General features: G+C 43.8%; 2 protein-coding genes across 26 annotated transcripts in view; both read right to left on the bottom strand.

Annotated features, from left to right (window-relative positions):
• Window positions 1-9,813, bottom strand: part of MAP2 (microtubule associated protein 2) — a 238,636-nt gene extending 228,823 nt beyond the window's left edge. For 7 of the 25 annotated variants that reach the window (XM_064452055.1, XM_064452060.1, XM_064452063.1 and 4 more), the window contains exon 1: window positions 8,967-9,813. The gene's annotated coding sequence lies outside the window, so the exon portion shown is untranslated. The remainder of the gene's footprint in view (window positions 1-8,966) is intronic. The other 18 variants (XM_064452067.1, XM_064452069.1, XM_064452068.1 and 15 more) reach the window with 5 other exon arrangements.
• A 41,539-nt stretch (window positions 9,814-51,352) lies between these two features.
• Window positions 51,353-71,697, bottom strand: FRZB (frizzled related protein). Its single transcript, XM_064452054.1, has 6 exons — window positions 71,169-71,697; window positions 61,098-61,145; window positions 56,516-56,581; window positions 54,263-54,467; window positions 53,961-54,024; window positions 51,353-52,373 (listed from the first exon to the last, which is right to left on the bottom strand). Exons 1-6 carry the CDS (start codon window positions 71,620-71,622, stop codon window positions 52,263-52,265), a joined length of 948 nt encoding a protein of 315 aa, XP_064308124.1. The 5' UTR covers window positions 71,623-71,697; the 3' UTR covers window positions 51,353-52,262.
• Window positions 71,698-72,089: the final 392 nt, after the last annotated feature.

Below are 72,089 nucleotides of genomic sequence, written 5' to 3'. Positions count from 1 at the left end.
GTCATTCACCTGAGAACGGCAGGGCAGTAAGGGCAAAACTAATCACCTGGTGCTGACCACAGTCAGAGGTATTTCAGAGGGATGACCCATAATGCCAACTTGCAATACCATGTCTTCAAGGAAATAGTTCTTTCTGATCCTAGTAGTAAACATAACTTCGTGTCCTGAAGTATGGAAAACATTAGGTTTGCCCAATACTTTTTTCCCCAAGTACTTATTCCCTCCTCCTGCTTGTAACAGGCTGTAAAAAAAATTCAGTCCTAAAATACTTAATGCAAAGTGTAAACATGTTACTTACTCCAAGTACAGCTTTCACCGTCACCACGCTGCTCTGTCCCCATCACTGGAAGAAAACAGAGACCTCATGACCCCGCCCCCCAAAAAAAGGAGTATCTGACTTAAAACAACCAGTAGCATTTTTATCTGCTGGCTCAGGAAGGCACACACCCTCCACCAATTAAACGCTGCCACCGTCAGCATCTTTAAACCAAATTAGTCACAATCAAGGGCTACTCGCTCATGAACAGCAGTGTACACATTCAGTTGTGCTGCAAGACAATAAGTAGAATCAAGTCCATACAGAGATTTCAAAGCAAGGCATAAGGTGTTTCAGGAGATACTACTTGACTTACTGTCAAGTGTCTCAATGCCTGTGCTTGTGATAAGGGCTTCAAAGACAACTTAGTCGAGATGAACCAAATAATAGAAACCCCCCATGATGACAGCTGCTTGGTGTGCATCAAGCAACACTGGCAGCACCTGCACAAGTTAGCACACACCCAGAAGTCAACCCCTAAATGGACACAAAGGCTGCAGAGATGGCTGATGGGAAAGGCTTGACTGACTCTGGGCCTGTTGGTAATTACAGGTAATAACGCATGTCAGTGCTGGCACCCTGATGCCAGCTCTACCATCTGAACAGACAATCATTCAGGCATCTGAAGAATCAATATCACAAATATGGTAAAATCAGAAAATGTGTTTCTAACCTCCAAGTGCCTGTAATCATCAATTAAAGCTTTGCAACATATTATTAATTCCACTTATTGCTACCAGTGATGCTGTAAGTGTAACAAAAATAGTGAAGTGTAAAAAAAAAAAAAAAAAAGCCTGATGGAATTCAGTCTTTTTGCCCACAGAAACAGTTTTGTACTAGAGGTCATTCTAAGTGAATGTAATTTGACGACACTTTCTGGTTTGGTTTTTTTTTTCCAAATGCATTCCACAAAAAAAGTTCTCAATTATTCATATTGAAAGGCACATCCAGGAGTATTTTTAATCTTGCATTCAAAATACTCACACTGTTTTAAGCAACACTAGTAGCATGCCACTTAAAATGATCTAACCTAAAGGATTGTAAGTATTATGTATAAATCACTCCTCCTAATTTTGGCAAACTATGTGGAATATAAAATTATAGATATTAATGTCACATTACAAAATGCCTTTTATTCAAAGTCTTAGACAAAAATTTATGATATGCTGTAACAGATAGCACTGGATAATATGAAACGCTTACATTCAGTACTTTGCTAAGTCTTATTCAGAAGCACAACCTGCCCTCTATACCCCAAAAAGCTTAACTTTGCAGAACATGGAATGAAAGCTATTTACCACACTCTATCCCTTGCTCTTTGGAATGAACCACGTTATTAGCTGTTCCCCCTGCCAGAGAGAGGTTTGTTTGTTTTTGTTTGTTTTTTTTTTTAATTACTCTCTCACATACGCTTGCCAACTTTCCCTTTACTACTCCAGGAAATATACATATTTTATCTCCCTAAACCAAAAGAAATATACAGTTTTCTTCCTCCTGATTTATGGGTTTCTTCATCATTTTCCTGGGGGAAATTTTCTTTATGGGATATCAAATCAATTATGTTAGAAAAGATGGGAATGGGGACAAAAAACTAACTTGCTACTTTCGTTTGAGACACATTTAGCCCCAGCCATAAACGCCAGGCACTCTGGACTCCCAGCAACACAGACACTAACTCCCACGTCTATTCAGACCACACTGACAGCCTGAGAAGAGCATCCTTAGAACCAGACTCTGCCCTGACTGAATCAGTGCAAATCAAGAACAACTCTGATGATAATCTGGAGGAGCTGACTCTCTTAATTCAGAAATCTCCCTGCACATTTTCTAACACAGGTGTGGGTGAGTGCTGAGGGGAGGCAGGGTCAGGAAGCAGCCTAGGGCTGGAATCAGTATAATTCCCTCCCACCCCAAGCTACAGGTCAACAAGTAGGATGGGATGTGAATGACCAAACACCCAGACCACCCCTTTAGCAAGCTCTGCTCTCCATTTCCTTTGCACATCATTCAACTCCACTCCTGCATCTCTCCTTTTTGAGCCCCTGGATGTTTTTTCCTCAGCCTTCTTGAGCGTTTTCTAATTGCTAAAGGAAGCAGGCAAATGCCTAACCGTGTGAACATGGCTGTGCTGCAAGCAGGAGCCGCAGCCTGCCCACCCACCACGCCCTGCAACACAACCACCAAACAGCAGCTTGAGACACCTGAAAAGCACGTCAGGCACCAGCAGACAGGAGTTTGTCAGTGAGACACCCTGCACGGGAACATACAGCTGCTGTTAATCAAGCCATTACCACAGTAGCTCAAACAAAGATAGCAGCTCTGCTTTCTGAGGGATACCACATGCCAGAACAGGAACGGGTACCCAAGCATACCTTACTGGATCACATGGAAGCAGCTCAAGGACAGGACAGGGGTTTTAAAAGGCTGTGGGGACTCTGTCCTACAATTGGCCTGCAGACAGTGGAATCACATTAACATTAGCAAGTGGTGTATGTCGGCACTGGGAGTCACTGCATCACAGTGTACAGCCTTGGGGTCCAGAGTCCAGACAAATTCACTACAAGGGGACCAGATCTTTCTGCTCAGACCCAGTGGTCACAGAAAGGCTGCTGCAGAAAACAGAATAACTTGGCACGAAAAGAGTTATTTAAAACAAGCCCCAAAACGTAAGAATTCAGATCCAGACCTAAACCCTCCTTGAAGTTAAAAGATTCTGAATGCATAATTTCAGCCCATTTCACAGCAAATGCAAAAAAGAGGCTTTCCTCACAGTCCTCCTCAGTCTCTGAGCCTTCCCAGAGGTTAAGAGGGAGCTTACACTTAAGATCTGGCACCTTGCAATTGCCTGCACTGGCTTAATAAGTTCTACAGATACCTTCTACAGATAATGAGGAGAAGAAAAAAAAAAAGACTTAGCTCTGCCTCAAACCCAGTTGGGGTGCCTCCGGGCACAGCCTGGACAACACCATGGTTGAGTTATGTAGGGAAGGAGGCCAATCAATGCAAATCTGCCCTCACAGCCAGCAGATCTGGGTTTCTGGCCCAGCAATAAAGCACTTCTGAAGGTCCACAGCACTTTCTACTGTTTTGATCTCTGCATCAAATTTGGCCCAAGGCTGGAATATTCAAAAAGCATAACCCTAACTCTGCTCTGAACCTTTATAATATTCTTACCCTATGTTCTCATTTTGAGATATTTTCTACCCTTGTTTATCCAAGATCAGAACCTCAGGAAAAGTGGCAAGTTTCACACATGGAGGCAGCTCTTCTAACAGAGAACGCATGTTCCTCAAAAGAGAACTGACAGCCTCTAGTTTTAAACCAGAAACCAGCCCCTATCATTCTCTCCAGAAAATAAAGTAAAAACATAGGGTTAATTGAATCAATAGGGCTTATAATTAAATGCTGCCAAGGTAGCTCTCATAAGGGGACTGCTGATTTTGGCTTGGGTTAGGTTTTTTTGATGGTGTTTATCCAGAGGTTGCATACAGCTAATTTTACAAACAGTTACTGCAATTTAGTTTAAATCTCCTTCAGGGGACAAAATGACAAGTTTCACGATCAGAAAAGTAAGTCTCCAGTGAGTTGAGTCTATGAAAGCTACTGCGATCTAACTGCATTACAGGTATTAGAAGTACTAACAGAAAACTCTTCCTACTTCTTGCCAGGGGCTTGACCAACACGAGACAAGAAATATTCCTCAGATCCCCGTAGCCATGAGTGTCAGTTATAAATGGAGCAGATTTTGCCAGAGGGGCTGAATTCTACCTACGAATCCATAACTTAAGAATTTGCAAGTATAAACTGATTATTTCTCTGAAGGGGAAACGTACCCCAGATTTTCAATAATGAGAAGAGAGAGCTGAAAGGGGCATTGCCTTTTTCTAGATGGTGCGAATCGGGTACAGATTCAATGAATTCAACAGAGTTATATCAATTTTCTCCACTTAACACTCTTGCTTGTAATAGGGCCATTGTCTCCTTTATACTATATGAACATACAGATACATTTATATATTTTACCTGGAAGATGGACACCATGTGCTACAATAAACAACTACTTATTACACCACAAAAAGTTAGAAAAATATCCTGCTTAAAAAAGGCTAGAAGAAAAACAGTACACGGTAACACTGGTCAGGACTATCAATGGCACTAACCTGTCTCACAGATTACAGGAAACAAAGACATCTGATAAATCTTTATATTACTGAGGTTGCCCAAGACTCACCTTTTCACCATAATTCCTTTCAAACTAGCACGCTAACAAAGATACTAGATACTGAGTACAAACACTGGCACTCTAGACTGTTGTCTCATTTTCATTTTTAATTATTGTGACAGGCTCCCCCCCCACCTCCCCAGTCAAGACAAAAGAACAAAGATCAGTTTCATCTGCAAGACTGCTGCAGGGGAAAAAGAGCAGTGAGTGTAAAACCATAAGGAGCAACAGCATTAGCTCATCTTTTCTCCTTAATAAAGCAGCAAACAATTAGTGTTAAAGTAAAATGGGTCAATCAAGACCGCAAATCTTCTTAACAGCTAGCACAGTCAACACATGTGGTCACAGCAATCCAAATTAACCCCATGGATACATCAGTCGTTTCCTCCAATACCTAGAAAACAATTACAAATGTCACATTGAGTCTCCTTTTGAAACATCCTCCTACAGTTTAGTAATATAACCTAGGACTAAACCTACCCATGAAGTAAAAGCTTTTTCCCCTACTGCAGCAGACGGCTTAAGAAACCACCTCTGTTTCCAGTACCAATCCTCTAAATCAGCTCCACCCTACGGAAATCACTCTCACACTGGTTTTTATTAGCTGAGATGCACTACAGAACTGCTGCTAATCAGCACACCTGCACACAAAGCAAAAGAGCAGAGGAAAAAAGCACCAGCCCTAAACATGTCAAGACCTACCGTACTCTCCCTTAGTGTGTGCATGTGTGTTGGAGGAGGGATAAGCAATGCAGTGATTTCACAGACATTGTTCATTTCCATGCTTTCTCTGGAGGTACTTGGCATCGCCAAACATCACCAAGGGTTTTCAAGCACTGAGCCCAAATACCCTGAATTTTCACTCCTTCCCTTTTCAGCAAAAACATTCCCTTTTCCATTAAAAATATACTTAACTTTTAAGCGTGTTTAAGGCCTGCTTTCAAGGGCAATTAAGCATGTGTTTAAACAACTGAAAAATCCAGATGGACCAAAACAAGCATCCCTGTGTGTTAGGGTACAATTCTACTTATTAGCACATGCCTAATTTTATTTCTTTATCAAGTACACACATGGACTTCATGGTAGTGCACAAACAAAATATCCAAATCATCATATAATTTGGTTTAGAAGGGGCCCTGGGAAGCCACCCAGTCCTAGGACCCCTGGATATTACACCTTCCCAAATCTCTAGCTGTTACTCATTCACGTGCACATTAACTGCAACACTCCCTGATCCCTTTCTCAGTAAGGCTTCAGGTGAGCTACAACCATCCTGCAGACAGGAGTGCCTCCTCGGGGAACCCCAGTAAAGCCAAGGGGTGTGCGGTTGTCTTTTGCTGTGAGCCAGAGGTTATACCAGATCAGTCCTCAAAACAGTCACTGCCTGTGCTATAGGCGAAAGATTTGTAAGGTCTTTGGACTGACCCACCGTTTAAAGAGGAGCACTACCATAAGAGCTTCCGCCCCTCTTTCTTAAGCTTAATTGTTATTTGTCCCATCATGGCAGTTCAGATTTCAGATCTCACAGATGCTGCAGCTGCATTACAAGCTTGTAGTAATGAAGAGGTAACTTTCTGAAAGCCATCACCATAAAGTCCTCACAACCTAAATTCTTTTTGACTTCTCCCTCTTCCCACCCCTTTAAGAAAACAAACCTGTCTCCAACACATGCGTATGACATGCCACATTTGGGGGTGATAGCTGAAATAGTCCAGCAGAGTCTGCAATGGGCCTCACCCCCCCATTTCTGTAGATATTTCTAGTGATTTCCACAGCTTAGGCAACTGTTAAGTAAGCACAGGGCCAGAGCCTGCTCCGGTGTCAGTACACATAGCAAACGTTTCTTCTCACGAATCAAGGTATATGGTTTAGAAAACAGTAACTCATACAGAAATCAGCACGACACAGGCTGAAAGGAAAGGTATGCTTCTGCAAAAGAAAAAAAAAGAAAGAAACCCAAACATCTAGCAACAGGGGAATTCTTAACCCACAGACTGTAGCAATTCATTTAGGGACTCCGGTGATCAGATCACTCGTGCCTAGGCACAGCACCTCCAGGGTTCATTAAATGATAACTTTTTCTTTATTGTCAGAACGTATTTAAAGAGCACAGCTAAGTGCGTACTGACATAACATACCGTAACCGTTACATCAGATCTCTAAATCAAGGGTGCAAATGCTGCTTTATGTAACAAACCGCATTATAAGCACAATGAACTGCCCTCCATGCTCAAAGCATGCTAAAATTCTCCACACAAAGAACAGCAACTTTTTATTCTCAGGATGACAGCTCTTTGGCTTCTCTCAAACACCCACAGGCAACGCGCAATATGGGTGCAACAAATTGTAAAGTTCCATCAACCAAATCCTGTCCCTTGGGTAATAGATAAGGAGAGAAAGAAACTTAAGCCACTACACCTCGCTGCAGAAATCACCCCTCTTTGCAGAGCCCTGCTGCACCAGGGCTCACCTGCAGGTTTCATTTCCACACCGAGTGGTCTCGCTAAGCCATGGGGGTTATTTTCAGTGTTAGTTTACCTCACCTGTAAATGCCTGAGCTCCAGGAGACTGGTACCACATTAAGACTGGGGTCCTGCTCACCACTGAGAGCATCATCAGCGTCTTGCAAATGGGTGAGATGAAACACACAGTGAGGAATTCAGCGGTTCCTAGACCTAGGTGCTACAAGGGTGAGTTTGGGCTCCATCTTACACATCACACTTTCAGACATCACGAGCAGAAATACACACCCGCCCGTAGACTTAACTGGACTGTCTCTACGCTAGCTGACAATAGTTTCTGGCACACACAGGGAAGGTGCCCATCCTCTCATTGTTGGTGAATCACTTCTTAGTGATCTATGAAGTAATGGCAGGGGTAACTTCACTAGGTAATGCTCTCTCAGCACATTCTCCCTCTCTTCCCGGCAAGGGCTGAGGTGCTGTGATCACGTCATCCAGTTGGGAAGGAAGCGAGAGAAGCTCTAGAAAATAAACACATTCTGCAGCTGAGCCTCTGCTTGGGTACACTGGCTACGAGGTCTGTAGTCTAGATCATCCCTGCAAGTCTAAACCAGCACAGGTGAAAAGAAGCAGGTTCTTTCACAGGGAGAAACCAAAGGTTTGGGGAGGAAATGGGAAGAAACAGAAAGGATGGGTGCTTCAATCTTGCAAGGAAGTACTCTTCTGAAAACAAAAGGGGCAGGTTTTCTGAACTGTGAGCAGTGCAAATGCTGGACAGCAAGTGATTTTTGTGAGAAAGGATGGAGAAAGATTTATTGACACAACCACAAAGATATGACAAATTATGAAAAGGGATGGTAGATGCCTAGAGTAAATCAGACTTACAAAAATGTACAAATATATCCCATTCTACTGCATGATTTTATGCTAATGACCACTTACATGTGAAAGGCTGCTGTTTTATACCAGGAGGAAGCCTATGTGCAAATCCACCAAAGAATCGAGACACCTTTATTCAGAGGAAGCCTTAAAGTTCCTGCTTAGCATCGAGAAATAAGCGATGTCGGTATCTTAGGTACAGAAAGCAACTTTCCCGGCATGCGACACACCCCCTTCTTCCCCAAAAGGTGTTTCATAAAGCACATCTTATTCGAATGGCAGGTCGTAATTAGTCTCTGAAACATAGACGCAACAAATTGAGGCAAGCAGTCTTTATTTGGTAGCTGGCGTTCGGCGCAACCGCGGAGCTGCATATCCTCACGGCTTGTACCTGCAGCACTTCAAGCGAGGCACATTTTGCATCATTTTCTCTTACATAAAAAGGCTTTGTTCTCCCCCGCCTCACTGCGGTCACCAGCCGCCCCGTGCACGGTTGTTTCCTCTCCGCGGCTGATCCATTCAATAGAGGGAATGATTTTTCTTTTCTCCTCCACCCCTCCCCGATGCAAATTAAAAGCGCTTACAAGCATCGCACCCCCTTGTCTCACACAATGTTCTTTGTTCAGCCTTACAGATCCCTTTAGAGGAGCTTAGGGGTGGGGGCAGGAGAGGACAGAAGGTGACATCCTTCACAGGGTTTTACAGGTTAGAGATGCTCAAAACCCTCAAAGGCGGCCGGCAAAAGTCGCCTGCCCCTACGAAGGTAAAACGGGCGTTACCGGGGAGCCGCCCCCTCCCTCCGCCACCGCTGCGGGAGCTCCGGAGGGGCGACCGGCCGCCAAGGCGGGCCGGGGTCCGCCTTCGGAGGGAGCACGCGCCCGCCTGAGGGAGCGCGCGCCGGCCGGGGCGCCGCGAGCCAGCCCCGCGCCCCCAACGGCCCCCAACGGCCGCTTCGTCCTTTCTGCTCCTCTTCTTCCAACGGGCACCCCCCTCCCCAAGGCTGTGCGGAGCCCCCGCCCGCTCGCGCGCCCGGTAACGCCCGCCCGCAACGGGGCGGCGGCGGCGAGGGGCTCGGGAGGGTCCTTACCTGAGCGCCGCGGCAGCTGCCGGCACCGGGACGCGCTGCCGCGCCGAGGGGCAGAGAGAGGGCGCGCCGCCGCCGTCCCCGCCTCAGCCCGCCCCGCCGCTCTCGGGGCTGTCGCCGGGACGCGGCCGCCTGCGCGCCGGGAGCCCCCGGGACCCGCCCCCCTCCTCCGGCCCCGCCCCGGCCCCGCTCCCGCAGGGCCCCGCGGCGGCGGTGGCGGCGGTAGCGGCGGCCCGGCCCCTCGCCGCCGCCCCGCCCCGCGCCCTGCCCGCCGCCCGCAGCGGCCCCTGCATTGCGGAGGGGCCCCGCGGCCGCCCCGCTACCTGCGCGGCGTCGCTCCCCGTCCCAGAGCCCGCGGGGCGCTGCCCTGGGTGCTTACACGGCGAGGTCCGTGCACCGGCGCCGAGGCGCTCCGCGACAGCCGGCCCCGGCGCCCTTCCCAGCCCTCAGCCCAGGGTGTCGCCCTGCCCTGCCCGTGGTGGGTCGTCCCCGCCGTCGTAGAAAGGCATCCCGAACGTCCCTCACCCAATTTCGTTTGGGTTTTGCAATGATGCAAGTCTCAGCTCAATCTCATTTCTCATTTTATTCTGGAAAAAGAGAACATACCCTGATGAGATAGGTTAAAAAAAAAAAAAAAAAAAAAAAAAAACAAAACAAAACAAAACAAAAACCCCAACACTTTTACAGCACGTCAGAAACTGCACTGCTGATAACTTACAAATTGCGCTCTTGCAGGGCCGAGCTCTCCAACCATTCCCTGGAATCTGGCAATAAAAGGTATCCTATTACTTTGTCACTTACCAGCTTCTCAAACTGAACTTCCCTTCTCAACCCCTCAGGACGTCAATTATTGTTTCCCTGTTCCTTTGGTGAAAGTAAAGCATGCAAGGGCAAAGTCATCCATCATGCAATGCCACTGGTGTGGTGGAGCTCCAGCATGGCCTCATCTCACCCTTTCTAGTCAGAATCACTTTGTTTCAGTTCCCTTAGCTGGAGACGAAAGAGTACTTTCTTTAAAAAGTACTCTTTCCTAAACAAATTATTCTAATGGGTTCGTTAAAAATGAATGTGCAAAAGTGAATCTGTCAGAATGTTAACCAGCAATTCCAAGTATGTCATGTATATAATTAGCCTAACACACATTTTTGAAACAGGTACGATGTTTTGATCCTGTAAGGAGAAATATTGCTATTCTTCCCTATATTTGGGTGCCCAGATTACACACTAACTGTAACCCATATTGCAGTGCAAAAACTTTAAATGCTAATTTCAGTTTTGTTTCATTTTGCTGCAGCACTCTGAGTGAGTACTCTATCTATATTTTTTCCCAAAGCCTCACTAATTTTAGGTACATGGTTTGATTTCAAGCATGATTTTCAACAGTACTGAGCACTTTTTTTCTTCATGGACTTTAGCAAGTGATCTAGAATATTTCATAACTGTAATTTTGGCCTTACATATCTTAGACTGGGTGGTCAAAACGCAGGCTCAGGAAAACCTAGGCCCTGTTCTTGCTTCTGTTCCTTCAGCTGCAATACAGAGATGGCTACCCCTCAACAACAGCTAGGCTGGATTATATTCCAGTCCCACGTTCATGTCAATAAAGTGACTTGGGGATGCAAAATTATTTTGTTAAGTATCTTTATGTATTTGTAAATCAGTAAATTTTATTTCCCTGATTCTGACTCCGTGAATCAAGGCTACAAACACCACCTCTTCCAGTCCTTTTCCCGAGCCCTTCTCAAGCTCTTTGGGAGAACTTTCCTCTGCTGCCTTTTCCTTTTCCAGCGATTCATCTGTAAATCAGTGGCATGCAAAGGGAGCAGGATCTTGCCAATGGGACAAAGCCCTCATGTTCACTCTGGTTACTCACCATCGGTGATGTATGTCCGTCTGGAAGAGGTGCTTCCAGAGGAAATGGATTTGCTACAGGCAGTCTTTCTTCCAGACTGCCAAGAAGAAAGTCACCTGTTCAGTGCACAGGGAACGTGCACCAGTATCACCAGCACCCCAGGGATCAGCAGTGCCTTTCCCTGGCTGTCTTCTTCCATGCCTCCCCTTGGAGGCCTGCACAGCCATGCAAAGATCTTGACGGAGCACTCCTGCCAAGCACAGGGACTTTTCCCTTCCTTTCACCACCTGGATAACAGGAATGCAGGCTTAAATAAAGCCTAATCAGAAGGAGCCCTGAGAGGGGATGAGGAGTTGATTCAATGAAGGAGAAACCGTTACACTTCATCCAAATGGAAATTAGATTTATTTAAAGCTTAGAACATAAAAAAAAAAAAAAAAAAAAAAAAAAAAAGGAAAGGACGGTTTACTTTTGTGGGAAACAAATACTGCAATGGGCATTGTGGAAGAGATGTCTTAACTGAAAGACACCATGTACAGGTTAAATAGACTGTGCACTGTCCATAAACATTCCTAGAGATCAGAAGGGCAATGCAACTAACCTGAGAAATGCTCAGAATATTCCATGAGCCACAGAGGAATCGATGCCTCTAGCTCAGATGCAGTATGGTAGCAGCCTGTCTCTTTTCAGCAGCAGCCTGCACAGAGAGAGAGAGAGAAGGTGAATCTTGGAAGTTAGTAATTCACTTGCAGCTCTCCTTTAAATAATCATCAAAGACAATGAAAAATAAACACAGGAAAAAACCGTGGCATTCGTCATTTTCCCTGACATAATTATCCAGTCAAATTACATTATACTTTACATTAAATATTCAGTATCAGTGTTGACACTAGACATTTTAAGACAGGAAAAATTCTTATAATTTATGTGAGAGATATTAAAATGCATGCATATATATTTATTAGAAATAGTCATGCAGAGATGAAAAAGCATCATCACATCAGGAGATAGTGGGGAAAGATTTTTTTTACAAAGGAAAAATAGATTTTTACATAACCTCAGAAACAATGAGCTTTACAGTAAAGCTTTGACATGCTGAATTATGGATCTCTATATGGCAGTTTGGTAGGTCAAATACAGAGGATTTTTGCCCGCCTGCCAAAAGGAAAAGGAAAGATATTGCCTATAGCCCTTTTTAGAACAGATTCATTGGAAACAGTGGCTGGGAAGTGCCATTTGAAAACTGGGCTTGTGTCAATACATATTCTCTCCTACTATATAGCTACAGTAACAAACAACCGCTGCTCCTCTGACGGTTTATCAAGCTGCAGTTGTTGGCAACTTAGGTATTTGGCTTCACCTCGGACTGCGGAAGGAAACATTTAATTTCTCAAAAACACAGGGTGACTTATGCCTTGGTGCCAATGTCACGACATTAGCTGAGTGAACAGAGCAGTCAAGGCAAAGCCAGCTCTTACTTATTCGTGATGGGAAGAGCTACGAGCACCAACGACAATGATGAAGCAATGGAAAGTATGGCTATGGCCTTTTTACACACTTTCCCCAGTGGCATATGTGCAGTCTCTGTACATGTTCAACAGACGATTGAGCAGGTTTTTGCCACCTTTCCCCTTGCAAACACCTAGGCTAGGTGACCGGGAGCGCAGTGCCACTGCCTTGGTCGGCATTGCCAAGATGTTTCTATCGGTCAGAAAACTCTAGGGTCCCTCTAGCGCCCAACGGAGGCTATGAGGAAGAAAGGTGAGCTGAAAAGCTCCTTCGAATTAATTACAACCACTAAGCAAGAGAAAAGCTTCCACTGAAAATAGTATGTACTTAGCCCTGGCTTTGCATAAGAGACTGTGTTCAGTTTGTTTCTGACTTGGACAAGAAACTCAACTGTATCATCTCACCAGCTCATATAGTAACATTTCCATGTAAAAAAGACTTCCTTTTTCTGCCTGTCTCCCATTTACCTTTCAAAGATTATTTGGATGTGTTACGCATTTGAAAATGTATGCCTCTGGTTGCTACGGGAAAGCTTTAAGCAAAGGTGAGATCTAGCCACCGTGGAAGGACTTGTGCCAGAGCAACGCTGCCTTTGGAGACCTTAGTTGTCTTTGGTCTTTTTGTCCAAGGGACTGCAGATACCCATGTGAATTATGATGGAAGAATTAGCTGCAGGGAGCTACACTCTAATTTACTAAATGCTTTTGATGTCAAAAGCCAGCTTCTGCATGAGAAGTAGAATATTTTGAAAGCAGCGAGAGGGTACAAAATACTGATGCCACCTGCCCTTGGGGACACAAGGAGACAAGAAATGCAGCAGAACAGAACTTCAGCAGACGTCTTCATTTCTCACTGCTGTGATTGAAAACAAAAGGTCCCCACATAACAGGTCAAAGCGAAACACGGACAGTCAAGGTCCCTCACAGAGCAAGCAGTTATGTTCAGTTCCTTTCTTCCCCTGTCATGTACCTAACGCGGCTACTTTTTCTCTCAGCTCTTGAGGCTTTGTGACATCTTGGTTATGGGGCTGATTCCTTTGCTGAAGAGGAAAAAGCTGGATGTCAGACTCGTCATGTTAGGTTTTGTAAACGTATTCAAAAGGGCATGAGGGGAGTACTGATCCCTGCAGGATTCAGCTGTAGAAAGTCCTTAACCTAAACCAATTTTCACTGCTTTAACCCATTTTCTGGGGTACAGAGGAACAGTTCAGCTATTAGGTTCCCATCTCCAAAAAAGAGAAAAACCAACTCTCTAGGAAAATATGGTTTGTTGCTCAATATTTTCGAGTTATAACAGGGAGTGATGATTTCCAAGAAGTAATAAATGCAAGTTTGTGAGCTTAGGTTGTTTGTTTTGCCATCTCTAGCTTCTCACTAGTACAAGTACTGCCTTCTTTATCTGTCCTGAAAGCTGTGGGAATAAAACTACTGCACCATTCAGTCTTACTATGTCTTCTAAAGAAATAAAAAATAAAGCTCCACTGCCTATCTACAAGATTGAACAGAAGTTGAACAGAACACACATTAGCATTTAAGTAGTGAAATCTCTTCACACATTGCATCTGTAGCAAAATTATATGAAAAAAATGTGCTTTTCAAAATAAATATGATATATAAGCTACTGAATAGTCAAACTGGTCAGAACATGACAGATATACTACTTTTGAGATTTAATTTCCTGTTCTAGGGGAAAGTCTGAATTTTTCGCAACAGTAGCTACTGAGGATTAAAGTCCTTAGAAGGAATCTATTACTGTACTTGCATGCTTGCACATGGAAACCCTTCAGTTCTTTGATGCAACGATAGCTTGATTTATTAATGTAGGATTTTGATAAGACTTTTTACTTTTTAATATGTCCTCTTGTTATGTTCAAACATGTAAAAGCTACTGCATTTTCCAGGCCTGAAGCTTAAATTACGAGCTGAAAACAGATTAGCCTAATCAAGTTAACACCACAATATGGGGCAACATAGTTCATCTTGGGTTTGGAGCTTTCTATTTTTCCCCTTTCTGTGAATGAAACATTACTGTTGTTTGTTAAGAGAGGGGAGACATTGCAGACAGAATGAGGGGCTATTTTCTCACCAAAACCGTGGCTCGTGGTTAAGCATCAGTGTACTTCAGGTGGTTAAGCATCAGTGTACTTCAGCTCTTTCCCATGACCAAGCTTCAAACTCAGACTCGTACTCAGCTCGTACAACAAATGCAGTGGTCCAGTCTAGGTTTGAGAACAGCCTCAGCCTGATCAATGAGCACACCCATCATGTCTTCGTGTGGCAGAAATACTCCCCCGGCCTGAGGAAGGTGGTCCTGAATGCCTGAAGCCTACCTGTTGGTTGTCTTTGTTACAAAACTGCTCCTCTTCCAGGGCCATCATCACCATGTGACTCTAATGTTTGTACATGTCTGCTTTGTACATGAAAGATGAGGGGTGGAGTCCTGAGGGGCGGCACATTTATGCCATCTGTAAATTCTTGCTAGCTTATGCCCATATATTTGCCCACAGTTATCCAGCTGCACAAATCAGTACTCCACATGCAGTTACCCAATCTGAATTACAGATGTTTCTGCATGTAAGCACCTGCTTTAATGAACTAATACATTTGCTGCATCCAGCTTCAGAAATGCAGCCCGAGTGCCTGAATGTTATCTCCTGAAAGCAGAGCTGGAGAACCTGTGGGATCAGTGAAGACTAGCAGCTGTAAACACAGTAGCATAGTCTCTGCCATGCCAGCAGGTGGATGAACTTATGTAAAAATATTCCCCAAAAATGGTTGATCAGATCTTATTACATCTATTGTCACTGTAGGAAAGCAGTAGTTCATGCAACGCGATGGGGCAAGTCACCACTCAGCCTAGCAGTCACACAACTACTTCTGTTAGTTAGGTTGACGTAGGCCACTTCTTTTTCAATTACGACTTTGGACCTTATCATTTGAAGAACCTGTACTCCAACCCAGCTGAAAGAGGATAGTCAACAGTGGAGCTTGGGGTGCTCATTCCCATAAGGTACTTCAGTCAGTGATCTAAACAAAGGGAAAAAAAGAAAAAAAATCAAAAAAAGGAGTAATTCTGCCTTGAATCTTGTATTCTGACAAAGCAGCTGCAAGACAAATGTAAAGCACGTTATAATCAAGGAGAGAGAAGTGCTTCAGGTGGTTGCAACACCTATAAACATCCATTGTCTGAAGCGACTCCTTGTCATCACTCGGTATTTCTGATTTCCGAAGTGTCTGCGGATGCTTGCGCAAGCTGGTGTGTTGCCATGGATACTGTGGTGTCAGCGCCGAGGCTGTTAGCAAATGGGCTGATCTGTTTGTGTACCTCCGGAGTAGAAAGAAAGAAAAATCCCATCAGCTGAGTGGCTGCTAGCAAAGGGGGCCTGACAGCAAAACGAAATGACTCCATGTAATGGTTCTCAGAATCTCCTCCTCTTGGAAATGATGGGGTAGCAAAGAGAGAGAAGGTAATGAAGCAAAGGAGCAAGGAGAGCTGTCAAGTGCTTATCAAAACCCCTTCCGCATAGCTCAGGGAAAGGGTCCTTGCATGACAGCATCAGCTATATGGTCAAGAAAAATCAATATGAAGGTTTAATAATTCAGTTTCCTAATGGCCTGGCATCACTCTCTGCAAGAGCCAGGAAAAAGAACAACAACAAGGGAAAAAGGCAAAAAGGAGTGATCGATAGACAACGTAACTGAGAAGAGTAACTTGCTTTGAGCAGTACCCTGGGAGCAAGCAACTGATATGCATTATAAAACCAATATTTAGCTAGTATACATGTAAAGCCTTTACCAGGGCACTAGTAAGTGAGAGACAAAACAGGTTTAGAAGTGACAGGCAAGTGAATACACAGGAAACCAAGCAAAAAACCTGGGCAGTGATCCAGGCTATTTTCAAACTCTGGATTTTTTTTTTTGGTGTTAGAACAACCCCATAAATTAAACATATATATGGCACAAATCCCCATGAGCTGAATTCCCATACATTAATGCAGTACCTTACTAGGTAACAACACAAAGCCATCCCACTTGATTATGAGTTTCGGGGTTTTGCCCTGTTGTTCTAGAGGGAGCTCTACAAAGATTAGGCACATCACCATGTTTTTCACCAACAGCTTTCTTGCTGTTGAGTTTGGGTGTCAAAAAGCACTAACACTTTCACAGGGGAGGTTTGTTCCTCACTGCTTACATAGATGGTTAAGTTAAATAGCTGTTAATGACAAGAAATAACAACAATGTGAGGTCGTCCTCGGTGTACTTTTTCTTAGTAAGGCTGGGTCACTGCATATGAAACAGAAATCCAATGCACAATATTTTATAGTGAACTCCTCTCTTCTTATCTGATCAGGTTTCATTCACATTGTTTCCCTGCCATAAACCAGAGAAAAAGGAGTTGACCCATTTTATGGTCAACTGTGGCGTCTCCCCAGGCTCACACCTGTAACGCAAACACCACAAGGCACAGAAGATAAATAGAAAGCCATAAGTACAATCCTTGCCCTTCCTGTAGGTCGCCTTGGTCTCATGTTTCACCAGAGGTGTGGGCAGGGACTTGGCTGCTTTCCAGCTACCGACCAACACAGCCAGTTACTCCAAGGAAGATCCTTGAGCGCAAAACCACACCAGCATCTCCTTGTGGCCTCACTTTGGGGACAGTCCAGCACTGTTGAGCTTCTGGCTCTTCTTTTTATTGCTGATTCACCCTGGAGGCAGCTGGACCTCAAGAAAAGCTTTCCCCAGGCTGCCTTTCCACAGAAACCCCAGCCACAGTCACCACAGAGTTGAAGCATGAGTCCTACCAGATTCTGCTGAAGGTTGAGAGAAACCTGCTCCTCCATTCAGACGAACCATTATTAAATTCAGCTGTCGAGCTGGGCACTTTCCTCCAGACTATTAATTAATGTTTCTGGAAGCACAGTGCTGTTGTCTTTCATATGTAGCTGCTGCAGGAACCAAAGATGTGTCCTGGGCAATTGGCGGCATTCATTTTCATGAGACTGCAAAAATGCAATTGCAGTTTGTGGAGATATAAAACAAGTCACCTAAGAAACCAGCAGAGAAAAGCTGAAAGATGTCGCTATTGTGGACACAGATCAATACTTACACAACACATATGGCCAGTTCTGCAGCTTGCATTGATAATGCATCACGTAACATGGCTCCAGTAACCAGGGCTTTATCCTGGCAATCAGAATATTTCCTCACAGAAACCCCTAAGGAGCTCCTCTCCTACCCCATTTCCCTCTTTCAAGGACTTTCATTCAATTATTTACACACACACACACACATTCCTTAAAATCAGCATCTCTGGTCACAGTGTGCAAACAACCCAGCTCCAGTGAAAGCTGAGCAAGTGACAACCAGAGCCGTGTAAGCTAAAAGCTAACAGTCATGGTTGCTAAAACCTCAGCATTTGGTACCTGTAATATTCCTGCACATACATTGCTGGGTATCCTTTGGGCCTTGTCATATTTGAAATGCTTCAGTGCCCACTCTGCTGTGGCTCAGGCTCTTATAGAGTCTTGTAGCTAAGCAACAGTAACCTCAGCTGGGCAGTCGAAATGATGTGGCAAGGACCAGTTATCCTGCAGGAATATGCAGTGGCAATCCAGGGGGAAGGTAATATTTTGAAGCTGGGTGTGTTAACCATGCTGGGAAAACCTCTACGGCCTTCAGCAGGCTTCAGATCAACCCCAAAAGAACTCAAAATCAGCAGGTGAGGTTAGGACAACAGGTCTACACCCTCCATGACTGAAACCTAGAAAAATGATCTGCAAGGCTAGGAATTCATGGCCTTCCATTTGCTGGGAAAAGAAAAGCCAGGTTAAAGAAATACAGATGGGAGAGTTTTCCTGACACTCGAAATCGGAGAAAACCCTGATCCAACCACAGCTGATGCAAGAACTGCCACACCTGACATGGAGGCTAAAGAGGGATCATAAGAAAGGGTTAAAACCCTCTCCCTCTGAACATAAACAAACATTTAAGAGAAATCTGCCCCTTCCTGGGGCCATAGGGTGGGAGTGAGACTGAAATTCTGTCACTTAGTCCTGGGGGAGCTGGCTGGGGAAGCACCACTTCTACCTTCACTCTTGTCAGAGCCACTTGGTAAAGCCCTGGCTCTGAGCATGAACAACATGAGCCCCCATGGTGCTTTTTACTCCAAGCCAGGCCTTGGTCCCAGCCTGGTCAAGCTGTATAAAGGCCTGCAGGCACTTTTTGGCCAGAAGAGCATGGAATTTAACTTTTTTTCATCCTCAGGTAGGAATAAAATCCCATTTGGCAGCATTCCTGAAGCAAAGTACATGCACCATCAAATATGACTGCAGCACTGAGATATTCCAGCTGCTGCTGCCCAACAGGCTAATGCACTTCTTTTTTAACATCACCTTCACTCTGCTTTTCTTAAAACATTTACAGACATTTATGAATTAAACCTCATGCCACACTTGTGCCGCAGGAAAGGGCTGACCAGGCATATACAGCAGCTCAGTAGTTAAGATGCCAGGCTGGAAGCAAGGTCACCGAGCAACTGTCTTGTCCTCCAAAGCTGCTGTGAGGACAAAGACATCGAAGTGTGCCAGCTAGCCTGTTCCCACCTGCTGGGAACTCTGTCATTTTTAGGTCAATAGTAACATTTCTATTTCTTTTTCAGATGGAGATGGGCAGGCACATCAGGGTTGCACAGAAACTTGGTGTCAGAGGCAGAACCAGAGAAATTTCCAATCTAATGCCATAAGAATACCTATTTACCGCTCTCTAGAATTAATTTTTGCTCTTCATACCTTCTCAGCCATGAAATTAATAGTTAATCCTTACTGAGGAAATCAGAAAAACTCCCCATTATAGACACTTAAAGCTCGAGTCTAAAGTCTAAATTTAGGAACTGGTGTTATCATCAATGACTGGGCAGCTCTGCCTGCTTTCAGCCAGGATTTACACAGGATCTACCAGGGACATTAGCTTCAGGCTATTCTCCGCCTAGCAGGAGACATCTTTATGAGGACAGATGCAGCTATTTGCAGAACTCACTGACAGAGGACTCTGTGAAGGTGAAAAATCTTCAGGGCTCAAAGAAGGTAGAGAAAAATTCATGGAGGATCAGTGCATCAGCAGCTACTGAAGGCAGGGGGTCAGACATCTCACCCCCAGGCGTCTCTGAGCAGGCAGCTGCTGCAATGGAGTACCATGAGCAGGACCTCTCTAAGCTCTCTCTGCCTCTTATACTCTTTGCCTAAGCCTTCAGTACTTTCCATTATACTGTCTATCTGCTGGTCCGAAACAGCCATGGCAATTCTTTTCTTAGAAGGGAGACTGTAAAAAAAAATTATGATTTAAACAGTGCATCAAGTTTAGCCATTTCTCAAAAAGTTCTGTCAACTAATAACCTCAGAGTAAAAATAAAAGGACATTTCCGCAGTAAATGTGCAAGGCTCTTAACTCACAAAGCGACTGACAGCCATAAGGTGTGGTATGATCTAATTCTAGAATTATCATATAAGACTCCAAATTTATTTTATTAAAGGGAGCTATAACTAAATTTTGATGCCATTAGATCATACAATTAAATATTGGCTTGCTTACAGGCCTTTGTATTTTGCCCCACATAAAAAGGGCTGTATCTACAAATGGATGTCTTCCGAGATTTTCTCCTGCAGGATGTTTTACAGGTACTGTCATATGAAATAAATCCTTAAAATGTAAACAAAAAATGTTTAATCTACAGAATTGAATTAAGGAAAGTTGTGGCTTGATATGGGGACCTACTAAATGTTTGCTAATCAGTGAACTCCCCAAGTTCTAAACCCTTCAAGGTAAGTGAAAAATAATTAACTTTACCTTTCTTCCCTTTCCAGATGAGATGATAAATAACACTCTCTGGGTTTTCTTAGGAAATAAAAAGAATACAGAAGAGGAAATAGATTAAACATTGCCATATCATCATTTAAATCACGTTAATATGACACAGCAAACTAAAAAACATTCAGCCTCGGTAGATTGATTATTTTTGGATCTCAGAAGTTATAGCTGAGCAATACAAAAGTTTTGGAGGCAGAGGGCTTGGGACCCATCAGAGGTTCAGAACTTGATGCCCACAGTTTGAAAATTACTTTTTTCCTAACACACAAACAAACCACCCCAATATAACTTGGTTCTTACAGCAGCCAGAAAAACCAATCAGCTCCTAAACTTCAGCACTGTAGATGAGGTCTGGACTGATTTTCTCAGGTCACTGCAAAAACACCTTGTGGAATCAAAGCACAGCAATATTAAAGATCCGTTAGAGTTGATGTTTTACCCAGAATGGCTCAATATTTGCATCCATATTAACGTGTGAGCTAACATACAGGCTCAACTGTGAATGCTGGGTTTTAAAAATAAACAAAATCCCAATACAGCTTGCTATTAAATAATGGTAGTAACAATAAAGTGATAAAACACAGGCTAGTCAGTTTACTTTTGTAAGAGCCAGTTCAGGTAGGATGCTTTCAGAGGGAAACATTAACCATTATTATTACTTACCCATGAAAAGCTAAAGAGAAAACCACAGCCATCCTGTAGTTTGCAAATACTAAAGATAAAACCACCAGCTTTGCCTATGTCCTGGAGATACATGAAAAAAGGGCAAGAATGGAAAAAGTGATTTAGTGGAAATCAGATCACTGGGCTTTTAGGTTATCCCTATATGTTCCCTGCTTGGGCCTCCCCTGCACAAAGTAACGTGTGTTTGTGCTCTGCACGTGGGGAAGAGCCATGCCCTCCCAGCAAGCAGCACACGGCCGCGAGATGCCTCTTTGGCTGCGCTGAGGGGTCTGTGCGGAGCAGCAGCCTTCTGCAGCCTGAGCTTCTTTGATGTTTTCCTATAGATGATGATATCACTGTAGCCACATTCTGCAGAATGAAATTTTGGATATGTCCTAGGGAAGAAATGCAAGGCTCAGAGCAGAGTCACAGATGTTGTGCCCTGAATTTTTTCTACAAAAATGAAGAAAATAAGGTGTGTGCTAATGTTTGTATGGCAGATTCATTCTAGAAAGTACAGCCTCCTTAGTGTTACCATCAGGGCCAAATTAAATGACCTATTTAATGCAGCTGCTTTCTTGATCAGACTTATTGATCTTTTCTGACCCCTCCATTAAAGACAAATGTGTCTCAACAGTTGTCTTAGAGAGACAAAGCGTGTAGTTGAAACCTGCAGATTCAGGATAAGAAAATGCCCAAAACGTAAACTGTTACAGTGCTTGAGCTGATTCACTAGCAGTGTGGACATCTGTTCAGGGGAACAGCTGGAAGTCCTAAACTTACCAGCTGGTCCAGGCGAAGCCATCCTCCCTGTTCCGTCAGAGCCCCGAGTCTGCCAGTGAGACTTAAGTTCTTGTGTCATGGAAGTGCTTTTCAACATTTTGTCCTATGAAAACTTATTTTCCCCATATCTTGCAAGACAGAAAAAATTCCTTATAATTTCATTAGGTAAAATGAGTTCCCTTTACCCAAAGGATGCTGCCTTACTCATAGAGGCATATTCAGCCTTCAGCGTGGCATGTCCTGGGCAATAGAGGAATAATGAGTAATCAGCAGCTGGTGGCATTTTAGGTAGCTTGCTTTCATTTCTCAGGTTGCTACTGAAATGCATGATGATACAAGGTGACTCTAGGCTCAGACAGACTCTGACTTCTTAGCAGAGTCCTACCTTGAATTTCCTTCAGTGTGTATATATATTCACACACATATATTAAAAAACTGATCCTACTCCAAAAGCCTCGTAAATTGATGAAATGGTTCCCATTGGCTTCCTTGGGCACTGGTTCAAAATATTAATATGATTATCATTATGGCTCAAATTCAGCAAGGTTGTTAAGTATACATCTGACTGAAAGCACCTGAACAGTGCCATTATGATGATTCCTGGATTCAAAAATAGAAATATGTTTAAATGCTCTCTTGAACTTGGCTATAAATGAAATCAATACATGTCATGCCTCTTATTCATGAAATATTAAGGTAAGATACATAATTTATTGTGCTCTGTGTATGCATATGTACTTAGCACTGATTATTCTGTAATAGAGCTATACATAATTTAAACTGTATAGCATCCACTTCGTGGGGCAAGGGAGAAGAAATCATCATGAAACCCAGAACAGTACAGTTTTTGGTATTGCGGGTGTCTGTTTTATTCTTTTAAACTATGGATGCCTGGATAATAATTCTGTTCACGTTCAAAAGCCCTTTTCCAGGGAGAAAGAAATCATGGCCTCCTGTCCAGCTCTGGGAGAAGAACCTGAAACCAGTGAGTGACTGCAAGCTGGCGTCCAGGCAGCGCAGAGGTCTGTGCTGGCCTCTGCCGACAGACAGGACTGCAGTGAGTGCCCAAATCACTGAAAGAGCCTCCAGCACTGCTCAGGACCATCCCTCATCAGCAAAGATAAGAAATCCCTTGTCGCATTTAATGGTACAATAAGCTAGACAGGAAAAAAAGGGATCCCATGGTAGTAAAGCCCAAATTATTCATTCACTACAGGGGATAACTGTCATTGTTATTGGTTTATAAGCCATTTGTCTATTCTGATTCTTGTTTGCCAATGACACCACACTATCTGTGGGCCTTCCACTAACATCTAAAGGACTCGCTGAGAGAGGCATTCAAGGGCACACTTAACTATATGCATGGAAGCTCATTTCTAGTCTGCCATGCACATCAGGGAGTGTGTCATTAACCTGCTTAAAGTCAGCATGTGTTTAAAAGCATTGCTTGTCTGGGAGATGCATGACATATTTAGCACCTGACTCACATGGATGGGTTTTAAAAGCTTTGCTGCCTTTTTGCACAATGTGACCCTTCCCTGCCCGCAGCTGGGACAGGCTTTGGCTCTGACAGAGAAGGCTGTCCCAGGCGATTCAGACACCTCTGCACTGTGCATAGGGAAAGTGGGTAGCTCCGCCCATGACTCCCTATCTCCTAGCCCCAGGGCCATGATTCTCCACTGAAGTGGGAGAAAGGGTAAGAAGAAATGGGAGGAAAGAAAAGGCTTGGTGAAGCAAAGTGATGCAGTTACGGAGAGATCCCTCTGAGGCAGGTTCTCCACCTCTGGAACTGTAGCTGGCTCTGTGGAAGAGCTGCGTCAGGCAGCTCACGCATCCTCTTGCCCTTCCCCAAGCACTCTAGGAGAGGCAATTACCTCTAAAGATGATGCAAGGGGCTACCTTCATTCAGTGCATCCAGATCTGCCAGTGGGGATGCTGCAATAAGGCTAAGAAACCCTGCTGCTTCTCAGTCCCGCTGTGGATTTCTTTTGCTATGTGGAATTGAATTAAGCAACACAACCACCACCAGGTAACAGCAGGGAATACTCTGAAATCTCCCTGGCTTCCCAGCCAGTGTGCATGCATACGCAAATATGCACAGGTCTTGATAAAGAAATAGCTATTAAGCAAATATCAATGCCCGTTTCTTCTCCTGGCCTTCCACAGTCAAATAATTGAAATAAAGCTCTTAAGGCCAGACTTATCAACTTTGTCACAGGCAAGTGACAAAAGTTTACAGCATGAAAGTTTCTGGTGGGAGAAAACACACAGGGTGCAGTCCTTCACAGCATACTCTGTGTCAAGCCCTGTGTCCTGCCACGCAGCAGAGCTGCTTTGCTCTCACATACCTGGGGCTTCACTGCAGGAGAAGAGTGGAAAACATTCTTGGTGATGTTAGGGTCTCACCAAGCTGTAAGCACGCACACGTGATTGAAGTTGTGCTCTTGATACAGTGTCATCCTTGAGCAGCTCCTGTAACCTAACTTTTACCTTTCTTATTGTGAATGGTTGTTTCAGCCCACTTCGTTTCATTTGGCTTATATTCACCCAATTCTTTACCTCTTTAAGTTTGTGGGAAACAAAAAATAAAACTGAATGAAAACTGGCAATTTTGAGTTCAAGCCAATCCAACTGCAATTTCATGTGGCTTCTGGCAGATAATGATGAAATAGGCAAACTTAATTTGAAGACTTTGGAAAAAAAACCTAATAAATTTATATGTTGCAGAGGATTTGCTCTAAATGTTCCAGCAGTAGCATTGTGGGATATAAGTATTTGGCACTGGTATTTGTATTTACCAAATTATTAACACCAGAGAGTTAATATGTCACCCATGACTTCTCCATGCCAATCATTTACTAAGCCTGCAACGATGAATACCTGGCAGAGAGCAAGCCTCCCAGGTAGCTGCTTGAAAAACACCTCTGGAAAGTCATCGGGAATTAGTCTGAGCCACCTGAAATGCAGGAGGCTTGTGCCTGGCAGGCAAGTGCTGTGCTGTGAACGGGGCTGTGCTCGTACACGTGGCTACCTCCCCTGTTGAAACATCAGACACGTGCTTAGAGCCCAGCAGTCAACTGGAGTAAAAATTTGGAAAAATAAGAACAAACCTGAGGCTGGGACTGAACATGTAGGCCCAAAAGGTACAAGGAGCAGGAAACTTTGCTGCACTCACACTAAAGCAGCTTTTTTATTATTCTGTGGATACAGGGGTCGAGGGCACTATACTGAAGTCATGAACACGGCTCAGTATGTGTTGCCCACCTCGATCCACCCCTAGCCTGAGACTGGTAAGGAAAGGTGGAGAGTTTCCACTCCCTGAGAAAGCCAAAATAAGTCTCTGATTTCTTTGCTGGGCCCCCACAGCCCAATCTGAGTCTAGTCTCCACGTACATGGACAGATTAGCTTCACCAAACTCACTGACTTGCTGTGTATGCAGAGGGATGCAGTATTACCAAACACCCTGCAAAATAAGAGCAATGAAACCTTTTCCCTTTTTCCCCCCCCTAAAGAAGTGATTTTTAAGTGCAGCCAATAGTTATGTTACTTCTCTGAAAATAAAATGCAGTTGTCAAGTGCAGCTACAAAGGCTTGTTGATAGATGGCGCTACATGAACATGAATTTGTTTTTTTAAATAACTACATTAAATAGTTAATATTGCATTTCCTTACACACAAAGTGCACCTGAGCAGTGTCAGTATTTTAATTATTTCCTACACATGCATAAATAATACATTAGAAATAAAAATCAGGAAGATAATTTATTGTGATGTCACAAGACAGAAAAGAGAACATTCTCTGTGATTCAACCCTTGGCGAAAATCTCCAATACAGTTGCAAGTGTCCCCCCTCAAGCAAGAGCCGAAGGGTGGGAGTAAGAGGAGATGGTTGCAGGTAATGCACTGAAGTCAGATAATTTCTAATTTCCTGGGTTCCAAAACACCACTGGCAGAATTTGTGCTTTCTACTAGTAAAGCTGATAGAACAAAATATTTAAACAGCACTGGCAAGTACAATAACAGCAGAAGTACATTTTCATTTGACCTAAACACCATTCTGGTCCTGGCTGGTGGTGGCCAGCTGGCAAGGCAGCCTGCTGGAGGAGAAGACATCCTCAAACCACAGGGAGAAGGGGGAGAACTACAGAAATAGAGTGAAGCGCGTAGAGTGAAAAGGGCATCCCAAGCACATCACATCAGTAAACACACTGGGGATTAAAATTTGCAGACATCCATGATTACGTGAAATGTATAGGGCAATGGGAGCAAAATGCTCATCATTTTCTTTTAACAAGGATCATCCTCTTCACTCTTAATCTGTACGAAAAAGTTCCTGCTGACTCATAACAATGTTCTCTGCATCTCTCCCACACCTACGCTCATAGACCAGATACTTAAAGGACAAATGTGATGAGGAATGTGAATTTACCTTGGTTTTTTTCATGTTAGTGCTAGTAAGATCCATGAATGCCTGAAACCAGCCTTTGACCTGCAGGACCAGCTTCACATTTGGGACTCCTCTGGAAAGTGCATCATCGTAATGTCTAAGTGGTGAAAAATGCCTGCTAAGGAGCAAGGGGAAACAAGCGAGCACCAGGGTTGAGAGAAGGACATTAAAAACTACGCCACTACGCCACAAGATTTTGTAAAATGTAGTCCTTCATACTGTGAGCACAAGAGGTTTGCTTTTTCCTCCACATGCATGGTTTAAACCCATGAAAACCTCTTTTCTCCACTGGCAAGTTAGAAAAACAGTAGCACACAGAGACAGCGTGAAGAGCAGGGAAGCTCAGCACATAAGGGTAAAAAGCCTGGAGGAGACAGAGCAGCAATGGCAAGAGGTGTTCACGGAGCAACCATCTCTCTTGTTCCCACTTTTGAAGCAAACCCTCCAGTTATCCCCAGCTCCTGCACTTTGATTCCCATTGCAGAGCAGCCTCAAGGCACCCAGAACAGACTGCACTAGGATGAAACTAAACTGGCTCATCTGATCCTATCACCAAGCTGATCTTCGGCTGCAGGAGCAGACCAGAGCTAGTTCAGTGTAAAGCCTGGAAACCACGCGCAGCACAAGGTCAGGTCCTCAGCACCCACTCACCACCTCCTTGTGCAGAGGCACTCCCGCTGCAGGGCCTGCCACATAGGTGCAGGCCCTGCACATGGCAAAGGGATGCCTGTTGGCTCCTCCATGTACGCCAGCACTGCAACTGCCTTGGGAGGACAGGGTCATGCTCTGCCAGCGTCACCATCCCTCTTCTCACCGGACTCATACACGCATTATTCTGGCTGGCGCCCAGAGCTTCCCTCTGAGCCTTTCCTTGGGATCAGCGTCATGTGATGACAGCTGCTGAAGCCCCATCTGCCAGCTGGGCCCTGCAAACTTCCACTCCTCCTCCTTCTCCTCTCTATAAACCTCCATCCCCACCTCCTCACGGCATTCAACAGTGAAGCGAGAGAGCTCCTAGAGAGGTTTTCTTGCAGAACTGAAATGATGATCATATAATCTTTATGATATTAACTGCATTATTAAATCTGAAAGGTCTGAATCGTATTTAATAACACACTTGTTCCAAGCAGAGGTAGTTAATCTTCCACTATCAGCTTTTAACCCTCAAAATATTTGTACTCTAGCAGTGAGGTTTGTATAGGCTAAGTAGTAATTAGCAAATTTAAGAAGAACACAGGGAAGCTTCCTGAGCTGTTCTGCATTTCCTCACTTAAGTTCATAGGTCAAGTAAAATCTGTTGTCCTGTCCTCTAAAAGGAGTTTGATATTTCCTAAAACTCAGTAAGCCGGGCACAGACTAATATGGGCAGAAACACTAACCATACTGGGGAGGAAAAAACAGCTCCCAGAGCTCACTTTTTTAGTTCTGAAGAGGTTTTGAGAAGCATTACAGAGTTTTCAGAAGTCTTTTAACAAAGGGAACGTTTAAAGGTATGAAAAATATCAAGTTATTTACAGTAACGATGGCAGCAATTGCTCATGAAGTGCTGTGAGCACCCTAGCTGGAACTGACAGCCAAAATGTGTGAGAGAGATGGAAGGAAGGAAAAGGATGATGATTCCTTTTTGTGCAGTTGGGTAAACCTTGCCTGGTAAGCAGTGAAATACTGTAGGAAATGGAGCTCGCAGCTGTGCATCACCCATGGGAGGATGATGCTCACATAGGGGTGATGCACAGCTGCATCTCCCACAGCTGGAGTTCCTGCCATCCTACACAGCACAGGAGTTAAACCAAGAGAGTCAAGAAGAGATGTACATCCACCCTTTGGAGTCCTAGATGAAATTGGTGTGTGATGACACTTTGAACTAGTCCTTCCAACTTCAGTAGCAAACAAGCAGAAAAAAGGCAAGGGCTGGCCCATAGTTTGAGACTTCTCATCTGCAGGGCTGCTGCACTGACAGCTAGTTTCCAGTTCCCAAGGAACAGAGACCATAAAGCACTTGATGAAGGAAAGCAACTCTGTTCAGGTCAACACTTCAGCTATTTCTTCCCTCCCATGGAGATTAACGCATGTAACATGGCCTCCAGCTGCCTTTGTGCAGAAAAAGGGGGGCAGTTACATGGCTTATTGAGTCTCTGCTACAGACTTGGAAAAATCTTTCCCAGAGTAGTTGGTTGAGAGATGGACACATTTTAGCAGTGAGAATCATGGCTATCTGGTAAGACAGAGAAGTGCGGGGGTCATTTAAAGCCAGGGTGTGAACATCACTTGGTGATAGACCCTGCCACCTCCATGTCCCCTGGTCGTTTCAGTCCCCTTTCATACCGTCCTCCACTGTTCAAACTCTGCACCCTTTCCACAGATTGACATTCACAAACTATTCCCTGAGTTAATGCTGATGTCGTGTCCCATACAACTAATGCCATTTCTGCTCCCTGGCCCCACCTCCATGGGAAAAGCAAACGAGACTTTTACAAGCAAGGAGCAGAGAATCCAAAACAAAGACACACAATGTGCTGCTGAACTAAGTCCTCATCGTCACTTCATGAGTCTGCACACCGATTCACGATGAATCGTGCAAACTTCCCAAACTTCAGGGACTCCTTATAGCCTTTTTAGGCTTATGCATTCAACCTGGCAGATTACAAGTCACAGTTACATATATCCTATTAGTACATATCCTTTCCCTAGCATTTTCCCACATAAGCCCTGCAACTTGTCAGCAAGTAGCCTGCTACTCTTGGTTTGGGTAATGTATCCACTTCTGTTGACTTCAAAGGCTGGGGAAAATATAGTTGATACAAAGGAATCTATAAAATCAAGGACTAAAAGACAACTAGCATTTGAGTATTAGGGGAAAAAAACCAAAGGTAGGGAAGTTAATGCAAGCTTTCACAAATTTTACCAGACTAATAACAACTTTACCAAGAAAACAAACACACACCACAAAAACAAAACACAACAAACCCCAGCAAATATTTTTTTCAATATTTCAATGAAAATAGAGCAAGTATCTGGTATTTCAAGTTAAGGAAACAATCTTGCACTAGAACGAACAAGACAATTACCATTTATATGCACAGACCTAAGCATCTGTTGGGTATAGATAAACTACAGCGGGGCTGGAAGTTTCCCTACATCATCTTTTTGGGCAACAGGAAAGCATAAGCTTGCAGAGGAAAGCAGGGACATTTCCTGGGTTGTAAGAATAACATCAGGGAAGGGGATCCACAGCCCACTACAAAGAGAGAGGAGGCATCTCGGAAGGGGACAAAATAGCTGTAAAGCTATAGTGCTCTGACTTTTATAGTAGGCAGGAACTGAAGGTCTGTTTTCCCACATTTAGGAGAACCATAAATAAGGAAGTTTGGATCATCAGCACACCCATTCAGACAGAGTACTTGAGAGAAAACTGGGTTTGTGGAAGTACAGGAAATGTAAAGTACATTTAAAGCTACTACAAACTTATTAATTAAATATCATAATGTATTCATACCTATGTCTCTTCATTTAGATCCATCACCTTAAATTGTAGCTGTAGCTACAGGTAAACAAGTAAAGGAAATTTGTAACATTAACACCAGGTTTTTAGAAGTAAATATTTCAAGAAAACTTCTGAATAGCCTGTGCTCAGTATATTTCTTTTTTTGTGTGTGTGTATCTGTATCCTGCTTCAAGGGTGAAGCTGTTCCAGCAGCCTGATACAGAATTCATCTGGGAAATAGTGGAGGGAAGTCTAAGACTGCAAGTACTCTCCCCCCCTTCCCTGCTTTAGTTCCTGTTATTTGCCTGCACCATTGCGTTTTAATTTATCTTAAAAGTATTAATGACCCCATTGTATCTTCTATCTCTACTTAAATAGCTGGAATTCCAAGCAGTGGTCATATCAAAAAATGCTACTTTCTTGCCTGGATAAATAAGGAAAGTTGTAGATTTTCAGCAACCACACAGTATCAAGCTTCTCCTGACACGTGTCATTCCTCAGCACTAAGGGAAACGTACAATAAAGCTCCATCACCTTCTTTTGCCCCCAAGCCACCACACCATTATCAGGCTGTATTTTGAGATGAAGCAAGAAGAGGACAACACGTGCTGCTTTTACAGCTGTCTAGTGCACTGAAGGTAACCGCTCATGTCGAATCATAGCTATGGACCCCATTCCCCCACTGCTTTAGAAGGTCAATCCAGTTTTATGTTTGCTTTACTTTTTTGGGGGGCTGAGGGCTTCAAGGTTTGCATGTAATGTCAGAAACTCAAGCACAACTTTTCCTATGGGACTTTTAGCCTGGAAGAAAGTATTTCTTTCAACTTCACTTGTCATACAAAGATATTGACAAATATATTTTACACTAACTGTTTCTTACAGATCCAGTTAAACTGCACCATTAAGATGAGCTATAGCCTTTGTCAGGCCTTAGAAGACCACGCATAATAACATATACAATAGATATAAGGAAAACTATTTTCACCACAAGGGTGGTCAAACACTGGAGCAGACTGTAGAATCTCCATCCTTGGAGATGTGCAAAACTCCAGTGGACAAGCTCCTGATCTAACTGGACTTAGATAACTTCCAGTGGTCCATTCAAACCTGAATTATTCTACATTTCAATGCATTTCAGACATTGGTAGGAGTTCCCAAAAACCATAAGAGAAAGTTTCACAAAGGATTAGCTCATGGCAAACAGCTGGTAAGTTCTTAACCCATCACCTGCTAGGTCAGGTTTTGAAGAAATTACGCTCTGCACAAGGGTATTGTACTCTACATGACATGGTGAAGTATGCAGAATATTTTTCAGTACTGAAAATACAGTGTCTGAACATGCCACCCCTACAAGAGCCTTCCCATGGTGCCCAACACCTCAGATTAAGGGCTCTTAATAGAGTTGCTAAATAGAGTTGCTGTTTGGTTGAGAGCTGCCTGAACATGAGCCAGCAGTGTGCTCAGGCAGCCAAGAAGGCCAACAGCATCCTGGCTTGTATCAGGAATAGTGTGGCCAGCAGGAGCAGGGAGGTGATTGTGCCCCTGTACTCGGCACTGATGAGGCCGCACCTCGAGTGCTGTGTGCAGTTTTGGGCCCCTCACTACAAGAAGGACATCGAGGTGCTGGAGTGTGTCCAGAGAAGGGCAGCGAAGTTGGTGAAGGGTCTGGAGAGCAAGTCTTATGAGGAGCAGCTGAGGGAGCTGGGGTTGTTTAGCCTGGAGAAGAGGAGGCTGAGGGGAGACCTTATTGCTCTCTAAAACTACCTGAAAGGAGGTTGTAGCGAGGCGCGGGTTGGCCTCTTCTCCCTAGTATCAAGCGATAGCACAAGAGGAAATGGCCTCAAGCTGCGCCAGGGGAGGTTTAGGTTGGACATTAGGAAAAACTTCTTCAACCAAAGGGTTGTCAGGCATTGGAACAGGCTGCCCAGGGAGGTGGTTGACTTTCCATCCCCGGAGGTATTTAAAAGAAGGGTGGATGTGGTGCTTGAGGATATGTTTTAGTGGTGGACTTGGCAGTGATAGGTTAGCGGTTGGACTCGATGATATTAAGGGTCTTTTCCAACCTTAACAATTCTATGATTCTAATAGAGCTAATAAGCAACCTAATAGAGTTGCTCTGACAGAGGGGGCAGAGCTGTTGTTGTCTGCCCAGACAGCAATCCACAGGCTGCAGACCACCAGCACCAGCAGCTTCAAAGCAGCTGCTGCATCTGCATTTGCAGAACTGTACAACTTCTGATGGAAGTGTTACACAACAAGCAAGTGGCCTCTTCTTCCGGCAAGTAATTCACAAAATCCCTATTGTCCCAATTAGCCAAATGTTTGTTTCCCTGTTAGGTGTCTGTACTATAATTCTGCATCCACTCAGCTGTGGTAAGACTGTAGCAGCTAATGGAGCTATTAAGTGTCCGAGAGAGAGAAAAAGTCAAAATATTGGGCAGCACTTAGTTTCTTGCAGGCTCCACTCCCTTGGAAGACAAACTAAGTGCTGGGACTTAGTCCCTTATGTACCCCACCCCCTGCAGGTAAGCAAGCCAAAATCATCCTAGACCTTCTCATGCCCCTACAAGGACAGTTCCTGCATCTCTGTTTGGACAGCTAAGTAAGAGGATAATGAAAGCATAAAAGAGGTCAGAACTGCCATTTCAGATAGCTCCCTGAGCCTACCTAGTAGAACACATTGGCAGAAAAAAGATGCTTTGTGTGGCAAGGTGTCTCCAAATTTCTAAAGCCATCCTACTTGGGTACTCGAGAGTGGGTCTTCTGCACTGTTTACAAGCTGCCAGTGGGAACACATCTGCATTATTTTTGAAAGAATTAAGGGAATTAAGAAGGAGAAGCTTTTTGGGTTTGAAATTTCCCAATTCATTGGACTGCTCAAAAATCCTTGGCTTCCAGTCAACTGCTCTTGTAGCGAAACCAAGAAAGTACAATTTAAAAAGTTAACTCATTTCTAACACAAATGTAACAATGACCAAAAAAAACCCCAAAACCTCACACCAAAAACCAAAACCCACAACCCAAAGTTCAAATTGAAAAAGGCACTTACCTACATTTTTGTAGGGTGGCTCTGAAACAATGATCATGCAACTGGACTCATAATTCACTTCAGAAAGGATATTTTGTGATTTGCTGTGTCTCCATCAGCAACATGTCAGTAATGTTACAGTGCTAGAGCTTGGTAGGAAACATTTCTGTTAGCCAATAAATTTCTTCAAGACTACAAAAATTCTTCCTTTCCATGTTGGAGCAAACCCCTATTGTGCCTTTTTTTTCCATGACAAACAGCAAAGGCAGAGAAAACCTCCCCAGAGCGCTGCTCATAGCACAGTGCCAGCAGGGCCAACGGGGTGAAGAGCGTTCAACTTGGGTCTTTCTTCTCCCTTCCCTACCTCTTTCAAGCACTGCAAGTCATGAGCCAGAGGTCTGTCTGGCCGATGAAATATTACTCTTTGGATGACTCAACTGAGATGATCTGGCTGCACTCCCATCGAGTTAGTCAAATAATATGGCTCCGACATCTTCTCCAGAGAATGAATCACACATGTAGGAACAGGCAGCCATTCAGACGTGTCAAAGGAAACACAAAGCTAGGCATTCTCCTTGAAAGTTCAGGGGAAAAGAGAAATTTGCCTCCCAACTAAGCCTATAATTTGTAGCGTAACCCACAGTCCTCCCCTCGTATCTAAGGGGCAGAACTTTTAATGCGGTCATTTGGGAATGCATAGTTATCATATTTTTAATCTGTATACATAAAAGTAGATTTATTTTCTTAACAAGTGCTCTCTCAATCAACCTGACATTACAGCCCCAAAGACTGACCTATTTTCAAAACCACTTTGAGTCAGGGAGAGTCTCTACACAGGTTACATCGAGGCCCCAGTAATCTTTCAAAATACAGTTAAAAGAAGATAAACAGCATCTCAAGCTGTTGGAAATGTGATGTCTTTGGAAAATGTGATGCACTTCTGTTTCATGCCCTTATTTCTCCTCTGAAGAGATTACAACACAGAATGAACAGGTTATGTGCATTCTTAACCAATATATTACTCTGTTTGAAGAGTTGCATTTCTATTACATATCCTGCTGACAAATTTTGAGTAGGCAGAATTCATTAATGGTTTGGGGAGTTATGAAAGGAGGATCCTGTGTCCTTTCTGTGCATCTGAGTCTGAACATTCCAATTAAGGCCAACTTTATTAAAAGAAAAAAAAACCACAGAAAACAACAAACAAACAAACAAATAAAAACCCAAACAAAAAAAAAAAACACAGAGGGGGCACAGAATAAAAACCAAACACAGAAAAGAAAAACAAAAAAAAAACCCCAAAACCAGAAAAAATCTACTGGGAAAAACATACTGGAAAACTCAACCCCACTATTCCAAGAATGTCAAAAATGTCAACAAGTGGCAATGGTAATCAAGAAGGTGGAGGAAGAATGTATATTAACAGAAATGTCTTTTACTTGGTTCATATGAAACTTACCTTGTAGCTCATGATCTGAAGAGTGCCTGTAGCATAGACGTTTGGCATCCTGAGAGAAGTGAACGAGGTGACACTGGATAAAATTGGAGACGTCATGTTGTCCCCTTTGTTTGACCAAATGATGAATGTTATTACAGATGCTTTGTATTAAACAGATAAAATTAAATTATCAGTGCTAGGCACTGAGACTCACCCATGAAACAGCTAAGGCATTCTTAACTTCCTCACATTACCATTTCCTACTTTGCTCTGAATTTTAAAGAGCCTACAAGTAGCCTAAAGACTTTTTTGTCTTTGCAGACATAATTGTGAACCAAGAGTAAAGTTTTCTAATCTTACCAAAGATAGTGGTTTTTGTTAGGAAAAGAGCATGGCTCCTTACCCACAGCTTTTCTTTTCCAACAAATTAATATACTTTACCAGAGTGCTGTCACTGTATTTATTGTATCACTAGGATGTACCACTTCAAAATTAAATAGAAAACAATTATAAATTAAGCTATGATTATACTACGAACTTCTAACATTTATTTAGTTCCTTTAGACACTGACCTGAAACCTACCTGAGTAATGAGATCCTTAAAGAACTTTAAACTTCATCCTCTGGAGCGCAGTGTTGGTACCAATTGTGGTGCTGTCATGTCAACCATGTTAGAGAAGTTGATGCCCATCACTACCCATAATAAATCCTCACAGTAATTAACAATGCCGTCTATCCTTGTTGATCCACTTCCACTCAAGTTTTCTCTGGAGAGAGAAAATACTTTGCTGTTTAATAGAAGCTATGGCTAAAGACCAAATTTTTCTACAATTATTTCACATTGTCTTGAATTTTTTGACGTTCAGGCTTATAACCATCTGAGGTGCTGGAAAATACATCAGTTAGGCATAGTCCTTCTTGGCCCACTTTGCAGTAACTTTCGGCACCAGTTTCACTGCACAGCCAACCTCAATGTTGCTCTCCATGCTGCAACTTACAAAGTGTCCAGCTTTCATCAATCTACACTAAATTAGCATCCTTCTTTCCATCCTCTACCTTAAAACTCATTGTTCCTTTTACAGTAAGACAACACAAACGATAAATTCTTGCATTAAAATCTCCACAAAAATATTATACTATCAGCAAACTCCTACATGAAAATTTCCAGCATAATTCTCTACCATCAACACATTCCTATCAGAATACTTAACATTATCCCCAAGATTCCCACTCAGAAAGCATCTGGAAACAAAGATCCGCTGTCCCAACAACGGCTAAAACACCCCAATGATCACTGCAAACATAAAACCAGGAGCACACTGTGATTGTGTTGGCATGTGTTAATGCAGAGCTGGGTTTGAAAGTTGCTAAGTATATACCTTACAGTTTCGTGTGGCATTTGCTGAAAAAACAGCGTTTGCACTTGGAGAAGTGCAGATAGAGAAGCTGTTTTAAAAAGGCAGAAAGAAACTGCTTTTCAGCACTCTGAAGTTGAGGATAATTGGAGAGACCTGTATCTCCTAGGAAATACCTTCTGCTACAACCAGAACTTCTGCTTGCATTATCAACCTGCAGACCCCTACCCCAAGCAAAGATCTCTTGGGAAGATTCCGACTGGACACCAGAGGAAATTTTTTCACAGTGAGGACAGTCACCCATTGGAATAATCTCCCCAGGGAAGGGGTTGACTCAGCCACGTTGGACACCTTCAAGAGTCGTCCGGACAGGGTGCTGGGCCATATTGTCTAGACTGTGCTCTTCCTAGAAAGGTTGGACTAGATGATCCCTGAGGTCCCTTCCAACCTGGGATTCTGTGATTTGGCCCTGAAAAGGTACAAGCACCATTTTCCAAATGGAAATTCAGCATATGCAGGACTTCATAGCCACAGTGCCCTGGTTTCGGCGGGGCTAGAGTTAATTTTCTTCCTAGTAGCTGACATAGCGCTGTGTTTTGGATTTAGGATGAGACTAATGTGATAGCACGCTGATGTTTGAGTTGTTGCTAGGTAGTGCTTACACCAGTCAAGGACTTTTCATCTTCCCATGCTCTGCCAGGTGCACAAGAAGCTGGGAGGGGGCACAGCCAGGACAGCTAACGCAAACTGGCCAAAGGGGTATGCTATACCATATGACGTATTGCTCAGTATATAAACTGGGTGGGGGCAGTGATTGCTGCTCAGGGATTGGCAGGCATTGGTCTGCGGGTGGTGAGCAGTTGCATCAGCTCTTTTTAACCTGTGTTTTCCTTTTCATGACAACATTAATTATTATTATTATTAAACTGTTCTTATCTCAACCCACAAGTTTTCTTACTTTTGCCAGTCCAATTGTCTCCCCCATCCCACTGGGGTGGGAGGTGAGCGAGTGGCTGGGTGGTGTTTTGCTGCCTGCTGGGTTAAATTGCAACAGAGTCACAAAAATAAGCATCATCACGAAATTAAAGCAAAATCTTAAATTCATCCTGTAAAGGTTCCCTGGCTTCTGTGCTCGTACACAGACCATTTAACACCGAATGCCGCTCTCACCACAGAAGGTGAGAATTACAGAAACAAATTTTTTAAAAAATCAAGAAGTTACATAGCTGTTAGCCAAACCTGCTGCCTTTTTATGAGACTAGAATTGGAATTTATTACTGGGTAACTTTCAGGAACAACATTTGCAAGCTTGATAAAACATTTATAGTTCCTCTAGCAGAGGATTCTCATTCCTACAGACCTTTACCACTGATTAAAGCACATGGCCCAGACACAGCATCGAAAAACAAACAGAAACTAATCAGTATATTCCATTCCCAGGTAAGTCAATACCTTTTGTGTTACTGCAGTAGGTAAAACCCAGCCGTGCCATACCAGCTACATTTTACCAAACTCCTCTAATTACTCCTTTGCTTTCCCTGACTACTGGGAGGGCCAGTAATGTGCCACAGCTGGTGGCATTTAATGTTACACTGCTCCCAGCAGCTGCAGCCCGGGCTTCACTTTGGGCACAACTTTAATTAGCTGTGATACTTTGAGTGTAACTGCAGCTTAAAGTTGATTCCTCTCTCTCTCTTTTTTTTTTTTTAAGAATTATTCACAAGCGCATTCTTTGTCTCTCACTGTGAAAAGGGATGTGAATATTAAAGTTGCCATATTAGAAAGGGTAGAAAGGTAACCTAAAGAGGGCCTACATTTCAGGAAGATACCTATTTTTAATATCTAGGTTTACAAGAATTTTTATGACACTGGAATTGGTGCAAAGAGTTACTGATGTTACTGACTTATGGGTTACTGATGAGACCTCTAAATTTTGCTGCTCATCATTGTACAATGCTACACTGGCAAAGACCTCCAGTAAGGTCAGCAGGGCTTGTGCCTTCCTCAGGGAATGATGCAAACAGTAAGACATTGTAGGACACAAGCCTGGAGGTCCAGGATGTAAATCCAGAACAGGAGTTTTCCATATTCCTCTATTTTACAGGCTTGCAAAATGGGGACATGCAGAGTACCAGCCACCTAAACCCGCAGGAAAAACATCAATTAAAAAAAAAAAAACGTGCTCGTAATTGTTAAGACAGGCTGGAAATATTGAAAAATAGCATTTCAATGGCTCTGTTATTGCAGAAGTATGGAAAGCACTTCCCTCGTTGAAGAATACTTCCCATTCGAAACAATTTGCTGTTTAACTGAGAATTTAAAGTATGCTCAAGATACTGTAGCCTAACCTCTTCTTTTGAGGCAGAGCTGACTGTGATTGCCACCTCTGGGGACACATCCTTCTGTGACTAAATATATTAGTGTAGAGGAAAACCTCCCACCTTGTTATTGTTCCAGCTTTCGTAGACAGAGCAGAAAACACCGCTGCCTCATGCAGTCACAAAGTTACAAAGCCCCATGCGTGGCACGGATAAATGAAACTTTTCAGAGTGAAGAAGCTCTTCTGTATTTTACAGGCAGCTGCTGGGAGTCACAAGGCAACAGCACAATGTTGGCACAAGCTAGCATACCTCCTAAAATCCCAATTGTAATCAGCAATTAACATAAATATGCTAGCAAATTGGTGTCTTTGTATTTTTAATATGTTTAAGCTAAAGAAGAAAACTTTTTTCTTTGTAAAGCAAGCTGTTAATTAATAAATAGCGCTGAACACTGAGATTCCTAAATTAACACCTGGAAAGCCAGTGTCTGGAATACTTATTTCCAGGCTGCCAGTCTATCTGGGAGAACATCGGTTAAGTTTGCCAACCAGAAAACTAATCTCCACCCAGAAAAAGTATCCAGTTTACTGGCATTTCAATATAATGCTCTCTCGTTATCCAATTATACTTTATTTTGAGACAATCTTCCCTGGCAATAGCTCATTGTAGCCTGTGAAAAGTTTACTGCTTGGACAAACTTCCATCTGGTAAAAATTTTCACTAAAAATGCTTGTAAATATTGTAAAAACAGATGGTTTTTTTAAAAAGTTTTCTCTTTATAGGGAGATTTATTAGCATACTGCTTCCTCAAACGCAGGTAGTTCCATTGCCGACAAACTGGCATTAATATCTAATAATGGTATTGGCTTCAGCTTCTTTTTTTTTTTTCACTTTGGATGCCCAGTGAAGTGATATTACTGACTTCTGGATCAGCACTGCCTCTTTTTGAGGCCAGTAGCTTTGTTATGATAGCTATTGCTTGTCATACGATATAATTGCAAAAGAAATAAATTGAAAAAAATAATCATATTTTTGACATAGTAAATCTACTGCACGTGATGTAGCCTTCATCACAGTTCATCTGCTTCACACTTCTAAATACCATCTTTGAATTGCCTGACATCTGCCATCTTTATTTGAAGTAGCATTGAGCTAATATTTATTAGCTTTTCCACTGAAAACAGAAACTCTTCATTTGCAAACACTTCAAACTTTATATATACAGATATATATAAAATATATGCCAGTATATAGCTTAAAGCTTGATCCTTGTTACTCCAATTTTGTATTTGCTTTCATTCTGCTTAGAGTCCAGGAAACTCAAAGGAGGCCAAAGAAGATCAGCAACAGTTGAATCAAGAAAATATTTTTTTTAGAGTTTGAATTTATCCAACCTTTTTGCTATGAAATGAACCGTTGTGCTTGTGGGTAATGTACAACCCAAAGCAGCTTTCTCAGCCTGTAACGCATTGCGTGGGAATGTAAAAACCTTTCTCACTTACCCAGGTAAGCAATACCGCAAAGACACATGTGTTGGCTTAATATATATCCTTAATACCTGGCACAGCAGTGGTAACCCCTGTTAGCTTTCTGCCTTGGTTAAGCAAGCCGTCAGAGATGAGATGCCTGAGATGAGCTGTCAGTTCATGCAGCAGAAGGCAAGGAGAGAGTTTAACTCAAGAGATTTACCATTCCTGGCACCAGCCATTGTTAATGGAATAACCCCGTGGTTTCTCCCCAAAAGCTTTGTAGAGATATGTGTCTTCTGGTGGTTCACAAGCTTGGTTTTCCCTGGATTTTGCTGCCTGCAGGGGTATGAAGGGGGTTTCCTAACTGGTTCTCTGGCATCCTTGGGAGAAACAGCAGGTAGCCTCCAACTAACTTTGTGTGGTGTAATGGGGTAGTTTCAGGGGTCTGCTTTGCTTTGGTTAGAGTTGATAGTGCCATGGCTGTGCACGGGAAGCCTGCAAGAAGGAAATGGCTTAGCAGTAGGGAGAAGGGGTGCCATATAGACAGGACTAACTAAACTAAAAAGAGAAAGCAAACAGAGAAGTCATTTTTATCATTTATTGTATTCCTCAAAAATGAAATAGTGGGAAAGAAAAGGTCCTGGCTGGAACAGGAGTTACAAGCTTCAGTTGCACCTCTAAGGCAGCTGGAGATGAGGATGCTTACCAGGTACCAGGTACTTTTATGAATATCTGTTTGTGTGTTTGTTTGTAGGAGCAGCACCGCCTCTTCTCATGTACAGGCAGTTATTTTTAAAGACATAACCATGGAAGGGAGAGTTCAGAATGGCAGAATAATGTGTCCAGAGAGCAAGACTTAAGACATGAAGCGTTGTCAGGCAGGAACTCCATTTCCAAATTAATTTTACTTATGTCCAGCTTAATGTGCACTTACAGACATTTTTATGCCATTCCTGTGGTTTGTATATCTTGACTGCAGTACCAATTTATAAAAATAGCCAAAAAACATCATTTGAGACTTGGGACCCTGTCTTCCCATTACAGAGTCAACTCCAAGAAAATGATACTTCAGGTATTTTTACGTATTGTGAGGTGCCACTAAGCACCATGTTCTTCTTTAGGTCCAGCACCGTCTGTGGAAGAATTTGTTGCACCAGGCAAGCCCCCACCTCACCATCAGCTGGATACGCCGGTCAAGAACTCAACTAGAATTTGTTAGTATCTGCTATTTAAAACAGTCTAAACTAGCTTACTTATTTAGGTCAGCACACACTTGTTTGGTTTGCTCCACTGGTTTCGTATAAAACTACAACTACTACAACTAAAGTTTGAATGTAGGTTGTTACTAGACTATAAAACCTTTGATGCTGGAGGCATCACTTTAACTGCACCTGGTACTGTGGGATGTTGTCTGGGGTCCACTGCAAGATAACTAAGAGGTTTGTTAAATGAAGTTCTCCATATTGATTTGACACCTGAATGTGGAAAAAGGCAAACAGTTCATAGTAAAATAATCTGAAAATACGGAGACCATTACCCTGTCCTCACACTCCTGCCACTTTCCCCTGGAAGTACTGGTACTCCTTGGAACCCTGCCAGTGCTCTCCTGCCTGTGATCGGCATGGACAGAGCTTGATGTCACAGCGATATGGAGGAAATTCCTGCATGGTTTATTGAGGATATTAGACCTTCTGGCAAACACCCTTGCAGATCCTAAACAAAGTCTGAGTCATCAAAGTCTGGCTGCGGTGCCAGCATTGATTACGTTGACTTACTGTTTGCCTTCTTGGAAAGGAGGAAGATGTACTGAGACACTGATATAACAAATCCCTACTTTATTATGCTTCAGCCCAGAGCTTTGATCCCACCCGGAGCTGGCTGCCATTTATCTTCAAGTTGCCTGCATAGCGCATAACTCCCCCTAAATGATTCTGCCCCTGAGATACACGTCCACCTCCTCCCCAACCTCCCTTAGTTCCCCAGCTCTTAGCTTGTGCACGGCTTAAAGTCCCAAAGGAGAGCTGTGCTAAATATTAACCGGTCCCTTTCCACAAAACAGAAAACCTGACAGCTTTACCACACATGAAATTTCTTGTAAAGCATTCCTGACATACAGTAGTGCCATGGCCGGCTTCAGATGTGCTTCAAAGCCGAAACTCACTTTTTGTTACAGATGGTGAAGAAGAAATGTCTTTACTTGAAATGATGATGTATTTTTAAAAAAAGAGAAAACCACAGAAGGTAATGGATTGGAAGAAGTCAAACTTTCCTTACAGGCCTGACCTTGTGTTTGTTGGAGTTGCACGCATCCCTGGAATAATGTATCAGCATATAATTCCTTCCTCTGGTTTCAGATTGGACTACAGCATTTCAAGCCACAACACAATTTTCTCCTATCTCACAAGGAAAGCATATATTCCAAAATTAATGGAAATCTGAAAAATATGCTTGACTCGCAAAGCTCTGTGGCTAATGTACTTAGGCAATCAAGCATATTTCTTTTACCAAGTGATTCAGAGTACATTCCATAACTGACTGCAGAAGATGGGTCTTTCAATGTTTTACACAAAGTTCTTTTTGTAAAAAGCTAAAGTCTGTCCTCAAAAATACGGAATTTAAGGGAAGATTAACCCAAACCGTGTAATTTACAACAGCATGAAATGAATCTACATCTGTTGAGTTTATAGGTAAAAATGTCATACACCCGTCTTCTACATACCACCAAAGCATATCAAATATCTCCTGATATGAAACAGTTTCAGAATCAGTCACAGTCCAAACAAACATGCTTAGAATATGATCAGATTAAGTTGTTTAAAATACAGGGCATGTGGAAGGCATCAAACACTGACATCAGATGGAAATCAGACTTCTCTTCCGAAAGAGCTGAACAGTGGGTCGGTCTTAGTGTAGGATCAGCAACTTTCCTGGACAGATTCCTGCTCTCAAATGGTTTAGCAAAATGCTTTTAAAAAGCGTAGTAGACATCCAAAAGGGTTTTATAAAGTGCCATCAAATTATATCTATCATTTTGATAGATACTAGGGCGGCTACTTTAAAAAGCAGGGCTGCAATTAGGGAAAAACCACCATCAAACAGGAATCAGGCATAAAATATACATCAGACTCAATAGAATCTGTCAGCATTGAAAGCCTACTGCAAGCATGCCGGCAGACCCAAGAGGATGTCTAGCATTTTGCTGAACACATTACCTGGTAAAAGCATGTCCTTGACAATAACGCACATTTGTTTTCCTACAGAAAGTTAATTAGAAGCATTTTCCGTGAGTGACAATGTGATATTTGAAGATATTTGTAGATAATGATACTAGAAGCAGCTAATATCTTTTACAGGCATACCCTACATGTCTTAAGATACCATAAGAGGAAGAGATTTAGAAACACTTAGAAGGTAGAAATATTTTTAATAAACTCATTTAAAGTGTATAGGAACATAACAGTGATGATGGCCTGCCGTACAGGGTCTGATGGATCTGATGTGCAATGAGGAAATCCCTTTGACGCCTGTGCAAAATGTCCATCATGGGATGATTTCTTTTTTTTCCTAATCAGAAAAGTGAAAGGAAATATATTTTCATCTTCTTAATGGCAACACACACAAAAATCTTAGCCAAGTTAAAGGGGAAGGCATTATCCACTTCAGCTCTTCTAGAAGAGAGAGGATGCTGCGTGGCTTTTCCTCCGAGCCACAGTTGTTTTTCCCAGCCTGCAGACCTGCCCAGTCCTACCTCCCTGCTCCATTCAGCACAGCATTTACTAGATGGAACAGCCTTGGAAAGACAGGACATCATACAGCATAAATGGGTTTTATGTTTCTAGTCCCCATCTTTACTAGCACTTGCGGGTCTTCCCTCCCTACCATATCCTCCTTCACCCTGGCTTGCAGGCGCAGGCTGGGAACCTGCTGTCCGGTGGGTATTGCTCCCAGGGCTGTTAATGGCCATGATGCAGCTGCGACCTGAGCAGAGCAGAGGAGCAGAAGCCAAAAGCCAGCTGTGGCTTGCAGCTGCACAGGGCAGAGGAAGATTCCCGCATAGCCTGGGAATAGCCACAGAGCGAAATGCCCAGGAGAAGACAAGAGGTGAATAAGACAGATGCATTGCGAAAAAATGTAGTGGAGCATGTGGAGCTAAGGGGAGAGATATGAAGCACTGGTGGAAGGTAGGGATGACAAAAAAAGGAGGGAGAATCCTGTGCTTCGGATCCTGCAAGGTCACTAGGCACTATCTGGTGAGCGGTGCATTAAGAGAGCCCTGAGGGGCTGAAAGAGATCTTTGGTCAGGGAGGGAGCACAGACTGAGAGCAATGAAGGGGAAAACTGCTTGTTAAATAGGTTTTCCATGAACAGGCTGGCAAAGATAGAAATGCCGTGACGTTTACCTTTTCCTCTAAATCTTCCTGGAACAAAATACTCTGAAATCCAGCTGAATGCAAAGACATCTCCTGGCTCCTTTGGAAACCATCTTTGGCAAATTTGTTAGCAACGATGTGTATCCTTCTTCTAGTGTATGGAGGGTATGAATAAATTCCCCATGGTTGATCCAACCCTCTCACCCTGCAAAAATGTCTGCACTAGAACTAAGAATTTCCTTGCTCCCAGGCAGAAAAGGTTAACTCCTTCCTTGCTGAAACTGCAACCTTTAAAAACCCACATTGAATTTCAGATATATTCAAGTCAGTCAGCACAAGCAAGAAAAAAGCTTTGGACAGACTTTAGGATGCACATTCAGTTCCATTTTTGGAATGGTGGAGTTCTTCAAAGTTAATTGCTGGTTACACAGAATACCACAGGACTTGGTATCACTTGTAAACTGTTATACAGCAGTAGGGGAAGAAGGGTTTCCTCTACAATAGAGGATGACTTACAGACATGCCCAAGTGGTGGTTGGGACAAGCAACAATGTCCAGCCTTTTTTTCTTGCAAATTAAACTCCTGAAAGCACATAGGATGCCCATCAGTCTTGTGTAGCTGGTGCTTGGAGACTTCCCATTATTTCTATTCATACCATTCACAGAGCACTGGATAAACTTCCCTCTCACTGACAAGCAGTGCCTGAGGAAGACAAATGAACTGTCCTGGAGCCAAACATCTGGCTGGTCCCAGAGGGACAGGGAATGGGGCGAGAAAGCCCCTACCTCCGAGCACATGAGCTGGCAGAGCAAAACCTTGTGAAACCTATTCACTATTGGGTTCATCATGCACTTTCCCCGGGATCCCTCACAAAGCCTTAGTTACAAATGTAAATTAAGCTCCAGAGACATCTAAATTCTCAAAAAGACAGAGATGCAAATCATGAGGAAAGACATCAAAAGCAAAAAAGCATTTTACTGGGAATTAACAGAGACTTTACAATGGATAAGAGAGGGTTACCAGGCATTTGGCATGAAAATTCAAGGATTAAAGGCCTTTGAGTTAACCTGTTTTCAGGATAATGATGACAGGAATGTGGGCATCAGCATTTGCTTCCCAGTCACTATGTGATTTTAAGTAGGGGAAGAATGAAAAGCCTGACTCATCTTCAGGGCCATTTCAGATAAAACTGCACTTTTTGGCTTTCTGAACCACTCCCAGAAACACCTGGAAGGCATGAGAATATTTTTGGCTCTGGCTGATAGAAAATGGTTGTCACAGCAGCCACATGCTGGTTGGATGGGAACCAATTTGCAGCAGCACTTGTAGCCTGAAGAGCCTCCCCAGCCCCATCCAGAATCAGCCCTCCTGCCAGCTGCAGATGCATTGTGAAGTTAAACAAGAATGAATATGCTAAAACCATGAACTGAAATTCAACTAGCAAACACTAACATCTTTTTTCTTTTCTTTTTTTTTTTTTTTCTTAAGTAGTATGTTAAGAACATCCTGTGCTATGTTTTGCACTCGAGAAGAAACTTGCCACGCTGGGCAATGGGTTACTCAGTATTTAGGTATCAGCCCAGGGGCTTCTCACACCATGGTATTTAAGGCTGCCCAATTCTTCTCCTAGTAACATGCAGCTCTTCATTGCCAAGCCATAAGTCCTGAGCCGAAATATTTAGCAACTGACTAGTTGCATAGCCTAAAATATTAAATATCAGCTGTTTGGGGGCTGGGGTTGTTTTGTTTTGCTCTGGTTTCAGGCGCAATCATTTCCAGGGGCAAAGCTAGGGAAGAACACTTTGTCCACCCACGCAGGCAAGGAGAGGCCAGTCCTTTCTCTCAGCAGCTCCAGCACTTCCATTTCTTGGCAATCTGGGGTGGGGGGAAATTTTGGACATTAAATCATGAAGGCTGCCACAGAATCAACAATATACCAAGACCTCTTGGGTGTTTCAGTTTAGATTATCCAAAGACTGGGCAAATTTCCCCTGTAACTGATACCTACAGACCACCTTGAAAGGGGACACGAGGTGACAGGAGGAAGCAAAGGTCCCTGGTACCCAGCAGCCGGTGGCGGGAGGCTTGGCTCCAGCTGCAGCAACAGGGGACAATGAGCGGAAGAAAGGGAGATAAGCAGCCAGGAAACAGGCAGGGGAGAGCAGGGCAGAAAGCCACAAGAAAGCAAAAAGGTAGAGCTGCAAGGGTAAAAGCAAGACCGGCATCCAGCGGCGAACAGGAGGGAAGCCCCTATCAAGAAAGGAAGCCCTCAGGAAACATCAGAGGAGATGTCAGAGCAAGGGCACCAGGGTAAAGTCTCCACAAGGCATGGGGGATTAGGAAAACAACACTGGCAAGGGGGAGTGGAGGAACTAGGAGCCTCTCTGTGAAATCCCTGGAATGATGGAGGCTGGAGCATGGGATGGAGAAGCCTGGTTATCCTGTTATCCTGTGCTGTGGGGAGGAATGGTCACTCAGACAACCAGCCTCCCAGAAACAAAAGCTGGAACAAGTTGGGATTACAGATATAAAACCTGGTGACCAATGCCCACTTATAGATACTCAGTCTGGGACAAAAAAAAAAAACCAAACCAAAAAACAGTGGTGCAGATTTCCCTGTCTCAACAATGCAAAGAGAGGGACATCAGAAAACACACCACCTGGGACAGAAACACATCCATATGGAGGACAAAGAGGTTCAGTCTTCCCAATGGACCATATAGGATCATGCGATCAAAATCTCTTCAGCTCTCCAATCTTAAACCCTAGATAACTGCACATAAATCTTTATTATGGGAAAGTCAGATTTGCTATATTAACCATCCTACATTTAGGAAGTCCTAACATTAGAGCTATTGACACATGCATTCAGTCCCACTATTGACCTGTGATGGTATGATGCTGCCTTTAGTTATACAGTAACATGTTATTTCACCTGCGGGATCCTGAATTTTTTAACTACTCAGCACCTCCTCAAGCTGCTGAAAAGCCATCATTTGCATAGTGTTTTGGTGGCATTCTCACTGCCACAAGTACTTACAGGAATGAACAACTTCACCTTCCATGAGAAATTATCTTCCTCATTTTACTGCCAGAAAGCTAAACTGAACCCACCAGAAACACCCACTAGCTGCAGGGTCCCACCTTGAGATGAGATGTTTTAAAGTCCACCTGGGCCCAGGAATGGAGAACGTGGTGCATCACTTGCTTTTCACAGTGTATCACTAGGGAAAGGCGCACAAGAACAGAGCCACAAGTACTTCCTGCTGCCTTCATCCTGACACCCCTTTTCCATCAGTCCCCCCCATCTCCCTTCATTATCACTCATTAAAGCTTTCAAGCCCTGCAGCTTGATGGCAACTGGCTGGCCCAAAGCACTGTATCTGCCAGCATGGGATTACTTCTAAAATAATAATCTCTCTTGTGTGACAAGGCTTATTTGGGCCTCGTGCAGGCATTTAAGAGCTGCTCTGTGAACGAAGTGGTTACGGGTTTCCATGCTCAGCCTAGGATCACAACAGCGGGCTCAGCTGGAACTGATGTGGGATCTTTCTCCTGGGTTACACTGTATAACCTAGGCTTATTCGAGGCAATTACTGAGAGAGTAATTCACCCTCAGGATTTCCTATGTCCTCACCTGCCCTATTTCATAACCATAAAGAAGCTGCCCATCAAAACAGCTACTGCTCCTGCCATGACTTAGGCAATTCTGCACCTATACATGTTTCTCCAGCACGAGCTGAAAACCAAGGTTTACTGCACATCTGGGAAGCCTCATGCAAGGCAGCTCCAGGTTAGGAGCATGCACTGATGCTCTCCAGCACCTGGGAAGCGTGGGAAGAACCAGGCACTAATTAACCCAATGCTCAGGGCAGGGGGGTTGCAATCCCCAGGGTGACAGGTCAGAAGGGTGGGCAAATACATCTCTCCCAAGAACCCAACAGGGAACAAAGCTTTTTTTATTTTTTCCCGAAAAAACAAAGAGAACAAGAACATTTTGCAGCCCAGGCAGTTTTGCTGCTGATCTCGGTGCTAGCAGTGCCTGGCCAGTGACACTGTGGGTGACACACTTGCAGAGAGCTTTCTGGACATGTTGCTTTTCGGTGTCATCCTCGTTAATACTGTGGTGCAGTGACTGTTCAGGAGTGCATCTTATGGATAGGGCTTAGTTGTTTATCATCAGGAAAGGACAACTGCATTGCAGGGATTGTCAAATTTTGTTCTTGTTCCTCTGTTCATTCATTTTACTGCTGAAGGCTTGCAAAGCACAGAAGCGCAAAGAAAATGCTAGCCGTGTACATGCTAGCTATTGTACTGTCCTGTAGATGAAGCAAAGGACTTTTTTCTTTTGAAGTTACACAGCAGCACTGCCAGAGAGCGGGGAGGCAAGCCAGGGGTCCTGATTCCAGTGCTCCGCAGACTGTCAGACTGTACCATGAGCACACATTACCAGCTGGTATGGGGTTTGGGTTATTTCATGTGAGGGAAGGGAAACAATAGTAGTCAGTAAATCTCTCACACACATCTGGATTTAAGCATCCGCAGCTGTATTACTTCCCCAGCAAATAACTTCCATTAGTTCATTCACTCTTACTATGTCATTGACTCATCTACCTAACTTATAATACACAAACTCTTAAAGGTATGGATTTTGGCATCTTGCGGAATAGCAGCAATGTGCAGGGGAACCAGAAAATGGCACTGGCAGCCGCCCAAAGCCGGGGACCCTCACAGCCTACCTCTTCCCAGCAGACACTGGATTCGCCCAAGGGTGTAACTCAGAGTAGACATATTTCATCCTATCATTGATATTTTACTCGGTGGATGCTTTTCTCCGGCTCAATACACTGAAATCTTATAAAAAGAAAACAACCCGATTCCAGTTGAGTCCTATTCTATAGCCTGATTATCTTACCCTTCCTTTAAAAACGCTGACATCTTCCCCTTCCACTTGCCCCCCACAACGCTGCTGCACCCGCCGAGGATCCTGATGTTGCATTTTTCTCCAAACAAAGGCTTTCTGAAAGCAGGAGGCCCTCCGGCTGCCTACTGCTACCGGCACGGGCTCTCCCTGTAACCCTGCTCAAATGAACTATGCTACTCTCATTAGCATTAATGTGAAAGTTGTTCTCACCGTATAGACTCTGCTTATTATTGGCTTTAACGGAAGGAATTATGCACCAAAATAATAATACCCAGGCTGAAATTAAGCTCTGTTATTTTCATGCTATTGCTAACATGCCCAGAGCAGATTTATTAAAACCATGAGTCAAGCCCTGCCAGAAACTAGAGACATTACTTGCAAATAAGCAACTTTGGTGTTTATTCCTTCTGCCTTCTCATCGGCTGAGCTGCACTAGGAAAGGGTGCCTTCTGATAAGCAACATGTCAGGCTAATTATCCACAGAGATTTTAAGCTGCATATTTTCTTTCTGGACTAATATAACCCAGATGTCGGAAAGGCATGGTTTTAATCAATCCTTCTATACATCCATGACACTTGGTCACATGTGCACACGTAGGTATGTGCATCACCCAGTAAAATAACCACGTTGTACAGAATTAATAAGCTGGCTGTTACACGTGGGTTGGTTTGTGCTCCTTTTATAGGATTTTAGTGCTGCCTCAAAAAAAACTCATTCTGAAAAAAGAAAGTCTCTGCATTTGCAAGTGAAACAAGTAAATATTCTTAATCATTATAGAGCACTCTTTCCATAGCTACAAAGGTTTTCACCGGGCATGACCCTCAGGTAGTTTCACTGCAGGTAAAAGGGAAGATTAAAAGCTATATACTGTCTCTATACCAAGAGCTTGAGAAACCAGCTTTCCCTCCAGCATGTGGATGGCCATTTAAAAGGGACAAACCAACAAAGCCCATGCTAGAAGCTTCGGTGCAGCTGTGCTGCTTTAGAGCTACACGAGTTCCTTTTTCCCTGAAGCGAGTGACAGAACCAGGCTGTGTGGTGAGAACAGGGCCCTGCACAAACTGCAGGGTCACCTACCAACTCCGCACTGAACAGCACAGGATACAAAATAAACAGCTGCTTTTTGTCTCTGGTGACAGCTGAGTTCAGATGCTGTTACCGCCACAGTGAGCGGAAGCAGGTTTGCCTCCAGGCCATACTCCTCCAGTACGGATATTCTCAATATCAAGCTCAGATCCAGAGGGCTAAAGGAAACAGTTCAATGCACTATCAGTTCACATGGATTCCCAGCCATGCCAGCACTTGCTGTATTGGAACCCCCTCCATTTAACAGCCCCAGCCAGACTAAGAAGCTCCTCACCCACAAGCATTACTGCTCAGCCATCTGAGGGTGCTCTAGGGTGACTGCTGCGAAGACCTTGCTCTCACAGAGGCAAACACATCTCAACAAATCCCCCCCTTACCTCTTCAACTGCTCCCTTAGCTCAGGGAAGAGAGACAGGTAACCAGTCCTCCTGGCTGGCATGGTGCAGAGGAGAGCAAACCCACCGCTAGCACCTCTGCTCTCCTTCACAGGAAGCCACCACACCCTCCTCTCCGCTCACAAAATGCTGAACAGCAGTGGTTAATGACACCAGAAACAGCTGTCTCACTTTCTGGTCATCAGCTTGTTGATCACATGAATCAACAAGCAAGTTTCAGCCTCGCAAATAAAACATCAAGAACTTGAAAATGATCAGAAACCAGTCCTTTGTCACCAGAGCCAAAGGTGGATCTCAAACTGAGACCTAATTAAGCAAGATGTAAAACAACAAACTTCTTTGCTTTCTTCAGAGAGCTCTGAGAATGGGGACAGAAGGACAGTAGTAAACAAGATTACTCAGAAGCTTGGTTTTCTTGGCCTTTTGTGCAGCAGATTTTTCTCCTTACATTAACTGCCTGCTATTCACATATTTCTTAAAAAAAAAAATTGAAAGTCCAGAGCCCAATAATTAAGTATGATCAACAATGGGCTTTACAGGATCTGCTGCTTCAGTGATGATGTTCACCTTGCCATACCTACTGTGACCACCACTGGCAGAGACCTGCTCGCTGGTAGCATGGCTAAAACACCGGAACCAGGCAACAGAGTAGATGAGAACAGAAGCACCAAACTACAATGTCCAAAATACACCACAGCAATGTTTTCAAATGGGAATAGCTTTGTTGTTGTTGTTTAAATTATTCTTACTCTTCTAATGCAGCTTCCTCTTTGACAGTCCTTCCACAGCTGCTAAGCCTGCCAGTGCAGTACCCTGAGCAAACACTGAGCTAGCTGGAGCCTTAATATTCCACTGCTAACCTTCAGAGCCACCCTTTCCCCTAAATTAGCCCTTTATTTTTCATTAAAAAAAAAAACAACACAGAGATTCTGAGTGTTGCAGGAAACAGTTCTATGTTTCAAGTTGCTTGGTATCCAGCCCAATGGAAAACCTGCCCTGAGACCTCTGGTTATGAACCCAAATCTTATAATATCATTATTATAAATATTCCTAAATATATCTGTGTTTACTTACTATCATTGTATTTTCAAAATACCTAACAACTGCACCACTCTTTTCTTAACGCAAGGCAGCCCTAATGCACTTAAGACAGTACTGACAGCTGAGAACACAACAGCCATTTGCATTTGTAGGCTGCAGTGAGGAGGACTGTTCTTTAATTTACCCCATTTTAATTTCTTTTGAGCATGAGAGAAGAGCAAAACAGAAGATAATTTCAAATATGTTGGCACTATCTGCAAATAATCTTATAAAAGCACAAAAATGAACTTTTTTCTTTTTAAATTTTGGACAGTAATATAAAAATATGATGTTGGTTCAAAAGTCAGATAAGGTCTGTGTTGACAACTACAATTCTTTTATTGGACATATTTTACTGAGCACTGAACACTTGTTTATGTAGGCACAGATTTAAGAATAACACCACAAAATCAAAAGGATAAAGTGCAGACCTGTACTGAGAAGCAGGCCTGGTAAGTCAGTCTACTCCTACAACTCAGCAGAGAAAAGAAAGAAAAGGGGAAAAAAAACTGCCGTTATAAGAGTAGTCGTACATTATAAATTACATCCTGCGGTAACAGAACTACACAACCTTTCCTGCAAGGTCCAGAGCACTGGAAAACCCAGGTCCCCTGTGTACAAGCACACCGTGTTTATCACAGGAAATATTTTAAGTTAGACTTTGGCTTACACAAGTGGTTTATTTATAAGAAAACTTAACAAAGGTGTACTGATTAAAACAGTTCTCTTAACATCATTTCTTCATATATTTCAGAATTATATTTCAGAATAAGAAATTACGTGCTTAAAAAAAGGTAACAACCTCCCCCCAACACAAAATGTTTCAGCAAACAGTGACCAAGAAAGTGTGAAAGGGGGAAGCCAGTATGAGTCATGACATTAAGCGATGGTCTTTGCGATCTCATTCCTGCTTGCATAAGAATGTTCTCCCTAAGAAGATTCAGGAGATAAAATGATAAATTCAGCATGTCCTTATCTTTCCCCATCTCATAAGGGCAGTTTTCTACAGTTCTCAATAACAGAAAAAAATATATATTTCCAGAGTTTGCGCACATCCGAAAAAAAAAAAGGCAGAAAACAAGAGGGAGAATAAAAACTAATATAAGCTAAAACATTATTTTGTAGTAAACAATAGAATATAACGTGCAATAGTGCAATTTCTCCTTTGCTGCTCCAACAATGAAGTCTTGGTAGATAGTCCACTGCATGTCAACATACGGTGTCCCACATCTAACTACGTGCTTGTCGGGCACTGCTGGTTTTGCCGGGCTTCGGAGCTGAGTCGCTGTGTCCCGGCTCTCCCTTCCCCTTCCCGAGGTGGCGGAGTTTCTGATCCCAGCGCTGTACATTGAAAGGCAAAGGAATTACAAAAGAGATTACAGAAAACACTTAAATCACGTAAAACAACTGCATGTGTTTACAAACAGCAGCAAAAAAAAAGAAAAAAAAGCTGTTGCTGTCTCCACCACATTACCCCATTACCCTCAACTGGGCTCAAATGGTGGAATGGGATGTTATTGGTAAAAGTCACTTTAAAATGAAAAAACATTTCCCGGCTTTCTTGTAGCCTCTGTGAATGAGGGGGCTGATACAAGGCATAATGGTTTCAGCAGAAAAGTGTCTCACCTTCTAAATAATAAAATGTGCAAGCTCTGGTGGAAGCAGGATGAAAAAACATTCAAGTGATTTCTATCAATTTTTAAAAAAATATTATTATTTATTTTTACTGTTGCAGGTAATAGCAACCGCAATACAAAAAGATGTAATAAATATAGTTGGTACAACTGATGATGCTTTCAGAAAAGGAGATTGCGATGAGAAGCAGGTTGCGGCGTGGCATGGTTCTCAGCAGCCCAGGCTGGGCGCGAAGGCAGAGCACAATGGGTCGCGGGCCACAAGGAAACAAGTGAGAAAGTAAGTCAGCTCCCAGAAAAAACCCAACAAATTACACTGCCACCCCAGAACTGGAACTAAGCAGAAGTCAGCCCACAGCAATCATGTGGTATTTGCTCTACAGCACTGGATTTCATCAAGTTCTGCCAAATCAAACAACTTGGATTAAGCTCCCCATACCTTTTCACTCATGTAACCTCTGTGGATGTGACAAATGTGCACAGAAAAACTTGCATTTGTAATCAGAACAGTATTGCCCTGCCAGTCACCATTAAGGCTGTTGAAGAAAGTGCTGAGTGGAAGAGGAGACTGGTTTGCACAGGCACAACCATTACGTCAAATCAACAGCTGAGAAATTGTGTCAAAATAACAATATTCTGTGTAAAATTACACTCCTAACAACACTGAAATCACTGATACTTTGCGGTGTATCAAAACTCAAAAAGGCAATCCTTCCAGAACTTGGAAGGCATTAGAATACATTTATACTGAAAACATTGGAATACATTTTCATATATTGCTTGCATTTGAGCTCTTTGCTTCCAATTCACTATGAGAAAGGTAAATTTAAAGTAGTCACTAATCCACACAATTTCTTAAGAGAACTGTATTTAGAGAACATTAAAGCTGAAAAGTGTAATTCTGACTTAGTTTCCAGACTAAGTCAGACTAAACATTTGTAAAGCCCTTTTTTTTTTTTTGTAAATTGGTACCACAATCCCAATTAGGCAGCTGCGTGTTGCAGAATGCACAGTTTTGCCTACAGAGTTAAAACACTCCTAGTGTTTGCTTTTTTGAGACAGAGGTTTTGATTGCTGCTATGCTGGTATACTTTGGGGTAATTCAATGTATCCCTTTTTCTTATTCAGCATACACTTCTAAGTAATATAGCAAATAAAACACCAACTTAATTTTTGATACTTGATATTAATTAACTGGGGCCAGCACATGTATTTTTATCCCTTATTTTGAAAAGATTAGTTAGATGTTTCACGATATCTGCAAGACTTGACTGTTGGTGAGATATTTTCTTACCTTTACTTTTTTACCGAGACGATCCTTCCATTTCTCAGCTATGGAGCCTTCCACCAAGAGTAACCTACACAACAGAGACAACCAGTTACTCCATCAACAGACATGCACAAGCTACGCAGCCCAACACATGCCAGACTAAGATCTCTGTGCCTGCAGAGAGCCTCGTCCCCCTGAATACCATTAAGGAGCCAAACAGAGTGTCACACGACGTTCTTCACGGCTGGTGGCTCTGAAGTTCAGCTTTACGGGCAGGGGAACAAACCACAACAAATATGCTCCAAGGGTAATGCAGAAAGAGCTACCTGGAGCGCTCCTCATCTTCGTAGCCCATAATGATGTACTCTTCGTTGGCACTAAGCGGTGGGCACAGGCAGCCGGAGTTCGCATGAAGGTTTACAGTGTCCTTTGGGATGTTCACCAGGGAAGATTTTAGGATCTCCTTTACTTCCACTACCGCAGTGACGTCGTGACATTTAGTCTTTACCTCCTTTACTTTAGCCCGAATGACTGGGAGAAAGTCACAAAGAGTATAGTTAGTAGCAGCAGATAATGTAGGTCACCCTCAAGCTGTTCTTCTTGACCTCTGGGATTAGTCTTTTGCATGGTCTGTTATGAAAAGCTTAGCTAAACTCCAGCAATTCCCTGCCCCCACCTCTTCATTACTTCATCCTCCACCACGAGCGTGCAGGTAGCTCAGTATATCTCCTAATGGTATGGTCACAAGTGGCAGTCATGTACCAGTTGGATTTACGTCCTATTTAAATGAGGCTTAATTTTTAGCATCCTTTCTTCTTCACCCTTTCCACTTTATCTATTTGATTCATTCCTTGGATACTCTCCTCCTCCCTCAGGCTGTAACTGCTCCTTCTTTGACTACTTGCAGTACAGATGACCGAACTTAATTTGTCACTCTCAACCTTTCACAAAATGTGAATGTGCATTAAAACTTCTCGTATCACTACCTCTGCTGGACACCAGGCCCTTACTTTTTTTTATTCTCTCTCCAGTGACCCAGCACCAATCTGTTCTGCCCCTTATGAACTCCAAACACTCCTGATCTTGACCTGATGACCTGTCTAATTGTTTCCTCCCTCACCCTTTCTTTTTCCCTTAAGTTGCACAGGAGGGAAAGTTGCCTTTCAAAAGCAACGCTTTTTGTTTCTCTCATGGTGACCAGTGAACTGATACCACATGCAAATGCAAAGCCAATCCAGAGGTCATGCTCTAGAGAGTGCCGCATCTTTCACAGCTTGCAAACAAGAGTCCTTTTCCATTACAGACAGCAGATTTCCCGGACTCCCAGTTTCTCCTAACCTGTGTGTAAGAGGTAATAAGGAAGAAACAAAACCATGGACTTACACATCTCTTCACATACACTGCCCATAAAGACAATCAGCCAGCATGCATTGCAGCCACATTAAATAGAGCTACTAATAAGTAATAGCTGTTATGCATTTAACATGCACAGTTTACCCCAAGGGATCCACTTCCTTGAAACCTCTTAAGATTTCAGAACAAAATCTTGCTTTAGTTTGGAGTCCTTTCAAATGCATTTTGAAACCTCTTTAATTTCAAAAGCTTGAAAAGGTAGGCAGTAGCATGCTCAGTGACTCTTTACCACCTGCAGGTGTGGCACCCACTAGAGAAGAGTCACTCTATAAAGATTTCCCGAACATTTCCACCGAAACAACATAAAACTGACTAGCCACCTAAAAAATAATGATGTTTGACTGAATACAATTATAATTTTTTAGCTTTTACTAGGATTTATTTTTAAAAGATGCATATCTGACAATAGTTGCATAAGTGCATAATCTTAATAAATGTTATGCAATTACTACATGTAAATGAAGACTTTAAGTTCAGCAACCCTAAGGCTATTCACATGAGTAATGGGGAAAAGCATGGGCCCAATTGTTCAATTCCTGTGATAGATATTCAGTGGCTTCATAAAATTAATCTGCTTTAAACAAACAGTATGAAGAAAAGTAGCAGCCTGGACCTTTGATATGCCTGAAGACCAGGACAATCTGGACGAGAGAGGACATAATATGGACACCGTGCACTTTACAGGTATTACTGACAGCATAACACAGCCGGCAAGGTGCTCGTTGCTGGCTTCAATATGTGAAAAAAACCTAGTATGCCTGTTAGATCCCACAGTGAGTTTGTAGGCATAAAAGTGAGTAAAAACATTCTTTCCTGTGAAATCAGAGCATGTCGGAGCTCAAAATCAAAGACGCAGTTCAGGCATAGCAGCCCACAATGTCATTTCTGTCACATCACTTTTCACACTGAAGTGGTGCATGAACCCCAGGTGCCTGCGCTGACAATGAAATAACACTTTGTGTCAACAAAGACACTCTTGTACTAACATATTAAGCTAATCCCTTCCATCCTTCTAATTTGGAAACGTTTCAGGCCACATCTTCCTTCCATAATAAGTACTACTGGATTAACCATCAGTAATAGGGGCCATAGACTTTTTTAATGAAAATTTTTCCCCTTACTTTAGCCTTAAAAATGCTAGGAGCTGGCCATGTGGCTGTCCTTACCGTAGTTATAATTGTTGCGTAGATAGGTCTTCTGGGTAGCTTTTACCGGCTTGCATTTACAGCGCTCTAGAAGACAGGAACTTTGTTTAGACAGAAAAGAGCGTATGTCCAACGATAATCTCCCCGAAACCCCAAGCTTATGCCTAAAGAAAACTGCACTGAATTGACTAGTTTATTACAGGTAAGTGAAATATTAAAACCCACAGGGTATTCCTGGTCTGCTCTGCTGGAAGATGTTGTGGAACTGCCCGTGATATCTCAAAGGTTTCTAGGAGAAAACTTGACATGCTAAAATTTAATAAACAAAACAAAACTACTACAACCAACTAACCCCACAACAACAACAAAGATACAAGGACCTGGAGTCCGACATGACAAGATTTTCCATTTTAAGCCAATTCCAGGTTCAGCCTTGGTTTCTTCTGTGCTCACAGGTGCTGCAATTCCATATCCTTACAATGCCGTTCTCTCTTCTGTACTACACTTACTGAATGCCCTCCTTTCTGCAGCTTTAATCATACAGACTGTAATACAGACACAGAAAGAACATACTACGATGGGGCATGATTTAACATCGGACTGGAAACTACACATCTCAGCTCAGTTTAGCACATTGGGATATTCTTGCTAGCAGGCATTCACCATAAGGAAGACGATTTTTGCGGCTAATTCTTAATGTACAGTCCACCTCTGGAACGGCACCATGACGTTTCTTACAGTGGCACAGCCACTTTACACCTAAAGATGTCTAAGAGCTACAAGCATGTCAGAGACTGGTGGGACCAAGTGGCACGTAGTTCCCTGCTCTGAACACGTCTGGGATGGTTCCGACAAAATGAAACTTCAGCATGTTTCTTCAGCAGTGTCTGGTAGGAGGTTTAAGAGAGATTATGTTTAAGATTGAGTTTAAGAGGCTGAAGGGCCTCACTTGACTACTGCAAGTGTTTTGTGTTACCTTTGATCCTGCTCTGGACTCTCCCTCAATTAATAAAGCCAGCTTTGAGCCAAATGGCCTTTGACTGAATTGTAGATTAGTCTTTACCAATCTTGGTTGGTTTGTCAACCCAACAGCTTCATGCTCTACACAGGACTGACCTAGATGGACACAGGCCACAGAGCCACCATCCTCTCTGGGCTTGCTGTATAACATTATGACCCAGAAGGTCACATTTAATTAACACAGGGAAATTATTAGCTCTCATGGTGGTAAGGATGGCCTTGAAAAGACAACACAAACGAGCACTGTCAGAGCAGCATTTCCAATGGCACAGCTTCCAGACAACTGGGAACCACAACAGAGGGAAAAACGCTTTCATTAGCGCCCAGGGAGTGCTGGGGCTGAAGCTCCAGACCCATGTGTTCATTAACATCACTGATATTTCACAGCTGGTTATTCTAATGCAAATATTTACTTACTCCAAGCTAGCGTGTAAGTGGAGTTTGGTGGAGTCGCATGGTCAAGCCCAGCTGACTGTTATCTCCCCCTCCTAGCCCACCGCTGCACTCATTGCAAAGAGCAGGTCCCAGTACTACATATATATGGTCATCTGTTTTGACATTTGACTTGGCATTTGAGTGGTAGTAGACTTAATATACACTAATGGTGTATATTTCTATACACCATTGTTCTAAAATAACAATGCAAATAGCTAGTGACTTAATTAAACCCAATGTGAAAAGTTGAAAAAGAACTTTTATTTGCTACATAAGATTTTCTGCATTTAAAAAAAAAAAAAGAGATGGCATCATATGACCATGGACTTCCAAAATCTTTATTTATTTTGTATGGAAAGAATTTTTGTAGTTGAAAAGACAAAAAAAAAATACAGGAAAGAGGAAAACATTTCAAAAGAAGAGGATATTGTTTCCTTGAATTTCAAACACATCCTCAGGAATCTATATATAGAGTCCTACAGACTTCAGCTTTTGTATGAGACTGTGTTAAAATAATAAAGGCAGAGAAGGGAAGTGATTTTTGGCTTCCCTTCTGCCTGTGGGAGCTCATGCATACTTTAGGCCAAATTATGGCCCATTTTATAAGCTGCCTCAAAACAGGCCATAAAAGACGTGCTCCTATGACCCACGCTCACACAGGCATCTCAGCATTCATGTCCAACAAGTCGTACACTTTAACATTCTCCTGCTCTACAGTACTTTGCTCTGTTGTACAAGTAGAATAAAATAGTCCAAATTACAAGACAAGAATATATAGTCTCATGCTTCCCTCAACTTTAAAAATGTACGGCACCTCTTGATGCTGAGGGAAAGTCCCATCTTACATGGTAGTCTCCTCGGAAGCTGCCAGAATTACCAGAAGAGCTCTAGGACCACAACAACATTATATCCCAAACACTGAGACAGGCAGCACAGGATCACACCAGTTTTGACTGAGATCTCAGCTAAATCTGCCGTGAAATATTCTTTTTTAATACAAGTCAGCATAGGACTAACAAAGCTCAACATTTAGACCTTTGAAAACTTCTCCTTATAAATGCCAAAACAAATGGACTACACGGGAGCAGGGTTTTTGCACGGATCACTACCAACAAATGTGACATCTTAAATATACATGCATGCAGCACCTAAAACCTGACTGTAACAGTGATCAGTACAAGCACTTAAGCCTGGCAAATGCTTCCCTGATAAACTAAGCATAAAAAAGAACTCTGGAAAAACTTCTAAGTGACTTGAAAAGCATCCGATGAAGCAGGTGTAGTTTACTGACAAGAGATGCAAAAAAGCTCCCCCCCCCAAAAACCACCCTTGCAGACTCAGAGGGAAGGTTTTACCAGCGGACACTGCCAGGGATACAAGGTGCCTCAGAGAAGGGTAATACATGAGCACTGCTGACTGCAACCATACGCGGCAGTGCATGCTCCAGAAACTGTAGAGCTGAGTCCAGGAATTTTTAAAAAAGATCAGGTTGCTACTTGCCAAAAAAAAAAAAAATCCTATTTACAATGGCAAAATTACAAATTTACTTCAACGACTATATAAACAAAGCAATTATGAAACACAGCCTTTTAGGTTTGTCAGTTGAAACAGGTGTAGTGCCTTGAACCAGAAACTGTGTTTCTACAGCAAAAAGCAGTGATAAAAATATTACCCTTCCTTTTCACCAGCTTTTTCTGTGCATCTTCACCCTATGTTTTGGATGGGATTTTTTAGGTCTATTTTCCTTTTGCTATTTGAAAATCATCATGACAACAACAGTGTAACAGAATCTTACTCTTTTCCGCTGCAGGGTTGCTTACTGGTATTACATGCAGTCTGCATCCCTGAGGACAGCCAGTGCTAAAGACATGTTTAATATCTTTCTTATAAGGTGACGTTGAAGGTATCCAGTTTTACTGTCATACTCAAGTGTAGCTTGTATGTTCCTTATATAGCCACCGTAGAGGATGAAATCCACGCTTTCTCAATGCTATGCAATTGAAGATGGCTTAAAACTAAAAAGATACTAATATTAGCAATAAAAATCTTTTCAAAGACTTTCAGGCAGGCTCAAGGTAATTTAAAGTGAAGCTTGTTAAGGGGCTTACTTTTGGCAGGTTTTTCTAATTGTAGCTGGCTTTCTGAAGGACGTACACTGGGATTTAGTTAATGTTTTGCAACCACACAGCTACTTTCACACTGGGACCTACTGATCACATTTTAAAACTGCATATAAAGTGGGCATTACCAATACCTTTTTACAATTTGGTCATAGAGATTAATGCTGAAGCTAACAAAACTTGGTATCTAATTTTATGCTCCATAACCAGACTTAGGCATTCACATAATAAACTGAGCATTGATGCATGCTGTAGCTGATCAACACGTCTGGAGAAGGAAAGACACGATGGCCAACCCTAGGTTCCAAGTGTCATCTTTTTGACAAAGGCCTAAGAGGGACACTTCAAAAGGAATGGTAATAAAACTCAAGGAAACCTATAGTCATTGTCTAGTTTGAGCAACAAACTCACATTTCTGCAACCTATTAGCTACCAATCTGGGCTTTGCTTCTTTGCATTGCTGATGACTAGAGGAACACTCAAGGGGTTTTAAGCAGTTCCAGCAAAACCAAACCAAAACAACAATAAAAGTGGCAAGGGACCTGCCGTCCCAGTCTCAGAAGGTCTCAGCCTCGATCGCCTCAGGCTAATGGGTGTTTTGCTGTTATCTACACAGAGGTCAGAATTTTTTAATTTGCTAACTTTGAGGCCAGAATGAACCATTAATCTTAATTAGTTTTCCCCAGTTAAAATCCATTTAATGATCATTCTCACAGTTCAAGACAAAACTTTTAATGAAATCAGCACAGCCCTTTTGATTTGATGGAAATTTTGCCCTGACAAAAGCAGAAGACAGAGTGCTAAAAGACACGTTGAAGAGTTAACTGAGTTGCCTGCTGGGAGGTCCACAGCCCAACCAACCCCAAATCCCACCTGCCCATGGGATACAAAAGCACAATCGACAAGATTCCAAGACAAGTCAGAGTATTTAAACATCACTTAGTACCCCTCTTACTTACTTACTTACAAGTACTAAAAGGATTTGAAAGACTACAGCTTAATAAACCGTTTTATAAAAGTGTACTCACCGACACTGGCGCCTCTACAGTTGCCGTTATTAGAATCCATAGGGAAATCTGGCATGGATTCATAAAATATGTGAAGAAACATTAGTATTTTTAATATGGGATTATTTCAATACACCCAACATTACAATGTTTTCTCTTTCCTTAATATTTAGTATATTAAAACTTAGTAACTTAATTAACTAACAGATTGTAATGTTCTACAGGCCAGCCTGTTAAAAGTTGACACAATTTCTTATCGGAACTTCACCCAAATCTGGCACACCGTGTTAAATGGAGAAGCAGATTAAATATCCCATTTCTACTAGTGCATAGGCTGGCAGGTTTAGGACGGGGATGGAAATTTATGGCATGAACTTACGAGCATCTACAAAAAGTACACGTACTGTTTGCATTTAATTAGATGATGAAGGAGAAATTACTTTTGGTTTGTTTTTTTGGTTACTGAGGAAATCAAACCAACCAACCACAATCATATCGTTGGAGCAAATGCCAAAACAAATGTTTCAGACCTTCCCCTTCCCCTCAGTTTAAAAACATACGGATTATTTTGAAGGACAGATAAGGAACAGAAGGAAAAAAAAGGCACTATGCCCGAAGAACTGCTTTTAGAGGCATCTGTAAGTGGAATGTGTCCTACATTAGTAAAATGCATAATTTCAAACCTATTTTTTATTAAAACACACACTTTAATGGATTTATACATATAATTAATCATGAAAAACAAGTATGTTAATGCGTATAATGTTGTACAAGTTACGGAAAAAATAAATGCAAGAGAAGAAAGACTTGGCAGAGAGGCAGTGTACTTTATTAGAATGACACATAGAATGGAAAAACAAATGAGCTTTCAAATAAAAAGCCCTTCTTTAAGTTTGCATGCCCAAAAGTTTACACAGCTTTTTCACCTCTGGAAGCTGGTATCATACAAACGTCATCTTTCTTATATCTTACATTATCATGGATACCACACTGCTCTCACAATACAGAACAAATTAATACAAGACCATGTAACAAAAGCTCCTCTCCTGCAGCTGAAGCTGTAAGGATCTGGCTGTAATACAGCCCAGAACACTGATGATATTTGGTATAGGTGAAGGGTTTAGATGTATGGACTAGATTTTAAGGGCTGGGGCCATTATTTAACCACAAGAGTTGTAAATATCTATTTAAAATACCTGTTTGCAAGAGAACTAATATTACTTAGTTCATCTTCTAATTTGTCCATCCTTTTACACAAAAAAATCTTAATGCATATCAATACTTGCCATAGCAACATGAAACTGCCTTTACAGAAATGGGGATACGGCTAAATGACAGTCAGGGCAAGAGTAAATCTGAAAAACAACTAATTCTCTTACTAACATAATAATTAACTTAAAAATAAATCAGACTTCAGGATTAATTATTCCTACCAATATAAAGAAGAAAGGGTATAGACAATGGCATAGAACAGAATAGATTGAATAGATGCCCTTTTATATTCCAATAGCCTGTTGCTAGTAAAACTCACACCCATTTTCTTCCAAAGTTCGTTCCAAACTATCACAGGACCTTAGGTTATAGAACAAACCCAACATTTTCATGGAGCCAGTTTGGTCTTTGGATATCAGGTACTTCCACAGCAGCTGTAAGGCTTCTCCATGCTGCCTTGTAACAAGACAAATTACCCAGGCTAATTCTTACTTATGTGTTTTATTTTCATTATTCACTGGAGCTACTGTTATCCGGCATTTTACGTTGTATCAAGTGCTTTCTTGTATTCCAGGACAGGATGAAAGAGGAATTAAAATGGTCTTGCTCTTGTAAATGGTGAAGTAAAGGATGACCACATTTCTTCTCATTCCTCCTCTCTGTGGCCAATCTTCTGCTGTCTTGTTCATTTAGCCAGTGCTTCGCTATAGAGCTGCAGTTCCTTCTGATGTGGCAACAGCATAGACAGCGGTCAGGTCTATAGCCTGATAATCCTCCCATCTACTCCCATCTGCAAAACCTCCCAGCCACCAACCATGGAGAGGTGGCTCTGCCCCTCCATGTGCCCAAGACAGGCCTGAGATGTTTCACCACTCCCTGGACATTCAAGATGCCAGCAAAGAAAGCTCTCCAGATTTGTTGCCCCTCTCGTTCAGTTGCCTTGGCCAACTTCTCAGGTTGCCTTCAAGGCTGGCTGGCTTTGCACATGTCATGTCCAAGGCAACTCTCTGGTGCTTCATGTGGCCCAGCAAGCTACAATTCCTGCCCAAATCGGTACTTCAGTTATGACCAAACAGATGGTTCCTTCACAATCCCAAAAGCACATTCCCTACACCAACAAAATTGTTACTGGGGGCAGAAAAAACTTTCATCAGCAGAGAAGGCAAGGGAACTATCAGGTTGAATGTTTATCATTTTCACATCCATGGAGGTAACAGGGAAGGAAAAAGACTCCCTGAAGTGCACTCTCCCTTCCTAAACCAAGGGGTGATCCAAGCCGCCATAACTTCATGGTGTTTGAGCAAACCAAGTCCAATCACTCTGGAATTACAATTAAACATAAACCAGAGCCTGGAAGGGGTTCACAGCCTTCCCTGACCCCACCTGGGACTACGATGCTCATGTGTATCGGCTTAAGACCAGTCCTTCAAACTTACACCGATGCAAGGGGGCTGGTAAACAATACGCCCAATATAAACCTGGACCTGTAAACAAACACGGAGTGAAACTGCCTTCCACCAGATGTTCCCTTCCACTCCTAAGTACACAACTTATTTTATTTTTACCAAATTAAACACACCACAATTTCAACCCATTTCCTAATTCTGCATTCATTCGCCAGGTCACTTGTCTTACCCCAAACCAGCGGTTGCGGGTATCTGACGAAGCAGCTGGCTGTGCAACAAGAGTAATTCAGATGTATGCAGAGCAGCTATTAATGGAAACAGCTCCCATTTCTGTGCCTGCGTGAAGGCTGTGGCGCGCAGCATGCTGTGCTCTGCAATTGCGGTCAGAGCGCGGTGTCTGTCAATGAGCAAAATGAGGAGTAAACAGGTACCGATACGTCACTTCATGATTCATTTCCCAACTTGCAAGGGCTTGGACCAGGCAAGTATTGACCTTGCCTTGATGCTTATCTTTCCCAGTGCACTCATGCTTATTTAGGGATGAACAGTTTCTACTGATGGAGAGTAACGTGAGCTTGTGGAGTAGACCGGAGACCTCTACCGCTGTACAACACAACTTGCGAAAGGGTTCACATTTCCGTGATCCTTCCCCCGGCCAAGCTCATGCTCCCTGGTCCCTTCTCATCTACTGATAAAGCGATGGGAAAAGGGTCTGGGCCATCCCTGCCACCAGCCGCTTGCAAGATCTTAGGTGGGCGTCAGCAGCCACAAAATCCCATTCCCTGACCCCAGCAGTCTAACGGGCAGAGACCTCTCTCCATCAGGAGATGCACACTGCTTAGACCTCCAGCCATATAAAGCAGACGGGGGGGGGAAAAAAAAAAGCTGGTTTTAAAAATAAACAACCGACTTCCTATTGTTCCACTTCTCCTCTGAGGCGATTTATCTGCCAAGTTTTGTATATGCAAAACAATCTTTTTGAAAGAAATATCTGTCAGCACTGATTAGCAGCATTGCCAAAGAGGAAATATTAACCAGAGCTCCAATCAAAAGACTTCCTACTACATTTTGTTTAAGAAAAAATCCAAACTGATTTTTCCAATAGCCATTTTAATTAATTGCTTTTCAGAGGGATGCTATATTAAAAAACTAAACCACTAACAAGGAGAGCAGAAAAAAAAAGCCGCTTGCGTAGTAAGTGTACGAGATAATGCCTGGACCACAGATTTGGGTGAGAGGTTTGGGAAAAGGAAACAAGCTGGTAAAACTTAGTTTTGAGCAAACATATTACTTATATCACAGTTTAAACTAAAAAAAAACAAAGGACCAAAAAAAGTAGAGAAAGAGCCAAAAGTCAGACAAACCTGATTGCCACTGCAATTAGATAACATGGCCCAGCTATTACTGAAGCTATTCCAGGCACCCTGCTCCAAAGACCAAACCACAGTGAGCAGTTGCTGCTTGGGCACCTTCTTCAGACAGACACATCTGTGAGCCCCACTGATTAAGAAACCTTCAAATAGGCATGAATTCAGGCTTTGTACTCTGCTTCAGGTCTCAACAGAGAGAGGATCTTAGCTAATATGATTGCAAAAACATGCACAGTGAAGCACAGTAATAGGAAAATTGTTCCTTGTTAAAATTTGATACAGATCACTTGAACTCCAAGTTGCAGAGTGGCCTGCAACATGACAACATAGCCGCTCCACAGAAAGAATTATTCCACATAATGAATACCGCTGGGTTTTGATGACATTTAACGGCCTAGGTCTTGACTCGATGCTTAGACCATAAAAGCCATTCTAGGGAACTCAGCCTACAAAGGCAGACAAAGAGAAGTGACAGTATAACACCATTAGTGGTGTTATTAATGTTATTGTCATTAATAAGGTTTAAATATTCTTATTTGCCTTTAACACCATTAGTGGTATTGTCATTAGTAAGGTTTAAATATTCTTATTTGCCTTTCCCGTCTTCTTCAAGGCTTGAAGCTTGTAATGACTTTGTTCTTTAACTGAGAAATGAGGCTGCTCCCAACTTTTGAGCAAACACCTACAACAAATCTCAACTTTAAAATGACAACCTGGGGGCATGACCGCTCATCCTCGGTACAGCCTGAAATGCTCTCCTAACACCGCTGTGCATTTCAGCTACGTAAGTAGAGCTATGCAAAGTCTGAGTCAGAGCAAATTTGATCTGGAGTTTGGAAACCACCGTTTTGGAAATTAAGTTAATAACAGATTAAAAACAAGCACGGGAAATGGCTCTTTCACTTTTCTTTTAAGCATACAATGTCAAATTCACATACTGGATTGCTACAAATTCATTTAGGCCAGACAGGCAGGTACAGAGGACCGGACCTACATGGGTTCATGTAAGATTTAAGAAAATATGTCTCCATCACTTGAATAATCTTTAATTTTCTTTAATGTTTAAGAGGTGGTATTTTTTTGGAGAGATGCAGAGTTCTCTTCAGCAATCTTACAATAATCACCCAAAACAGTTCGGACATTAATTACATGTAGTTGATAGTTTGTGATGATGCTTCCCTTTTCTCTAACAACTCATTAACAACCCAACACGCCTTCAAGCTATTTTTCTATCTAAATAGGATACAATGAGACAGAAATCCAGCTGAAGGATCTGTCCTCCGATATGCATGGTACCCATCATACTGCTCTCCTTTTATTGCCAGTTCCCTCTTTGAAACAGGAACAAACATGTCACTTGTGACATAAACACTCTGCTAGACAGTAGCAGCCAAGGACATGCGTCAAAGTGCTTTTCTGAGTCAGCATCTCAACACCAGCAACAACTATTGTCAGGCTAGTTATTTTTCACATGTAGAAGATAGGTCCCGCTATGGAAATTTTAGATTCGAGACGGTTTTTGTCTATCTGCACTTCCTGTGGCTTCACAGACTAAAGATTTGACAGGACCCTGAATGAAGGAAGCAGATAACCAGACAGTTGTGAGGCAGAGTCAGCATATGCACCCAGCACAAGGAGGCTGAAATATATGGAGCACGTGAATGGGACCTCCTCCTGCACACGGAAGACAGCTTGTATTGATGTCTGCGAGCAGAGACGCTTTCATCCCCAAAAAGCAAAGGACAGGGATGCGGGATAAAACCCACACCTCAGACGTAAGAATACACTAACCTCACACCTCGGATGTTAATGTATCATCAAGAGGCTTTTTCATCCTCCATCCTGGACTGTGATTTGTCAGATCTTCCACAAAAAGCCTAAATATTCAGCGTCACAGCCACCTCCAGAACGCCCACACCGTGCCGGGTCCATCCCCCTGCTGCCTGGGTGTAAAGGAACCCAGGTGTCTCCCAAAGATAATGAAAAATCAAGAAAGATGTATTTCCCACAGGATGCTTGTTTGAAGGTGGTCCCTGTGACTTGAGGAACCTCAGACCTCCAAATCAGCAGCGTAGTACAGCAGCTCACACTCAGGTTTTAGAGACCAGGACAAGCCCAGGGGGTCTGCAGAGCTTCTCTGAGCCCTAAACAAGGGAGTTGTACTGTTCTTATCAGCCTTCTCCATCACAGACACAGCAGTGCCTATTTCCTCTCTTCAGTGTGTCAGCAGCCCTGAAGAACATCATGAAAATTACACAAATACCTCCCTCATTCCTGTAAAGAGGAAGCCTCTAGATCTTCCTCACCACCAGGGCCGCAGGTAGAAAGAGGTCCTAGAAGATGTTTGTGGAGGACTCATAACCTGTGCCTCAATAACCAAATCACAGAGTCACAGACTGGTAGGGGTTGGAAGGGACCTCTGGAGATCATCTCGTCCAACCCCCCTGCTTGAGCAGGCACACCCAGAGCAGGGGGCACAGGAACGTGTCCAGGTGTGTTCTGAATGTCTCCAGGGAAGGAGACTCCACAGCCTCCCTGGGCAGCCTGTGCCACTGCTCTGGCACCCTCACAGGAAAGACGTTTTTTCTCATGTTTAGCTGGAACTTCCCATGTTCCAACTTCTGCCCATTGCCCCGTGTCCTGTCGCTGGGCACTAATGAAGAGAGCCTTATCCCATCACCCTGACACGCGTCCTTCAGATATTTACAGGTGTTTATGAAATCCCCCCTCAGTCTTCTTTTCTCCAGGCTGAACAAACACAAGTCTCTCAGCCTTTCCTCATAAGTGAGATGCTCCAGCCCCCTGATCATCTTGGCAGCTCTCTGCTGGACTTGCTCAAGCAGTTCCTTGTCCTTATTAAAGGTGAACTTCTTACTGGGATTTGCCACAGGTCTTACTAACAACAGTTTCTCCACATTTTGCAACAGCCACAGCCTACCAGGCATGGGGAACACAAGTGATCGGAGAGGAACATCTCATCTTTTACTGTCACGTCAGCCAAAGAAAAAAAGTCAAGTGAACTTCAAATGATCTTCAAACTGGTATCATCAAAATGAGAGTTAAGACCAATTACTTTAATGGTGACAGGGAATTTTTGCAAGCGTCTATGCAAGCTCTTCCCAGCTGCAGGAGAGCAGACGATAGCTGGATCCAGCACGTTGTTAACCTGCTGCAGCCTCTTGCAGGCGACTCAACCCAAAGAAAGTATGTCCTGAGGGTCAGAAGAGCCCTTGCACCCAGCTGAACTGTGCACTCCTAAGGCAGATGCATGGTCTAATATTGAAAAAGGAATGGAAATTGGGCTTTCCAAACTCTGTTCCTGCTCTGATAAGGACAAACATCTTACCATGTCATCCATCAGGCTGCTGCCTTACAGAAGGGACTAGACAAATGCATTAACCCCCACCAGTATTAACACAGGAAACTCAAGAGGAAAGGAAACAGTAGAATCCTGTTACTTTGCAGGTAGCAAAAGATGAAAGAAAAATCAAGATTCCACTTCTGAAGAATAAAAAAAAAAAATCCTCTTCTACAACAGAAGCCCATGAAAAAGATGGATTTATATTTCTGCCTGCTCTATTAAATGTAGTTTGCAGACAGGACAAGGGGCGGGAGTGCTTAGGTTATAAAATAAGAGCAAGATTTCTGCACACTCCCCATCAGACCATTGGTTATTCGTGTCTTCTATTTGGCTGCAATCCTTTATTTGGAGAATTGAATTTGGAAGTGTTCACCTTACCTCTTCCTAGAACAGGAATCCTTCGCTCAGCTTGCTAAAGGAGCAGTTTTATTCCCTCAAGAAGGATTCTTTCAGGCTGGTGCATAATGCATCAGTTCAAAATTTTCAGCCCAGAAATGAGAATGTCATCAGGTTCTCATTCACTGAAAGAGAGTTTTCATGGATCCGGCCCTGGAATCCCTCAAAGAGGTTATTGTACTGCTGAGGTCCTCAGAAATAGGTAACTCGGGGGCAATTTTAGCCAAACTTCCTCCCTCCAGATCTGAATGTGATTGCTTTCAAATCGCTGCAGACCTGCCAAGCCTTGCTCAGTTTGGAGCCATTTTTAAGGCGGTTTTGAAAGCACCTCAATGCTGCGGAGAAAGGCGCTCGGTGTTCAAAACCGCACTTCCCCAAACCATGCCAGCAGGTCTGCAGCCCCCAGAGAGCAGCAGCAACGAGGGAGCTGCAGGCAAAAATAGCTGGCTGGGTTCACGGGCTGGGAACAACTGCGGGGGAAGGAAGGATGGAAAGGCAAGAGGGGAGCAATTAGAAGGGTTAGCGAGAAATGGTGGTAACAACCAGGGGTATCAGGGTACGGTCACTGAGTTGAGATTTCAAGAGGTGGAGAGGGTAACTCGATGAAGCCAGAGAAGGAGCAGGGTTAGACTGGCCTACAAATAAATGGGGAGGAGAGGACAGAGCAGCTCACCTGGGAAGGCTGAGCTGGGCAGCGTAGTCAGGAACCGAAGCATGAGATTTTGTTAGGAGAGGAAAACAGGAATTACAGCATTTGGCATTGCTGGCAGTGGGATACATACAGCATTTGGTAACGGGACAGAAGCACAGTCAAATACTGTGCTGAGCATAGCATGAAAAAAAAAACATGCACAGGACGCTGCTGGGGGACGATGGACAGGTGGGATCCGCCGCCCGTCAGCGAGCTCCCACAACCCAACATTGCAGCTGCGGGCACTGAAGGAGCCGGCGGACAGCACAACGAGCCCAGGGGCACGTGTGGGGGCTGCCCTGCCTCAGCCTCTGACCCCTCATAGCTGCTCCCCTGCCCCAGCTCAGCCCTCCCACTCCTGCGATGGGAGAGGCCTAGGAGACCCACCAACGCTGCAACTTTGCAGCAAGGAAACGTAGCTTGGTTCCACCAGCAGCAAATGCTTTCCTCAAGTGAGACAGGAACTGGAATAGTTTTGTAAAGGTCAAACCTCACTTGCGATAACCAGCTTGCTTCAATAGCTGCTTCAATTTAGTATTTCTGTGGTGCTCCTCTTGCCACGCTGGAGCTGTGCCCTGCTAACTCTTTCAGCCCGAGGGCAGCCGTGGTGGGAGCGCACCCCTAACACAGCAGGGTCCCCGAGCGACAGCAGGTTTGCAGCATCATGGCGGCCAAAGTGGCCGACAGTCTTCACCTGACTGCCTGGAGATGCTCCTGCCTCCCCGGCACCCCTGGACGGCTGCCAGACACCCAGGGCCAGCTGTCCCGTGGGACCACCGCGAGCACAGCTGGGGAAACGGGACACGGACGAGGGGCTCCAACGGCCCCTCGGAGGCCATGGGGGTCGGGTACCGTCAGAGCTGTGCTGGAGCTGCTTCAGGGCCAGAGGCAGCCTTTGGCTCGCTCGGGGGTGCCAGGAAGGAAACGCAGTGGAAGGCCGCACCTTTGCTGGGCGCCTCTGCTGACCGTAACTGGCGAGCCCAGGGACCCGACCGGGGCCTGCGCAGCAGGTGGGCCCTCGAAACCAACCGCAGCAACGAGGCTGTGTTCCCCCCTTCGGCTGTGCCTGTGCCAGCGCTGGGTGGGAGGAGGCTGGGGAGACCACGGCGCCCCAGCTCCTGCCCGGGGCTCCTCTGGGCACGGCTCTTGCCCCCACACCACGCTGGGGGACGACGGCCTCGGTGGAAGGGGAGCAGCGGGCTTCGGCGGGGGGGGGGGGGGGGGGGGGCGAGCGGCGCTGCAGGAAGGCGCAGCCCGGGGCCGAGCGGGAGCACCTCTCCCCCCGGCTGGCTCTGCCCTCCTAACAGGCAACCCGTGAAATACCGAAGCGGGGTACGGGAACGTGTCCCGTTCACGCGAAGCGAGGGCTGTCGCTCGCAGGCGTTTCAGCGCTCCGCGGCGCGGCGCGGGCTGTCACTCGGCGCCGGCCCCCTCCGCCCCGCAGCGAAACTTTTCCAGCAGCGATGCGGCTGCCTGATAAAGGCGGAGGAGAGAGAAGCGGGAGGAAAAGCGGAGGGAAAGAAAAGAGCCTTAGAGAAGAGCCCGAAAGAGCGGCGAAGGGGCAGGGCTCGCCCTCCCCGCTCGCCGGCGCCCATTGTCCGGGCGGGGCGGAGCGGAGCGGAGCGGGCGGCCCCGGCGCCGGCCCCGGGGACTCACCGGCGCCCTCGGCGGTGACGATGGCCTCGGGGGAGATGCAGACGCCGCGGTCGTAGAGCGGCAGCTCGTCGCAGGCCAGGCTCTCGGGCCAGGCGTGGCGGTAGCGGATGAGGACGGGCTCGCAGCCGGCGCGGGCGCGCTCGCAGACGGACTTGCAGGGCTTGATGGGCTCATGCTGGAAGTCGATGGTGCAGATGGGCGCGTACATGGCGCAGAGGAAGAAGAGGAGGTCGGGGCTGCAGTTGGTGCCCAGCAACCCCTCGAACTGCTCCATGGCCAGCACGGCGTTGGCCTGCGTGCTGTGGTGCAGGTGGTTCGGCATCTTGGTCATGTTCCAGGGCAGCGGTTTGCACAGCGGGATGCGCACCGGCTCGCAGGCCGCCGACCGCCCCGCCGGCGCCCGCCCCAGCACCAGCAGCCCGGCCAGGGCCAGCACCGGCAGCCCCCGCCACATCCCGCCCGCCCCGACGGCCTCGCCCCCGCCGCGCCGCGCCGAGCCCAGGGGCCGAGCGGCGGGACCCGGGCGCGGGGGGCGGCTCCTCCGGGGGCGGGGGAGGGCGGCTCCTCCGGGGGCGGGGGGGCCCCGCCCGCCGACCGGCCCCTCCGCGCCTCCCGGGACCCCTGCGCCCCCTTCCCCCCCCCCCCCGGCCCCCCAAGGGTTTGGCCCCGAACAAAGGAGATCCCCGGCGGGGGCAGCCCGGGGAGCCGCAGGAAACGTTTCTTTTCTAGGCAAAATAACCCAAAACAGAACTAAACACCCAAGAAAAATTCTTTCCGTGGGCTCGGACGTTTGCTTCGGGAAGAAATTGAAAACATCGCTGTCAACACGGGCACAAACACATTCGTTCCAGATCAATCTCCCGCAGAACGATGGCTCGCCCAGTACTTGGGAAATGCCTGTTTTTACGTGCGTTGCTGTGC

Source organism: Phalacrocorax carbo, chromosome 5 (assembly GCF_963921805.1).
Source record: "Phalacrocorax carbo chromosome 5, bPhaCar2.1, whole genome shotgun sequence".
Classification (NCBI taxonomy): Eukaryota; Metazoa; Chordata; class Aves; order Suliformes; family Phalacrocoracidae; genus Phalacrocorax; species Phalacrocorax carbo.
Note: the sequence above shows the minus strand (reverse complement) of the source record. Positions and strands in the feature narration are given on the sequence as shown.

Bases quoted from the DNA above. Each gene is read 5' to 3' on its own strand.
- FRZB (XM_064452054.1), bottom strand. From the start codon at position 71,622: ATGTGGCGGGGGCTGCCGGTGCTGGCCCTGGCCGGGCTGCTGGTGCTG. The intron at 54,025-54,262 runs GTAGCTCTTTCT...TCTGTTGTGTAG, and splicing joins GAAGATGAGGAGCGCTCCAG to GTTACTCTTGGTGGAAGGCT. The intron at 52,374-53,960 runs GTAAGAAAATAT...TTCAATGTACAG, and splicing joins GTCTCGGTAAAAAAGTAAAG to CGCTGGGATCAGAAACTCCG.